The 53,895-nt window shown below is 43.4% G+C and overlaps 1 protein-coding gene across 1 annotated transcript; it reads left to right on the top strand.

Annotated features, from left to right (window-relative positions):
- Nucleotides 1-23,475: 23,475 nt before the first annotated feature.
- Nucleotides 23,476-48,076, top strand: LOC309552476 (asialoglycoprotein receptor 1-like; the record flags this gene model as incomplete). Its single annotated transcript, XM_082253445.1, has 10 exons — nucleotides 23,476-23,652; nucleotides 23,954-24,044; nucleotides 24,413-24,526; nucleotides 25,078-25,173; nucleotides 25,273-25,329; nucleotides 29,165-29,236; nucleotides 39,886-39,960; nucleotides 41,840-41,991; nucleotides 47,617-47,723; nucleotides 47,938-48,076. The coding sequence occupies exons 2-10, from the start codon at nucleotides 23,957-23,959 to the stop codon at nucleotides 48,074-48,076; spliced, it is 900 nt and encodes a 299-aa protein (XP_082109571.1). The 5' UTR covers nucleotides 23,476-23,652; nucleotides 23,954-23,956.
- Between the last annotated feature and the right edge of the window lie 5,819 nt (nucleotides 48,077-53,895).

The raw sequence follows: 53,895 nt of genomic DNA, 5'->3' as shown, positions 1-53,895 counted from the left end.
TGATGACCATCAGACCCCTCCTGATATCTGCATCTTCTCATCTCTTCTTCACTCTACTGCAATGATGACCATCAGACCCCTTCTGATATCTCCATCTTCTCATCTCTTCTTCACTCTACTGCAATGATGACCATCAGACCCCTCCTGATATCTGCATCTTCTCATCTCTCCTTCACTCTACTGCAATGATGACCATCAGACACCTCCTGATATCTGCATCTTCTCATCTCTTCTTCACTCTACTGCAATGATGACCATCAGACCCCTCCTGATATCTGCATCTTCTCATCTCTTCTTCACTCTCCTGCAATGATGACCATCAGACCCCTCCTGATATCTGCATCTTCTCATCTCTTCTTCACTCTACTGCAATGATGACCATCAGACCCCTCCTGATATCTCCATCTTCTCATCTCTCCTTCACTCTACTGCAATGATGACCATCAGACCCCTCCTGATGTCTGCATCTCCTCATCTCTTCTTCACTCTACTGCAATGATGACCATCAGACCCCTCCTGATATCTGCATCTCCTCATCTCTCCTTCACTCTACTGCAATGATGACCATCAGACACCTCCTGATATCTGCATCTTATCTCTTCTTCACTCTACTGCAATGATGACCATCAGACCCCTCCTGATGTCTGCATCTCTTCATCTCTTCTTCACTCTACTGCAATGATGACCATCAGACCCCTCCTGATATCTGCATCTTCTCATCTCTTCTTCACTCTACTGCAATGATGACCATCAGACACCTCCTGATATCTCCATCTTCTCATCTCTCCTTCACTCTACTGCAATGATGACCATCAGACACCTCCTGATATCTCCATCTTCTCATCTCTCCTTCACTCTACTGCAATGATGACCATCAGACCCCTCCTGATATCTGCATCTCCTCATCTCTTCTTCACTCTACTGCAATGATGACCATCAGACCCCTCCTGATATCTGCATCTCCTCATCTCTTCTTCACTCTACTGCAATGATGACCATCAGACCCCTCCTGATATCTGCATCTCCTCATCTCTCCTTCACTCTACTGCAATGATGACCATCAGACCCCTCCTGATATCTGCATCTCCTCATCTCTCCTTCACTCTACTGCAATGATGACCATCAGACCCCTCCTGATATCTGCATCTTATCTCTTCTTCACTCTACTGCAATGATGACCATCAGACACCTCCTGATATCTGCATCTTCTCATCTCTTCTTCACTCCACTGCAATGATGGAGAATCTACTAACGGAGAAAAATGTATCCTGCCGAAGTTTTGGGGACTTGGAGTACCTTGTGATGAGGGTTCCTCAAAATGTCTACACCCCATCTCCAGCCTTCAAGTCTTGAAACAACTAAATTCCCTCTCTGCCACTTCAGCTTGGTTAGTCACACAAGAAGTAAGAATGACACTCTCATAACTGTCACCCATGGCTCTTCAGTGACTCCCAAACCTCTTCAGAAAATGACCGAGCAGAGACCAAAGTCAGGCACTTCCCAGCTTCCTATGCAGCCATAGATCATGTAGTATATCTAAAGCATGTAGGCCTCAAAATGTATAAAATATTTAACGTTTACCTCAATTCTCATTACCAGTAGTGAAGTGGAAGCATATATTAATAAAACCTCCCTTAGATGTCCTTCAGAAAGTTTTGGGTGCCCACAGTGCTCTATTATAAAAACCTCTAGCTGCTGTGGTCAAGAAATTGGACTTTCCCTTTCATTACCACCACCTTTCTATTGGTTATAGTGAGGAAACCTCAAAGTTGTGAAAAATAGAGCATTATGGACTTGGGGCTCCTGGGATACCCTGGAAGACCACCTTTTGGTGCTGGCTTTTCATATGTGGTGCATTTTATTTTAACAGTGTCACATTATTTATGCCCTCATACACCACAATAAGATCATACCCCCGACTTTCGAGATCCAATACACATGTAAGGTACAACATTTCACTGGTAAAGGCATGTGGCATAAATCCTAACAATGCACCTGTGTCTAGGAGCCGTGAGTTGGAGCCCCCTAGAGTGGTTATTCCAAGGATCTACTTTGAGGCCTTTAAGCTCCATTTTTTGGACAGTAGACATGTAGGACCCTCCCTAACATAATCATTTTATATATTAAATAACACAGGTAGTCTCCATTCACACTAGTACGACTTGTCAGGCGACTTGGTCAGCCTGACAAGTCACGCACCATCGCGGTCCATTGACTGCTACAGGAACCGTTCTAATAGGAGCGACACAAGTCGCTCCGACTTAGAAAAAGGTTCCTGTACTACTTCGGGGCGACCTGGAGCGACTTGCATAGACATTAATTTTATGAAGTCCGTGCAAGTCGTGCCGAAGTCGCGCTGCACGGGACTTCACAGGTCGTCCCCAAAGTCGTGCCGCTTCAGTGTGAACCGGCACTTATTAAGGATTTTCACAAGCAGCTCGTTAATTAAGAGACATTCATTTCTACTATCTTGGAACGCCTATAGATTCCCAAACACCTCACTATAGAGCAAACAGGTTAACTGTCTCCACTTTCCACAGTAAGACATTCTAAAAATCTGGAGAACGATGATTTATTCTAATAACATCTTTCTGCAAAATATAGTAAGTGAACCTGTTATTATGTAAGGAAACGAATATTAGCATATAAGCACCTAAAGAAGAACTATCATTATATATTTTTTAATGTTCTGTCCCCTATGTTAGGGGTCCTCAACCCCTGGTCCGTGGACTGGTGCTGGTCCATGGCCTGTTGGGGTTAGCCAGCACCATCTGCACTGACACCCTCCCAACCCCAAGAGGACACCAGCTCCCCTTCTCCCAGCACCACTACTCCCTTCCCTCTCTGTGGTCATGTTACTCAGGCAATGAGCTATGGAGAGGGATGGAGAGGGGAAGCAAGGAGAGCCTGGGGTCATAGAGGACTGGTGAGCCCCATACACCGCTACTTCATAGTGAGCTGAGTTCAAGTAACAGGCTGCACCCCCTCCTCTCAAACTGGACTAGACAGAATTTACAGGCTGCACTCCCCCCCAAAGGGGGTGACCGGCTGCAACCACAAGACCAGTCCTTGGTGCCGGGGAGGTTGAGGACTGCTGTCCTATGTGACAAGGTTCAGGACATGAAGTACTTTTCCCCATACAAAATAAAAGGACAGAAAAAAGTGGGGCTTTGCGGGCCAGTGGGAGGAGAAGGATCACACCAAAACCAATATGTAAAAAACAATTCACATTTTATTAATTTTCCAAGTAAAAAACATGGGCGATCACGCACATGTTGGCAAAGACATAACACATAGGAAAGGATTAAAGAAAAACAATTAATAAGAGTCATTAGAATAGAAATACATCCCACTAGGGGAAAAAACCAAAGCCTATGTAGGATGAAAGGTGGGTCTCAGGTGGAGCACGGTCAATGTAGGTCCCCAGCAAGCCAACGCTTTTCGCTCAAGGCTTCCTCAGGGCCAGAGAGACCGTAACAGACCGATATTTCCTTTTTAATGACTCAGGAGATGGCAGATTATGGCAGCACGTAGGGCGGAGAAGCATCAGTGACTCACTACTCAATTATAGCATCCAAATTTTATATCTGTTCTCCTGTGTATATATGGGTAAATGTCCAACACTTAATCAGTGTCAGGAAGCCACTTTATATACTCTATAGGGTAACGTCCCTTTATAACCAGGTAGCAGGGAAATTCATTACTACATTTATATATCCGAGGGGTCCAATGATCAACACTCTAGTGGTAGCACTTCCAGTGTCCTATTGCAGGTTCCTCCTCACTCAGACGGATCAAATAAAGTAGTTTTTTTCTCTGTATATACAGGCAGGGGGATATGATGATTATAGCCTATCTGTAGTATACAAATGGCTTCAGGCAGGTATAACATACCATCATAGCATTCTATTTTAGGGAGATGGGGGTACCAACATGTACCGAACCGTCAGTGGTCCTTCCGTGTGACCCACGCTGACGAGCCTGCCCCCCCCCCCTCTCAAACTGTAGGAGACAGAATTTACAGGCTGCACTCCCCCCCCGCCCCCCCAAAGGGGGTGACAGGCTGCAATGCCGGGGAGGTTGAGGACTGCTGCCCTATGTGACAAGGTACAGGACATGAAGTACATTTTCCCATATCGCTAGGTACTTCCTAACGCTAGTTATGAGGTCAGACTTGTATCCCCTCCCCACTTGCTCTGCATGATTCAACATCAGCTAGAGGAAGCAGACAGATGATTCAAGAAGGCCTCGTGTCTCGGCTCTAAACACTTTCTCAAGACAAGCAGCGGCAAGAGGAATGCAGAGGAAGGGGGATGTGGCAGTCTCTGCATTTCTCTTGTTGCTGCTTGCCTTGAGAAAGTGTGCAGAGCTGAGACAAGTGGCAGCCTTGAAGCTCTTTTCTAGCTGTTGTTGGATCGGCCATGGGAGGAGGAAGGGGGTTGCAGTTTGGACCTCATAACTAGGTTTAAGAAGCAGCTAGTAATATGGGACAACATGTGCCTCTTCCCACAGGCGGCAGAACAGTAATATATATATATATATGTGTGTATATATATATATATATGTGTGTATATATATATATATATATATATATATATATATATGTGTGTATATATATATATATATATATATATATATATATATATGTGTGTGTATATGTATATATATATATATATATATATATATATATGTGTATATATATATATATATATATATATATATGTGTGTGTGTGTATATATATATATATATATATATATAATTAACTCTTCTTTAGGTGGTTATAAGCTAATGCTGGGTACTTTATATAATACAATCGTTCTTCTTGAGTTTGAGCTCCAGAAGGTTTTACCCCCCCTTCATGACCATATTTTGCTATTTAGCACTGCGCTACTTTAACTTGTAATTGCACAGTCATGCTTCACTGTACACAAATTCAATTCGTTTACACAAATAGAGCTTTGTTTTGGTGGCATCACCACTGGATTTTTTTATTTTTATCATATGAATTAAAAAAGACTGGAAAAAAAAAAAAAAAACAACATATTTTCTACTCTCCATTATAAAACATCCAAAAAATAAAAAAATAAAATTGCTTCATAAAAATTCTCTGCTGCATTTCTTTTGTTAAAAAAAAATCCCAATAAGTGTATATTACTTGGTTTGTGTAAAAAGGGTCTACAAACTAAGGTACAGAATATATAAGTTATCCCGTCTACTAACTACAGGAAAGATTTTTGTCATTTTTATTTATTTTATTTATTTCTACTAGTAATGGCGGCGATCTGCAATTTTTAGCAGGACTGCGACATTGCGGCGGACAGATCGGACCCCTAACTGACATTTTTGACACTTTTGGGGGGACCAGTGACATTACTACAGTAATCAGTGCTAAAAATCTGCACTGTTACTGTAATATGACACTGGCAGGGAAGGGGTTAGCCTAGTGGGTGATCAAGGGGTTACATGTAAGCCTACGGGGTTTTTCTAACAGTATGGGGGTGTGGCTTGTGAAATGACCATAGAGACCTGTGTTCCTATATAGAAGGATCACATGGGCTCTGTGATCATTCCAGAGAGAAGAACGGTCAGCTGTGTTTACAACATCCGACCGTTCTCTCTCAGCGGGGAACGATCGTGGGCGGCCGGCGGCAATCAGAGTCCCCGCTGCCGAGTGGAGGCGGGAGTGCGCTCGCCCCCCAGCACCACTCCCGCGACCCTTGTACCCCTACGTTGGTTCGCGCAGGAGGGGCTGCCTGCCGCACTATATATGCGGTGGGCGGTCCTTAAGTGGTTAAGGGGGTAAATCCTTCCGGTCCAGAACAGGTAACGGTGGGAGGTCAGCCATTAATAATAAAGCAGTTCACGTCCCATTTTTTTTTTTTTTTTTTAATCAAAACTTTTTTTATTGACAAGGATAGTAAGTGACCGCACAGTACAATAACAAGGGATACAGATCGATCAGGACACCATTATTGTACCTAATATATATATATATATATATATATATATTTATTTCTCTGTCTGTATATATATATATATATATATATTTATTTCTCTGTCTGTATATATATATATATTTATTTCTCTGTCTGTATATATATATATATATATATATTTATTTCTCTGTCTGTATATATATATATATATTTATTTCTCTGTCTGTATATATATATATTTATTTCTCTGTCTGTATATATATATACAGACAGAGAAATAAAAGGCGGCCGCCTGTTTTGTAGCACATATTTAGGATTTTGTGCAAAATAAATAAATAAATAAAATAAAAGTAAGAAAAACTGAAAACCCCCCCCCATATGGAAGAAAAATATATTTCCAATATATTTAGGGGAAAAAAAAATTAGAAATATATTGAATATGGCCAAAATTGTAGCATTTCAAATATATTTCCAATATATTTGGGAAAAATAAAAAAATGTTTTTTTTTTAAATATATTTTAAATATATTTTTCTTCCATGTGGGACCCGAGTTTGATAATGGACATCAGGTCAAAATGTCAAATGATCGACACTTACAGTATATATAAAACATAAAAAAAAGGTCCCAAAGTCAGGCATCCATCCCTAGAAGGTTTGGTGGGTTTAAAATGGTAACAATTTATCCATCAGTAACTGTGGAGGGGGAAGTTTAGGATTATCCAAGCAGCTCTGCCAGACAAGGATGAATTTTTTTTGGACCGCATTACGATGGTGTTAGGCCAGTTAACCACTTTACCACCGGAGGATTTTCCTGCTTAACGTCCAGGCCACTTTTTGCAACTTGGCACTGCGCAAATTTAACTGACAATTGCGCGGTCATGCGACGCTGTACCCAAAATAAATTTTCGTCCTTTTTTTCCCACAAACAGAGCTTTCTTTTGGTGGTATTTGATCACCTCTGCGCTTTTTATTTTTTGCGATATTAATAAACAAATGCAAAAATTTTGCGGAAAAAATTGACATTTTCTACTTTGACAGTTAAAAAATATCCAATATATTCAATTTTTGTCTTATAGTTAGGCCAAAATGTATTTAGCTCCATGTCTTTGACAAAACAATTCTCAATTAGCGTATTTTTAACTGCTTTAAGACCGGAAGATTTTACCCCCTTCCTGACCAGGCCATATTTTGCGATTTGGCACTGCGATATTTTAACGGACAATTGTGCGGGCGTGCGACGCTGTACCCAAACTAAATAAATGTCCTTTTTTTTCCCCACAAATAGAGCTTTCTTTTATGGCATTTGATCACCTGTGCGATTTTTAATTTTTGAAAAAAAGAGCGACACTTTTGAAAAAAAAAAAAAATATTTTTTTTTTACATTCTGATGTATAACATTCCCAAAAAAAATTTAAAAATCAAAATCTTTTAACATTTTAGGCCAATTTGTTTTCTGCTACATATTTTTGGAAAAAAAATCGCAATAAGCGTATTTTGATTGGTTTGCGCAAAAGTTATTGCGTTTCCTAACTATAGGAAAGATTTGTCATTTTTATTGTTTTTTTTTTTTTTACTAGTAATGGCGGCGATCTGCGATTTTTTTTGTGGGACTGCGACATTGCGGCGGACAGATCGGACCCCTAACTGACATTTTTTACACTTTTGGGGGGACCATTGACATTACTACAGTAATCAGTGCTAAAAATATGCACTGTTACTGTAATAATGACACTGGCAAGGAAGGGGTTAACTTTATTGGTGATCAAGGGGTTAAATGTATGCCTCATGCTTACTGACGTGTGTGGGGGAGGGGGAGGGTTGTGTGACACAGGGACAGATCCCAGGTTGAGCTATGCTGAATCCTGTGATCTCTCTCTGTCTGTCACTTAGGAGATCCGCCTGCTTTGTTTACACAAGTGGGCGTATTTCCTCACTCGATCCCCGACGATCGGGGAAGAGAGACGGTGATCACCGCCTCTCCTCCCCTGGCCCGTCTCCCACTGTGTCTGAATACAGCGGGGGCGATCCTCCGGCGGCGCGCGCATGCCACCGACAAAGGGAGGAGTCCAGCGATGTAGGTCTACGTCGCTGGACGATAAGGAGCCACTTTGCCGCAGTACCATCTCAGTGAGCGGTCGGCAAGTGGTTAAGAAGAATAGAGAAAACATTGGTAACCCATTGTAGATGCCAACCAAAAATCGGGCAATTTGTTTCCTAGCAAGGTATCTGCTAGGTAAACATAAATAGGTAATATAAAAAGTATCACGATGTGATACTTTTTATATTGAATTGATACTTTGTATTTATTGTGTTTAATCTGAGCGCGGTCTCTTACATAATAGAAGAATTACCATGATGTGGATACATTTTTGGATACATTTCAGCATCAATCGCACCCAAACAGACACCCCCAACGGGGTGAGAGGTTATAGGTGTATGGGCTAGATCAGAAATAATCTGTATATTTCAAAATATTTTTATTACATTTCTCACAAACATAACAAAACAATTACAAAAAAATTAAATAAAGAAAAAAACATTACATTCTGACGATATGGAAAGATATTCGTTTACACAGAGCTCTATAAAAAAATATATTTTTTTAGTGTCTTCAGCTTATATTTTGCCCCCTTTTTTTTTTTTCTTTTCTCTTTTCCTCCCGAAAAAAAAAAGAGGGGGGAGGGGCTGGGGAGAGAGTTGCTTTTTAAAAGGGCTCTATCATCTAAGTTTATTTTATTTAAGGGTATAAATAAAAAAAATCTATCCATATTCCATAGATCCCCCTTTAGAGCAGGGTCCCCATAGATTCCCCTCCTAGAGCAGGCCAGGAAACTTCCTTCCAGGGGGGGCACTTGCCCCCCCCCCCTTGCGGACACCCATGTCTAAAGATGACTTGTGGTTTTGCAGGAATCATAATCATTTTTCAAAACCCTCCAGTGTTTTTTTTTTTTTTTTTATAATGAATCCATGTTGTTGTGAATAGGAAGTAAGGAATGTCCAATTAACATTTTCAGAATTAGGTGCCCATTCTTTATAGGCCACCAACAAGTCATCTTTAGTTCTAGAAGCCACCTGCTCAATAGCTACATCGAGTTCACTACTATCATAATGGTCCAGACAAAGCTACGCAATTCTTAGTGAAACGCGTTGACGTCATCACATTGGCGGTGTCTCGTGCACCATTCCCAGAAGGGTGGCGAACCAAGAAAGGAGTACCCAATAATTTCCATCTATATACGGAGGAACAGTTGGATTGATCCCAAAACGGAAACTACAATACAATATATACCACACTGAACTACAGAACCTATAGTCAGCACCGGGAGGAGGAAGAAAGTACACAGGGGTGAAGAAATCGCCAACCTGGCAATAAGGTAATTGAGCACCGGTTTAAAGCATGAACTCATTAACCACTTGCTGTCTGCTCACTAGAGCTCTACTGCGGCAAAGTGGCTCTTGTAGGTCTGACGACCTAGACCTACGTCGCCAGACACTCCCCCTTCTCGGCGGTGCGCGTGCACCGCTGGAGGCTCGCTCCCGCCGCCGGAGGCTCATTCCCGCTGTATTCAGTCACAGCGGGAGTTGGGCCAGGGGAGGAGCAGTGGCGATCGCCGCTGCTCTTCCCCGATCGTCTGGGAATCGAGTCTGGAGATCTGCCCACTTGTGTAAACAAAGCGGGCGGATCTCCTAAGTGACAGACAGGGTCAGATTGCAGGGTTCAGCATAGCTGAACCCTCGATCTGTCCTTGTGTCACACAGTCACCTCCCCCCCCACACACGTCAGTAAGCACCAGGCATACATTAACCCCTCCCTCTCCAATAAAATTAACCCCTTCCCTGCCAGTGTCATTATTACAGTAACAGTGCATATTTATAGCACTGATTACTGCAGTAATTTCACTGGTACCCCCAAAAGTGTCAAAAATGTCAGTCAAGGGTTCGATCTGTCCGCCGCAATGTCGCAGTCCCGCAAAAAAAATTGCAGATCGCCGCCATTACTCGTTAAAAAAAAAAAAAAAAAAAATTACAGAAATCTTACCCTTAGTTAGTAAACGCAATAACTTTTGCGCAAACCAATAAAAATACGCTTATTGTGATTTTTTTTTACCAAAAATATGTAGCAGAAAACAAATTGACCTAAAATGATAAAAAATTTAGATTTTTTAATTTTTTTGGGGGGAATTTCATATAAAAAAAATGTTAAAAATATTGTTATTTTTTCAAAATTGTCGCTTTTTTTTTGTTAATAGCGCAAAAAGTAAAAATCGCACAGGTGATCAAATACCACCAAAAGAAAGCTCTGTTTGTGGGGAAAAAAAGATGTAAATTTAGTTTGGGTACAGCGTCGCACGACCACGCAATTGTCAGTTAAATTTGCACAGTGCCGAATCCCAAAAAGTGGCCTGGACGTAAGACAGCAAAATCCTCCGGTGGTAAAGTGGTTAAACTGCTAATCAGAAACTGTCATTACGGTAATCTCTGATTGTTCATTGAGACATCTTCATGCAGCTCTCTATACCTATAAAAGTCCCCACAGTACACACAATTCTTCCCTGACCAAGCGACTATAGAGACACTACATCAGCAGCTGACTTATTATCTAATGTCAGTGCAGATATAAGCGCTATCAAGCAAAGCCTTTCAATCATCATACAGAAAGATCAACCAACCAAATTCCCTCCAACATTCGGCTCCATGATAACCGTGATTCACACAAGTATTAATTCTCCCTTTTTGCCATAGCCGTCTCCCATCTAGGAGAATACATCGCGATACAGCTGAAATCTGCAACATTTTCAAGTAACTACTTGTTATCACGTTTAACCACTTAAGCCCCGGAGGATTTGGCTGCTCAAAGACCAGGCCCTATTTTGGGGCACTGCGTGAATTTAACGGACAATTGCGCGGTCGTGCGGAGCTGTACCCAAATGAAATTGACGTCCTTTTTTCCCCACAAACAGAGCTTTCTTTTGGTGGTATTTGATCACCTGTGCGATTTTTACTTTTTGTGCTATAAACAAAAAAAGAGTGACAACAATATTTTTCTAATTTTTTTATATGAAATTCTCAAAAAAAAAAAAAAAAAATGTAAAAATCTAAATTTTTTAACATTTTAGGTCAATTTGTTTTCTGCTACATATTTTTGGCAAAAAAAAAATCACAATAAGTGGATTTTGATTGGTTTGCGCAAAAGTTATTGCGTTTACTAACTAAGGGAAAGATTTTTGTCATTTTTATTGTTTTTTTTTTTTAACTAATAATGGCGGCGATCTGCTTTTTTTTTTTTTGCGGGACTGCGACATTGCGGCGGACAGATCGGACCCTTGACTGACATTTTTTACACTTTTGGGGGTACCAGTGACATTACTACAGTAATCAGTGCTAAAAATATGCACTGTTACTGTAAAAATGACACTGGCAGGGAAGGGGTTAACTTTATTAGTGATCAAGGGGTTAAGTGTGTCCCCTAGGGGTGTGATTCTAACTGTCAAGGGGCGTGGCTTGTGATGTAACCACAGAGACATGCGATCCTACATAGCAGGATCGTATGATCTCTGCAGTTACATCAGGGAGAATGACAGGCGGTTGTGTTTACATCAGCCGCCTGCCTTTCTCCCTCTCCAGCGGGAGATCGCGAGTGGCCGGCGGACATCAGAGCCGCCGGTCACTCGCACGGGGATGTCAGGGAATGGGAGGGGGCGGGAGCGCGCCTCCGGCGGCGCGCGCTCGCCCCCTAGAGGCTTGTGGGCGAGCGACGTACCAGTACGTCGCTTTGCCCAGGAGCGCCAGACTGCCGCAGTATATGTACTTGCGGCGGTTGGCAAGTGGTTAAATCTAGCCTAACATCAGATCGTGGAATTGAATCTCTACTCCTGAGCTTAACACACATATTGTTACATTTATATTGCTTGAATGCAAACCGATATTGGAATAGAGTTCTCTGCCGCCATACACTTTAAAATATCGGGACTTTTTTCAAGATTCGAGCTTCCTTAGGGATATTGTCAGGAAGAATACTTCCCCACACAAGGACTGAACTATTGAAGGAATTCCTTTACCCCTGACATAAGTAACCATATCACACCGACCGGTCCAGTTATATATGTTTTACGTTGGTTAGTCTTGTCTTCTGTGTTTTCATGTCGCGAAATTGCCTACGTTATTTAGTAACTGCATGATAGTGTAACTTTACATGAGAAATATATATCATTAACCACTTTACCACCGGAGTATTTTGCTGTCTTACGTCTGGGCCACTTTTTGCGATTCGGCGCTGTGCGGCTTTAACTGACAATTGCGCGGTCGTGCGATGCCGTACCCTAAACTAAATTTACGTCCTTTTTTTTCCCATAAACAGAGATTTCTTTTGGTGGTATTTGATCACCTGTGTGATTTTTACTTTTTGCGCTATAAACAAAAAAAGAGCGTAGATTTTGAAAAAATAACAATATTTTTCACATTTTTTTATATGAAATTCCCCCCCCCCCAAAAAAAATTTAAAAATCAAAATTTTTTTCAATTTTTGGCCAATTTGTTTTCTGCTACCTATGTTTGGTAAAAAAAATCACAATAAGTGTATTTTGATTGGTTTGCGCAAAAGTTATTGCGTTTACTAAGGGAAAGATTTCTGTCATTTTCGGTGTTTTTTTTTTGAACGAGTAATGGCGGCGATCTGCGATTTTTTTTTTTGTGGGACTGCGACATTGCGGCGGACAGATCGGACCCTTGACTGACATTTTTGACACTTTTGGGGGTAAAAGTGACATTACTACAGTAATCAGTGCTATACATATGCACTGTTACTGTAAAAATGACACTGGCAGGGAAGGGGTTAATTTTATTGGAGAGGGAGGGGTTAATGTATGCCTGGTGCTTACTGACGTGTGTGGGGGGAGGTGACTGAGTGACACAGGGACAGATTGCATGTTCAGCTATGCTGAACCCTGCAATCTGTCACTGTTTGTCACTTAGGAGATCCGCCCGCTTTGTTTACACAAGCAGGCGGATCTCCAAAATCGATTCCCCGACGATCGGGGAGGAGCGGCGGTGATCACCACCACTCCTCCCCTGGCCCGACTCCCACTGTGACTGAAAACAGCGGGAGCGAGCCTCCGGCGGCGCGCCGCCCACAAGGTGAGGAGTCCAGCGACGTAGGTCTACGTCGCTGGACTGAATCGAGACACTTTGCCGCAGTACAGTCCCAGTGACTGGTCGGCAAGTGGTTAAAATTCGATGGAAATTCAATATTGTCTCTTTGCCTAAAATATATACCAACCATTTTACCTACTTTTTTCTGCGGTCTTTGTGGAGTATTTTGAATATATGTAGCCCGGTTACGGTTAGGCTGGTATTATAACATTAGTAAAGGCATAGAAAAGCATTATTTTCATTGGAAAATCCACTCTTTATCCCTTACCAAACCATTTATATTCACTACTATCATAGCTTTTTTTCCATGAAACTGGACCTTATAGTCTGAGATTGGACATAATACTGCCCTCTATTGCAGCCCTAGCACTATTGGGTTTTACAATAGAAACTGTCCCGCATCAATTTAGGACCGTGCTACTTCATATATTGATTGCAGCTCGGCTGACTATCTTGAATAAATGGAAAAAGGACATGGCGCCTTCAATTGAAGAAGTAACATCCAGAGTACATGTTCAGTGCTCGTATGAGCATTCCTTCGCACTAATTCAAGGCAGGAAAAATTCCTTTATGCAAAAATGGTGAGCGTGGGTTACCATATATCAGCTTACCTGGCATAGAATGATAAAGTTTTCGGTATTAGCATATAGGAAGGTATAGGAGCGTAACTACAGGGGTTGCAGTTGTTGCAATTGCAACCGGGCCCCATGCTTCCCTGTACACCTGGATAGTAGGGTAAGCGGGGGCAGCATGTAGAGAAATCACTGTACTCCTTTTTCCTCCTGTAGCTGCAGGAGGAAAATGGAGGAGATTGGTTCCTCTGTATGCTTCCCCCGCCACTCCTCCTATCCAGTTCACTTGTGTTCTGCTGTCTTTGGGCCCCTGTGTGCTCCCCTGGTCCCCCCGCCCCCACTGTGCTGCCCCCTTCCCACTGTGCTCCCTTCCCTCTCCTGCCGGCTGCTGCAGGTGATGTGTCACATAGTGATGGACGAATATCGGCTGGGGCGGTTCGCGAACGTTATCTGCAAACGTTCTCAAAAGTTTGCGGCAGGCCCCATTGACTTTAATGGCAGGCAAACTTTAAAAACCTTCAGGTCATATTTGCAGCCACAAAATACTTACTAGCTGTGCACAAATAGTCCCACAACTCAGACAATGTCATAAAAGAAGTATTGCTTTTGGAAAAGTTGCCCTAAAAATTATTATTTTTTTTTTCAGCAAAAAAATTTTTTATTTTTCTAAATCAGCCAGAACTGACAGCAGCCGGTAAATACATTGTCTAATACATATAGGGTCCATTCACACATCTGTAAAATGGGTCAGCATCCATTCCACAATTTGGCAGAACTTTTACAGATCCATTGATTTTCAATTCCAGTCTGAAAAATTAGTCTGGAGGTACATTAGGCATTCACAGGATACAGAAGTAAGTGTTGCTCATTACAGCCCCCAAAAATTATCCCACATGCGTTCACCTGACAACTAAGAATGTTGTATTCTGTGGCTGGAGGTACATTAGGCATTGACAGGATAAATAATTGTCGGCCATGAAAGGCCCCTAAAATTAGGCATTCAATGGACATAAAATGTCTTTTATGCCACTGTATTTACCAAAGACAAGGACCAGGAATTGTTGTGGGTGGATGGCGGTCTGGCGGATATTTGTGGCCTGTCATGAGGAATTTTAATCAAACATGGTCTACTGATCACATGTGTTGAATTCCTCCGAGATCCATGCCTCATTCATTTTTATAAATGTGAGGTAGTCTACACTGTCATGACCTAGGCGAGTGAGCTTATCAGTCACGATCCCCCCTGCTGTGCTGAACGTCCTTTCGGACAGGACACTGGATGGGGGGCAAGCCAACAGTTCCATTGCAAATTGTGCAAGCTCTGGCCAGAGGTCAAGCCTGTCCACCCAGTAGTCCAGGGGTTCATCACTCCTCAGAGCACCCACATTGGCCATTAACCCAATGTAGTCGGACACATGTCGGTCTAGGCGTTCCCTGATGCTGGATCTGGAGTACAGCTGTCGATGGGTCGGCTGAAAGAATGATCTCATATCAGAAGTGACCAACACATCTTCAAAACGCCCTCTTCTTGCAGGCGCTGTTGGATTGCTACCCACAACTGTGTCTCTGTGAGTGGAAATTCCTCTGCCAGCGCATGCAAAAGCAGAATGCAGCATTTCTCGAAGCGAGGCCTGGAAGTGCTGCATTCTGACCACCCTCTGTGATGGTGGTAACATTTCCACCATTTTTTGTTTGTACCGACGGTCTAAGTACGTTGCCACCCAGTACTGGTCCTTACCCTTTATGTTTTTTTATACGGGGGTCCCCCTTAAAACACTGGAGCATGAAGGCCCCCATTTGCACTAAACTGGAAGCGGTGTAGTGGCCTGGCTCCAGCTCATCATCCAGGATAATGTCGTCCTCGTTCGCCTACCCCCATCCACGGACAACACCAGGGATCCCAGAAAGGTTTAAAGCATGCTCTTCTTGCTCCTCCTCATCCGCCCCCCAGCACCATCCTTCTCTGACTCCTCTTCAGACTCCTGTTGTTGACTTGTCTCAGATGGAGTAGCACCCCCTGGGAATTCATCCAACATTGTGACTTCCTCATCTTCCTGCTCCTGCTCCTCGACGGCTTGATCAATGACACAACGCAATGCACGCTCCAGAAAGAAGGCGTAAGGTACGATGTCACTTATGGCTCCCTGGCCGTGACTAACCAGTTTGATGATCTCAACAAATGGCCACAGAAGTCTGCATGCATCCCGCATGAGCAGCCACTGGCGCGGTGAAAAAAAAACAAGCTCCCCAGAACCTGTCCTGCCGCAGAGTTCGTACAGGTAGTCGTTAACTGCACGTTTCTGCTGGAGCAGCCTATCGAGCATATACAAGGTTGAGTTCCATCACATCGGGCAGTCACAAATAAGACGTGAAACAAACAAAAATAAAATTCCCAGTTCAATTTTTCCAACCAGTCTGCTTACCAACCAAATTACCCTGTCTAACAGTTTGCGTCAAAACAGGGGTTTAGTTAGTACACATTTGCAAATGCATGTGAAAGCTGCAGGGCCACTTCACGGCTCCCTGTGTTACCTGCAGTCCTAGCTCTAATGAATTTATAAGAGTCTTCACAGTGGAAGCACATGCAAGCTAATGGATAGATAGGGGGCAGGTGAGCCTGGAGGTGGCCCATCCCTCCTGAAAGGTAACTGGGGGCATAATGGAAGCCCAGCTGATATTTATGGCTGATATAGATATAGATTATAAATTCATTAAAGCTAGGACTGCAGGTAATACAGGGAGCCGTGGAGTGGCCCTGCAGCTTTCACATGCTTTTGCAAATGTGTGCTAACTAAACCCCTGTTTTGACGCAAACTGTTAGACAGGTTAATTTGGTTGGTAAGCAGACTGGTTGGCAAATTGAACTGGGAATTTTATTTTTGTTTGTTTCATGTGTGTTGCCCTTCCATGTGTTCTTTGCTATGAAGGCCAGTTATAGGTGGGGCAGAGGCCATTTTCTTTGTAGTCACAAATAAGACGCCTGACGGGCAGGTTGTGTCGCCGCTGAATGTCAGCAAGGCGAGCCATGGCTGTGTAAGATCTTCTGAAATGGCCCGAGATTTTACTGGCCTGCCGCAAGACATCCTGGACCCCAGGGTATTTGACAACGAATCACTGCATGACCAAGTTCAGGACGTGTGCCATGCATGGCACATGTGAAATTTTGCCCTGTTTAAGCACGCTCAGCAGATTGGCACCGTTGTCGCACACCACTTTACCAACTGTCAAATTGAGCGGTGTCAGCCACTGATCTGCCTGTGAACGCAAAGCTGAAAGGAGTGCAGGACCAGTGTGGCTCTTGGCTTCCAGGCACAACAGACGCAGCACAGCATAGCAACGTCTCACCTGGCATGTGGAATGGGTTCTGGGGAACTTGGGTGGCGCAGCAGAAAAGGAGGAGTCAGCCGAGGAGGAGAGGGAGGATGGAGTAGGAGGAGGAGAAGAAGAGGCAGGCCTGCATGCAATCCGTGGCGGTAAAAACAAATCTACACGGGTGCCACGGATTACATGCTTGACGGCCGTCAGAAGGTCCACCCAGTGGGCAGTAAAAGTTAGATTCCTTCCCTGCCCATGTTTGCTAGACCACGTGTCTGTGGTCAGATGTATCTTGGCACCGACACTATGTGCCAGAGATACATTCACTTGCCGCTGAACATGGCCATATAGCTCTGGAATGCCCTTCTGCGAGAAATATTTCCTTCCTGGGACCTTCCATTGTAGTGTTCCAATGGCCAAAAATTTCTGAAAGGCCTCCGAGTCCACCAGTTGATATGGCAGTAGTTGGAGGGCTATCGGTTCCGACAAGCCAGCAGTCAACCGCTGGGCAAGAGGGTTATCCGGCGTCATCATTTTTTTCCGCTCCAACATTTGGGTCACAGAAGCCTTCCTTTTTCCAGAACAATGTGAGGGCGGCATCATGGAAGGTGGAGTGGAGGACAATTGTGAGGAGAGAGGAGAAGGAGAAGAGGCTGGACGGTGAGAGCCTGGAGTGTGGCTTTGTGGGTTCTGACGGCGTTGTTACCACTGGGCTCGGTGATGGGAGTCCAGGTGCCTTCTTAAGGCGGTCGTCCCTAGGTCAGTGTTGGGCTTACCGTGACTTATGCGTTGACTGCAAAGGCTGCAGATGGCAACACTATTGTCAGCAGCGGACACATTAAAAAAAGCCCATACTGCGGAGCCATGTGTCGGCGTCCTGGGAGCGGCAGATCTGACTGTACATGGTTGATGGCTCGCTTTTGATACATTAGCAGTCTGCTTTGTCCCTCCTGTTCGGCCTGCTTCTCCTCCCTATCTGCTGGTCCATCTCTCCCTCTGAACTGCACTCCACTTCCTCTCTTGTGGGCACCTGCGTGATGTCCATAGACACGTCATCATCAACGTCACCTCCCCCACCACTAACATTCAAGATCTTGGAGTAGGCAGCAACAGCGGGGACCAACCTCCTTGGGCTGGTCTGGGTCGTCAGACTGCTGGCTGTTGCCACCTCCTCTTCCAGATCCGATGCCAACAATGGCTGCACATCGCAAATGTCTTGTGATGGATCAGAAAATATTTCCAGTGACTCAAGCGGAGGGTATATGGTGGTGGTGGTGTCTTTGGGGGTGCACACAGCAGAGAGTGAAGAGGGTGCAGATAGAGAGTGATGAGGAGGGTGCAGAAGAGAAAGGCTGGGTGAGCCACTCAACCAAGTCTGGTGCATCCTTTGACGTAATCGAACGCACCTTCTGAAACTTCACACTTTGGCTCCGGCCTACTGCTCCTGCCCTACCCCTACCACCCCTGCGTAAGGGCCTGCCTCTTCCTCTGCCTGTCATTTTTTAAATTACCCTGTGACAAAAGTCTCTAGAGAAGCGCAGTATATGGGGAAGAAGGTATATAACACTATGTTTCAATCTGTGGTATTGGAGGGCCACTGGTCTATCACACCAGTTCTACAAAAAATTGGCCAGTGTGTTTTGCCACTGGGTGTGTAGCAGAGTTAACGCAGCAAAAGAGGCAAAATGTTTACAGTACCCAAATACACTGTTATAAAAGTATATTGTTAGATAACAGCCCGCTTCAATCTGTCTTTTAGGGGGGGCTCTGGTCTATCACACCAGTTATAATACTTTTTTAAAAGTGCTTTTGTCACTCTTTGTAGTTGTAGTATTGCTGCAGAAACGCTCACCACACCATTCACAATGCTGTACAATACAAATCCACTATAATATTCTTTCTATATTAGAGAGTATATTATAAGTGGATTACACCCCTATATAGTGCACTGCACCCCAAAGAATAGTATACCTATACCAAATACCAGTCCTTAAAAGGACTTTTGTGGACCTATAACAGAGCGATTTGTGTCACTGACAATCTGTCCTTGCTCCACACAGCAAACCTCTCCCTATACTGACAAAATACAGAATGTAAAATGGCCACCAGGTCAGGTCTATTTATAAGGTAGGGGGTATGTCCATGTGCTGGAATGTTTCAATTTGCTGTCCTGTTCCACCTGATGGATGTGTCATGGGTCAAAGTTCTCCCCAATGTAAACTAATATGGCTGCCGCGAACAACGCCATATGTTCGCAAGATCGGCGAACTGCGAATGAGCAAAGTTTGCCGCGAACCGACTGCCGGGCGAACCGCAAGGCAATCTCTAGTGTCTCAATAGACAACCAGGAAGGGGTCGGTAAATATGTAATTTACCAGCTCCTTCCTTTTCTGAATGGACAGAGTCCTAGTCAGTGATAATGATAAAAAATAATACAATTAAAATACAAAAAAAAAATAAAAACTACAGACAGTGGGTGAACTTCCAGGATCGCAAAGGTCACACTTGCTACCGGGCCCTGGCATTCCACCATCGTGGGTACAGGAGTCCCCAAGATGGCAGGAAGGGGGCCCACTGCAGAACTTGTGAAAGGGTCCCGCTGCTGGACTGTAATAAAGGGCCCCGCAATGAGAGTAAAGGGCCCCAGGATCAGTGGGAAGGGCCCGGGTCTGGGGTCTGGGGGGCCCTTCATGATTTCTTGCACTGGGGCCTTGAAGATTCTGGTTACGTCTCTGGGAAGGTAAGAATACACAGAATACGTCACAAGTGAGGATTTCAGGTTTATTGTTACAGTTATTGTTTTTCTTTTTGTTATTGTTTTTTCTATTCCTTACTGTACAGGAAATGGGGGGACAAGTTTAGGTCTCCTTGGTTCCCTTGCGTGAACTAAGGTACTTAGAAGCGGCCTTAGCAGTAGGGATGATCGAACTTTTGAAAAGTTCGGTTCGACCAGAACACCCGAACTTCCCGAAAGTTCGGCCCGGATTTCAGAACCCCATTGAAATCAATGGGACCCTAACTTCGGTAATCAAAAAACACCATTTTGAAGCCCTAAAACCCAATAAATGCCCCTAAAAAGCACCTAGGGTTCTGGGTTATGCCCCAGGGACTATTAATCACACAAAAAAAAAGTTCTTCAAAATTGTCATTTTTGATAGAGAGACAATTATTGAAAAAATTATTGAAAAAAAAAAAAAAAAAGATTTCTTTGGATTTAGTGTCGGGGGGGGGGGGGTCTAAAAGGTGTACCTGTGGAGTTTCAGCTCTGTAGCATGTCCAGAACCAGAAAAAAAAAAGTTTGTTTGTATTAGAATTGCAGTAGAGCAGGATAGTGGCTTCGCTATTTTCACACCTGGCTTTTTGTTGCAGGCGTTTATAGGGCTTTTTTGTGGACGTGTTTATATATACACATACACATATATAGGTGTGAAAGTAGCAGAACCCTATGGCTGCGCTAATGAAATTATTAACAGGCATAGGACTTTGCTCCTATCACACCTATATATGTGTATGTGTATATATACAAACGTGTGTGTGTATATATACCCCTATACAGAAGTTCAGATGTTATGCCTGCCTCCAAAGACGCCCAAAAAATGCCCAAAAAAACGCCTGCTACAAAAACGCCCAGGTGTGTTGTTGCAGGCGTTTTTTTGGGCATTTTTTGGGCGTCTTTGGAGGCAGGGATAACATCTGAACTTGTGTATAGGGGTATATACACACACATATACAGTGGGTACAGAAAGTATTCAGACCCCCTTAAATTTTTCACTCTTTGTTATATTGCAGCCATTTGCTAAAATCATTTAAGTTCATTCTTCTTCCTCATGAATGTACACATAGCACCCCATACTGACAGAAAAACACAGAATTGTTGACATTGTTGCAGATTTATTAAAAAAGAAAAACTGAAATATCACATGGTCCTAATGCTGCCACCACCATGCTTCACTGTTGGGACTGTATTGGACAGGTGATGAGCAGTGCCTGGTTTTCTCCACACATACCGCTTAGAATTAAGGCCAAAAAGTTCTATTTTGGTCTCATCAGACCAGAGAATCTTATTTCTCACCATCTTGGAGTCGTTCAGGTGTTTTTTAGCAAACTCCATGCGGGCTTTCATGTGTCTTACACTGAGGAGAGGCTTCCGTCGGGCCACTCTGCCATAAAGCCCCGACTGGTGGAGGGCTGCAGTGATGGTTGACTTTCTACAACTTTCTCCCATCTCCTGACTGCATCTCTGGAGCTCAGCCACAGTGATCTTTGGGTTCTTCTTTACCTCTCTCACCAAGGCTCTTCTCCCCCGATAGCTCAGTTTGGCCGGACGGCCAGCTCTAGGAAGGGTTCTGGTCGTCCCAAACATCTTCCATTTGAGGATTATGGAGGCCACTGTGCTCTTAGGAACCTTAAGTGCAGCAGAAATCTTTTTGTAACCTTGGCCAGATCTGTGCCTTGCCACAATTCTGTCTCTGAGCTCTTCAGGCAGTTCCTTTGACCTCATGATTCTCATTTGCTCTGACATGCATTGTGATCTGGAAGGTCTTATATAGACAGGTGTGTGGCTTTCCTTATCAAGTCCAATCAGTATAATCAAACACAGCTGGACTCAAATGAAGGTGTAGAACCATCTCAAGGATGATCAGAAGAAATGGAAAGTACCTGAGTTAAATATATGAGTGTCACAGCAAAGGGTCTGAATACTTAGGACCATGTGATATTTCAGTTTTTCTTTTTTAATAAATCTGCAACAATTTTAACAATTCTGTGTACATTCCTGAGGAAGAAGAATGAACTTAAATGATTTTAGCAAATGGCTGCAATATAACAAAGAGTGAAAAATTTAAGGGGGTCTGAACACTTTCCGTACCCACTGTATACACACATATAGGTGTGAAAGGAGCGAAGTCCTATGCCTGTTAATAATTTCATTAGCGCAGCCATAGGGTTCTGCTACTTTCACACCTATATGTGTGTATGTGTATATATACATACATGTGTGTGTGTGTATATACCCCTACACAGAAGTTCAGATGTCATGCCTGCCTCCAAACACATCCACAAAAAAGCCCAATAAAACATCTGCAACAAAAACGGCCAGGTGTGAAAGTAGCGAAGCCACTATCCTGCTCTAATGCAATTCTAATACAAACAATCTTTTCTCTATAGCGGTCACCCTGAAATGGAAGGGTTTGGTCACCCTGCCATAGCAGTCAGAGTCAGTTAACCCTACACTACACTACGGTCCACTGACACTTAACACTTTCCCTACAGAAACTAGATTATTAAATCTAACTATAGTGGAAAATAGTACCCTAACTACACTAGATATCCCTTTCCTCACACTAATAATTGCTAAATTACACTTTTGAAGCAGGAGTAACAGAAATGCTTCCCCCTGTATGCAATGCTAGAGATTTGGTGGGGCTATGTTATATACTGGGGGGCGTATTCACTACTGATTGGCCTCTGGACCCCCTAGTCACTCCAATCACATTCCTAGCATTCTCCTGCCCCCTCAATTGGCTTTTACAGATGTTTCTGGTCCAATCACGGGCTTTTAAAGCCCATTTCCTGTCCCATTGCATTTTGGTCGGTTCTGGTTGCCGAATTCCGAACTTTTTCAGCAAAAAGTTCGAAATTTGGCCGAATTTCGAACAGTCAATGTTCGGGTCGAACCGATGGTTGACCCGAACCGTTCGATCATCCCTACTTAGCAGCCCTACAGGCAACAAGACCTACAGGGTACTAATAATCTCTTATTGTGCACTGACCATTGTATTAACCATCTTTGAACCCAAAAGGGTAATCCTCTATGTTACAATGTGAAAATTTTAATTGCATGATGTACCTTAATTTGCTGTGAATTGTATGTACTATGGATCATTTTCTGTACTTGACTAAAACCAATTAAAAGTTAAAGTTGAAAAAAAAAGAAAAAAAACAACTGTCCAATATTTTTTTTTACCAATTTCTGGAAAAATTGGCCTTTCGGAATTGCTTTTAAACATAAAGGATGATGCCAACTTGAATGATCCAGATAGAAGTTTCTGTCATTTTCCTAAAAATAAGTAATAGTTGACAGACCTTCTACTCCCTCCTTGATGGATAGATCAAGAATATTAATTTGGTCAGCACTGGATGAAGAATAATGCCCCCCCCCCCCCCCGTTATTATTATTAAGGGCACAAATCTATCTCTGTCTCCATCTTTGTCTTTGTCTGAGCTTTTATTCTCATATTAATTCTTATTCCAATTTAATTGTTGAAGCTTTTGATTTGTGCTTGGAAAACAAAATTATTATTTTTTTATCATCAAACATTTTTTGTTTGATGGACACACCTGAAGTTTGGGCGCCGACTCATTTGGAGCCTTGCTATTGGCTCGGAATTGATTAGAAAACTCACATCCTGTGCCCGGTGTCAGACCGGTGTTATGGTGGACACCTTCTTGGTGGCCCAACATGACTCACAGTGGTCAAGCCGTGTAACTATTCTTCTTGTGTATTTAGAAGAGACATCTTCCGGGTGTGATTAGGAATGATCACAGAAATATTATCAGTCATGTGGCCTCCAGGATGATGAAATGTTTCCCTGGAAATTATTGAGGGAGGAGAAATAATACGGAGGAAAGAAAATCAGAGGAGAAACTTCTTCTATCACCATAACCCAACACTACGAGGTGAGAGAAGAATCCATCATCTACACTATCTATCATCTATATATATATATACTGTGTATTATCTATCTATCTATCTATCTATCTATCTATCTATCTATCTATCTATCTATCTATCTATCTATCTATCTATCTATCTATCTATCCATCCATCCATCCATCCATCCATCCATCCATCCATCCATCCATCCATCCATCTATCTATCTATCTATCTATCTATCTATCTATCTATCTATCTATCTATCTATCTATCTATCTATCTATCTATCCATCCATCCATCCTATCCTATCCTCCATATTCAGATCATGTCTGTGGAATATCAGGATTTCCAAACTCTTCAGGAGGACACAAAACCATCTAATGAAGCTGGAGTAACCAACCGGATACGTCAAGGTATGAAAACCATATACCGAGAATTACACCCGGCATACAGGACAGGAGAAGTGGTACTGTGCAGAGTCCATACATACAGAATAAGAACAGATACTGAGAATTACACCCGGCATACAGGACAGGAGAAGTGGTACTGTGCAGAGTCCATACATACAGAATAAGAACAGATACCGAGAATTACACCTGGCATACAGGACAGGAGAAGTAGTACTGTGCAGAGTCCATACATACAGAATAAGAAGAGATGTGATTGATCGGTATTCCTGCTTTGTCCTATGATTGGTTGATATGTGATTGGTGTGATTGGTAATACAATATTAGTTGTACAGATTTTGCATTGAATGGTAATTGATTTGTTCTGTTATCAGCAATCATGATGAACAGAGGGGTCCCATCCCCCTCCCCCGCCCTCATCTGTGCCCTGTCAGCGCTCTGCACTGGACTCATCTTCATCCTCATCATCCTCATCGTCACCATCACACGTGAGTTCCCTCCGCCTTCCCATCACATTGTTACAGATCAGCAATATTAGTGAGAGTTCAAAAAATATTATTACTGTAGATAAAAAGTATTGTTTAAAGAACAGAAATCGTCCTGTTTAAAAAAGACACCAAAATGATGATTTCCATACAAAGAATTGCAAGGATATTCACAAATAGACTCAAAATTGTTACTTTGTATATATATCCCATCTGATCAATGTATATAAACAATGTTACTTTGTATCTCTCTATCTCCCGTCTGATCAATGTTTATCAACAATGTTACTTTGTATCTCTCTATCTCCTGTCTGATCAATGTTTATAAACAATGTTACTTTGTATCTCTCTATCTCCCGATTTGTCAGCAAATGCAAGGGGGAAATGACAGAGGGACACAAGGACAGGCATAGGACACATTTTTGGATGTCTGTAGTATTTCTGTTGTCCAATGCTGGTTAAAACAATCCTTAGTGATATTGCCACAAAGGTTTTCCTTCAAACATCTTCTGTTATAGAGTGACAACGCCCTAATCCTACTTTTTATCTGGCAGGTCAGGGGGTGGGTGAGACGGAGCGCAGCCTGGAGGTGAAGCTGAGGAATATGAGTATTGAGGTGCACTCCAGAGTGGACCAACTATATGTGGATAGTAAGTTGGGACTTTGGGTTCTATGGGGGGGGGGGGGGGTTACAATGGGGTATTGTGGGGTTCTAGTCTTTTCAACCTGTGAATGTTCTCCTTTTCCAGATTCAGGGATGATGGAGCAACTGACTGACTTTGAAAGCTTCATGAAGGACTTCAATAGTAGGTTTTGGGGTTTTGGAGGTCTGCAGAGCATAAGCTGCACCCTGTGATCTACCTGGGCAGTGATAACTTTCATGTATACAATGGGCAGTTGACTCCACAAAAAGTGCTGTCTGTTGAGATCCTCAGGTCATGGAGGAGATGCAAAGACCAACAGGGCCCCATGCACTAAACATGAGCATTCTCTGTGGTCTCTTTATCTTCTCCTGAGCACCAAATCAACCAATGACAGACCTGCAATTCAAGGATTTTCTTTGTCGATTTACTATTTCTGGAGGCTGAGTGATCCATTGTCTATACCAGGGGTGCAGTGGTGTATTTTGGTTTTGTGCTGCCCTAGGCATGACTAAAATTGGGCGCCCTGCCCCCCCCCCCCCCCATGTAAATTTGTCCCACTCCTTTTTTAACGGAGGTGACTCCCTCCAAAATCGAAGGACTACAAGTCCCAGCATGAGCCCCTGAGATCACGAGAGGGGGGGTGAGAGGGGTTGGCAGAGAGAGAAGGGTGAGGGAGAGAGAGAGAGGGGGCTGGGTGAGGGAGGGAGAGAGAGAGAGAGAGGGGGGATGAGAGAGAGAGAGGGGGGATGAGAGAGAGAGGGGGGAGAGAGGAGGGGATGAAAGAGAGAAGGGTGAGAGAGAGAGGGGGGATAAAAGTGTGATAGAGAGAGGGGTGTGATAGAGAGAGGGGTGTGATAGAGAGAGGGGGGATGAGAGAGAGAGGGGTGATGAGAGAGAGAGAGAGGGGGTGAGAGAGAGTTGGTTGAGAGAGGGGGATGAGAGAGAGAGAGGGGGGATGAGAGAGAGAGAGGGGGGATGAGAGAGAGAGGGGGGATGAGAGAGAGGGGGGATGAGAGAGGGGGGATGAGAGAGGGGGGATGAGAGAGAGGGGGGATGAGAGAGAGGGGGGATGAGAGAGAGAGAGGGATGAGAGAGAGAGAGGGGGATGAGAGAGAGGGGGGTGAGAGAGGCAGCTCTAGCAACCAGTGGCCAATAGAGTCTCAGGTAGAGGGGGGGCAGCTTTTTTGCTGCCCCCCCCCTGCAAAGTGCCGCCCTAGGCCTGGGCCTTGTTGGCCTAGGCCAAAATACAGCACTGCAAAGGGTGTCCAAAAACTACGGCCCTCCAGCTGTTGTGGAACTACACGTCCCATGAGGCATTGTAAATCTCTGACATTCACAGACAGGACTAGGCATGATGGGAATTGTAGCTCCTGAACAGCTGGAGGGCCATAGTTTGGACACCCCTCAAACATTCTCATCCAGGGTTCTGTAGAACCCTATGGCTTCTCCAGGGGTTGATAAGTGTTCCTTTAGCAGTGGTGGATTAACCTCCCACATTGGTGCGTGTGAATGATGGGGCAGATCATTTTAGCATAATTTTTTGTCTGTCAGTGGATTGGCCGACATTGTTCACTGTGATTGAAATGGATGTGCATTGTTGAATGACATCATTGATTTTTTTTTTTTTGTAAGTCTTGTTAACCACTTACCCACTGGGCACTTAAACCCCCTTCCTAACCAGACCGATTTTCAGCTTTCAGTGCTCTCACATTTTGAATGACAATTACTCAGTCATGCAACACTGTACCCATATGGAATTTATGTAGTTTTTTCACACAAATTGAGCTTTCTTTTGGTGGTATTTAATCATCATTTGTTTTTTTATTTTTTGCGCTATAAATGAAAAAATACCAAAACATTTGTAAAAAAAATGCATTTTTCTTCGTTTTGGTTTTAAAATTTTGCAAATTTAGTAATTTTTCTTCATAAATTTTGGCCAAAAGTTATACTGCTACATATCTTTGGTAACAATAACCCAAATAAGCATATATTTTTTTGGTCTTTGTTAAGGTTATAGAGTCTACAAGCTATAGTGCCAATCATTGAAAATTGATCACACCTGATGTACTGACGATCTCATTTCTTGAGACCCTAACGAGCCAGGAAAGTACAAATACCCCACCAAATGACCACTTTTTTGAAAGTAGACATTCCAAGGTATTTAGTAAGAGGCATGGTGAGTTTTTTTAAGTTGTCATCTTTTTCCCCACAATTCTTTGCAAAATTAAGTTTTTTTTTTTCTTTTTTCACAAAATTGTCATATTACCAAGTTATTTCTCACACACAGTATAGGCATACTTGCAACTACACCCCAAAATACATTCTGCTACTCCTCCTGAGTATGGCGATACCACATGTGTGAGACTTTTACACAGCCTGGCCACATACAGAGGCCCAACATCCAAGTAGCACCTCCAGGTGTTCTAGAAGCATAAATGACACATATAATTTCCTAACGACCTATCACAATTTTGAAGGCCCCAGGGGGCATGTGAGAAGCGTGATTCTGGGAGGACATCATAGTACGCCCGCCGAGAATAACCTGACCATGCTGTAGCCATCATTCAGCTATGGCCCGGTCATCAAGTGGTTAAGTTGTTTCCTTTTTTTGTGAACGAGTAGGGGTACATACCCTTTACTCATTCACATAGGGGGAGCTGTATCTGGTGGCCCACTTATTGTGAAAGGGAGCATCCAGATTCCACTAGCAGCCTCCTGCAAACACCGGGCCAGGGTTGTTGAGAAGAGGTCCTTCTCCTATACACATGGAGCCAAGGTGCATTGCCAAGGTACCTCCCATGTTGAACGCATGTGGCCTAATATGGTTCAGGATTGGTGGGGCACACACCCCCCCCATCCTGGCAAGTTAAGCTGCATGCTAGGATACAAGTCTGGTATGGGTTATGCTTTTTGTTCTTGTCTATCGCATGAGGTTTCCCCTGAGAATTCTTATTAAACTCCGAAGTCCAGATAAGGGTCTGATATAGATAAATAGAATTTCTGGCCACTTTCTTTACAAAATGAAAGAGGTTGGGAACTGCCCAATAACAGGCCAGATTTTAGGTATTACCTTGGGGAGACGCAGACTAGAGTACTGCAATCACTGAGCAGCAAATGATATCGCCTGGGATGCATTTCAGTTATCTTGAAAATCTGGCCTGTTAGTGGGCCCTGTAGGACAGGGTTGAGGACCACTGGCATTCAGATGAGTCACTTCACAGGCAGGGTCAGGGCACCCCCAGGCATGTTATTTAAGAACATTTTGAACATCCAATATTTGACCTTTATATATTATTAAAATTGCTGATCCCCCGTTAAATGGAATTTGCATTTTTTGTTTTAGCCCGTTTTCCCCAGGGCAGTGCACCCCCCGCCTCCTCTCCATGCCATTTGCCAATAATCTTAGAAAATGACCAATACTGGTTTTTAGCTTTTGCCTTCAATTGACTTCAATGGGGTTTGGGATTCACTATTGTTTGCCTATTGGTTCACTATTGGTTAGTTCAAGCAAACCCTGCTTGAACTAACCCCAGATACATTCAGCCTATTGGGGATAACAGAAATGTGCATACAACTCATATATTTTCATATAAATGTTCTTCCAGGCCACAGTAGAATTGGGGAAGTAATCTGGGTATGAAAGCATAGAAGCCAGTTGTGCACACTCTGGAGATTACTGAAGTCAACGTATAATTAAAGTATATGTCTAGGTATCAGTTAACCTGCTGGTCTCCTTAAAATTCAATGAGCTCCTAACCATAGGGAGCTGATAGCACAGTGACTCTGCTGCCCTGAAACCCCAAGCAATGTTGTCATTCCAGTCCCATTTTGCCTGGCAGACTACAGAACACCCCCCCCCCCATGTCATGGAGATGAGGAGAAGGAAATAATCTGTATATGGCTCCTCTTTAATGGTTTACGTGTGCAGCAGAAACACCTGAGAAGATGAACATGTATAAAGTTTAGTGGACTAAAGACTGATTTCCTGTTTCCGCAGAACATGGCGTAGCAACCAAAGTGACGAATATTAAGTCGGTGGTGAATCTTTTTCTGTCTGATGAAATCACAGGTAAGTGTGCCCTGTAAGAATAATGGGTGAAACGGAACCTCAACCCACACTGTACTTGTGGACTTCCGTCAGTATACGACTTCCTCCCAGTCCTGAACATAGATCTCAGATTTTCCCAGCTACCCCCATACAAAGCTAGCTGACAACTTAGCTTGTACTGGAATCTCCTCCTCTATTGAACAGTTTAACACTCAATTTATACACACATGAGCACATCCCCCCCGATCAGATTACCACACACAGGTCAGGGTTGCCTGATTACATTATCATATGCAGATTAAGTCATATACAGAAATAGAATTAACCTGAACTGATCATCTAGCCATCTCGACAGAACAATATGTGAGTTCATTAACATTTAACAATGGAACGGATAGAATACACGTCTCACCTCAATACACAAACAATAGGGAGAACCTGTCTCTGACATTGAAGTTCAATACACATTATCAAAAGGAAACACAGAACCCATTTAAAGCAATCCAAACCATTAAGTATCAGTCTTTCACTATCAGTGATGGTGAGTACCGTCACAATGGGTTGTGTTGACATTTGGGTGTGTCTGGACATTTGTAGCATGTATTGTATTAATTAGTATCGATCTGATTGGAGACTGAACATGTTCAGGTGTTATCAATAACTGTATAGCAATGAAAGTTCAGGATTTATATTATTCTTATTAAAGGCCAACATGTGTCATTCATTCATAACGTCTCAACTATCCTCCATCCCATTTTTTTTTTTTTTTTCGTTTTTGAAAGCACCCAGGGAGGGTGGCTTTTGCCCTCTCTGACCAAGCAATTCTTAGTTTCTGGGTGCACGGGTCTACTTTGTAGAACCTAATTCCAGGTTCCGCTTATCAATCATACTGAATATTCATCTTCACATGAGCGTCTCTCTTTTCAGACATCAGATACAGGGATCCCAACTGATGAACACTTTATTTTATTCCAGTGGTCATTGCCAATGCTTACACCAAGATTCTTGAGTTTTCCTCCTCTGACCCTTTTTAGATGCTAAAATATCCTCTAGAAAAGCCACCTCTTGGAGATCACCGAGGTCAATGTTCAGTTTCTCAAAAACACAGTAGGCTAGGTGGGACTTTAAGTGAGACCCCAGCAGGTAGTGCCCGGCGTCTCCATCCCAGTATCAGAAAAAAATGAGGTTGAAGGATTATAAGAGGTGCACGGAAGTCAGCCAGCCCCCAGTCTGATGTATTCACCCTCCAGTCTGTCACCAACCAAGTAGACCTGTCTCATGATATAAAGAACAGGCATATGTAAGCTGCAGAGCCACTACACGGCACCCTGTTTTATCTGCAGTCCTAACACTTCCTAATTTAGTGTCTCCACACTGGGAGCACATGGCTGCTAATGGATGGATGGGGGAACATGTGGGAGGGAGACAGCCCAAACCTCCCCCAACCCACCCCCATCCATGACTGGTCTATTGTCTCAAAACTCAAATAGCTAAGTTGTAACGATGGTACAACCTGGAAAGGAACAGCTTAGAAGCAGAATGTTCAGTTTCTCAACCAGCATTTCAAGGAACCCTAAGCTTTTTTTTTTTTTTTTTTTTTCCAATAAAGTGCTTTATTGAAGTTAATTGAAAATACAATGAAAACAGTTATTGGTTTAACAAGTAAAGCGCAGTGTAACAATAATGAGATACATCAAGTAGTCATTGAACATACATCAGGCAAACAAATGTGCAACCAATTAGACTTAGATGTAAATCAGCGAAAACAAGTTCCAAACAAGGGGGTATGGACCAGTGTCCACACCAAGGGCCTGCGGCCCATAGAAAAGTGAATAGAAAAAGAAAGAAAGGAAAGAAATAAAGTAGGAAATATAGAGGGGGGAGGAAGGGGGGGGGAGGGGGTGTAGGTCACATAAAAAAAAATAAATAAATAAAATTTAGGAAAATGGTCTCAAGACATATTAGTCAAACCTGACTGACTAGAGATTGGCCGATTACCGGGTGATAAATTTAGTGTAATTGGAGGACAAAGTGAACATAGTCCAAGGTCTCCAAAGTTCGTGAAAGGTTAAGCTGTTTTCCTTCTTAATAGCGACGATTTCTTCCATTTCAAAGAGCATTTTAACTTTGTTTGCCCAGTCTTTAGTTGATGGGGTGTGTTGAGAGTTCCAAAAAAGAGGTATGACGGCCTTTGCCGCATTCAACAAGTGTCTAACTAAGGAGTTCTTGTAATTCTTGTAAGAGAGAGTGTTTACGTGTAGCAGGCAAGTTGCAGCATCTAACACCATAGATGTGTCTGTTATCATTTTTATCAGATGAACAATCTGTTTCCAGAATGTGTGTATTTTTGTGCATGACCACCAAATATGAACAAAAGTCCCTTTTTCCTTTAGGCACCTCCAGCATTTGTCAGAACTCTGCGGGGACCATGTCTTTATTTTGACTGGTGTCAAATACCATTGTGTCATAATTTTGAATGAGGTCTCTTGAATCTTAGTGCTTAGAGAGCATTTGTGCGTGAACACACAGGCTTTCTCCCAGGTCTTTTCTGTAAAGGAGCAATTTAAATCTCTCTCCCAAACTTTTTTATAGTCATCTATCGCTTGGTTAGGGGCTTGGGAGATCCATTTATAAGCTTGTGATGTGGTTTTACTGCAAGATTTACGGTCCCCGCAAATTTTCTCGAAAGCAGATATTGGCCTAGAAAAAAGGAACTTGCGCTTGTGATTCCGAACAAAGTTATGCAACTGTATGTAATTCCAGTGGGAAATTGTGTAGCCCTGAGGTTTAATTTCGTTAAATTCTTTCATAGATAACAATCTCGAGTTTAACAAGCAGTCTTTCACTCTCAGTGGAGCATTCCTCTGTTGTGAGTCTACTGGGGGTGGTTTAAAGTCCATTCCCGGTGGGAAATCCGGGTTGCCAGTAATTGGTGTCATGGGACCAGGACTGGTGATCAATTGGTATTTTGATGCTACTTTATTAAAAATCGATAATGTGGCTGAAATCAGGGGGTGATTCCTGACATCGGGCGGATAATTAGAGGGATCTGTCCAAATTAAATGGTGCACTGGGTATCTTGAAAGGCCTATCTCGAGTTCAACCCAGTCTTTGTGATGGGAGTGGCAATGCCAGTCAATTACCCTGGTTATATGTGATGCCTGGTGATATTTAATGAAATCGGGCAACCCCATTCCTCCTTTAATTTTAGGTAACTGCAAGAATTTTAGCTTAATTCTGGGTTTCCTAAGAGCCCAGACAAATTGTCTCTGTACAGAGAGAAGGTTGCGAAAGAAGGCAGTAGGTATTTTAATCGGGAGTGCGTGAAACAAATAGAGAAGCCTAGGTAGAATGACCATTTTCAGGATCGCTGCTCTTCCAAACCAGTAAGAAATGCTTATTATTCCAGTTACGTAGGTCCTTCTTTATGTTTCTTAGAAGAGGGATAAAATTCGCCTCAAAAAGATTTTCGATTTTGGGAGTTAGCTGTATTCCTAGGTATGTGAGTGATTTAGTTTCCCATTTATAGGGGCAATTGCGTTGGGTCAAATCCTTTATGCCTGGGGATAGGGAAACATCAAGCGCTTCTGATTTTGAATGATTTATCTTAAAATTAGATAAATATCTAAAAGTCTGAAATTTCAAATTTAGGTTCGGTATGGAGATGTGTGGTTGGGTGATGTAAAATAATAAATCATCTGCGTAGGCGGATATCTTAAAATCTCTGTTCCCAATCTGGAAGCCATGAATCGCCGGATCTGTGTTGACATGCCTTATTAGTGGTTCTAGTGCCAAAATAAAGAGTATTGGCGAGAGGGGACATCCCTGTCTAGTGCCATTTCTCAGATGGAGGGGTGTGGAGAGAGTATTGTTAACTTTCACCTTGGCAATGGGATCCTCGTAAAGAGCTCCGATCCATCCCATCATGTTGGAGCCTAACCCCAAATGACGACAAGTGGCCTGAAGATAATCCCAGGCCACCCTGTCAAAGGCCTTTTCGGCATCTGTTGACAGAATCAATCCTTCCAATCTATGTTTGCGAGCTTCATGAATCAAATTTAGTGATTTTATAATGTTGTCTCTGGCTTCTCGACCTGGCATAAAGCCCACTTGTTCTGGTCCAATTACTAGGTGCAGCAGAGGTCTGAGCCTGTTTGCTAAAATCTTGGCAAGCAACTTGACGTCCAGATTGAGAAGGGAGATGGGTCTATAGTTAGCACACAAAGTTGGGTCCTTATCTTTCTTGGGGATCACTGTAATATGCGCCGTAAGGAATTCAGGGGATGGTTTGTCATTTTTGGAGAGGGTGTTCAAGGCTTTTGTTAAGGGATTAATCAAAATTGCCTCAAAAGTCTTGAAATAATGCGAAGTTAGTCCATCAGGACCTGGACTTTTGCCGCTTCTCATGGAGCTAATAGCCTGTTGCACCTCTTCAATGGAAATATCTTTTTCAAGGTTAATAATGTCTGTTTCTGATAAATTTGGGAGACCACTTTGTTTAATATATTGGTTAATGAGTAAGGGTCTTGATCCCTGCATGTCAGCAGGACGTGTTTGTGGAGGTAGATTATATAGATTCTCATAGAAGGTGCGGAAAGTTTCCGCAATGAACCTAGAGTCATGTATTTTATTGTTCCGCTTGTCTCTCAGGCACGAGATGTGGGACGCAGATTGCAAATCTTTGAGGGCTCTGGCAAGAAACTTGCCCCCCTTATCCCCATGCTCATAGTAAATTGCCCTATTGAAGTATAAGGCTCTTTTGGTTTTGTTATTGAGAATATCTGTCAACTCTTTTCTTGTGTCTGTCAACTCCTGCATGAGAGATTTAGCTAGCGAAATTTTGTGTTGGGCTTCTAGACTTGAGATTTTGGCCATGAGGTTGTTTATTTGTTTCTCTTTATCTTTTTTCTTCCTAGCTCCGTATTTAATAAACTCTCCCCTTATGACACTTTTATGTGCTTCCCATATAGTTATTGGTGAGACATCTTGTGTGGAATTTTCTATAAAGTAATTCTTAATGGATTCGGAAATTTTCTCCTTAATTATTGGGTCAATTAAAAGTGAGGGGTTTAATCTCCAATTAAATGTTGGTTTACTAATTTTGTCAGTTGCTAACGTAATCGAGACAGGGGCGTGATCAGATAGGGCAGCGACACCAATCCTGGCATCTAATAGGTCTGGGAGATCTCTTTGTGAGACAAAGAGGAGATCAATCCGCGCGTATTTATTGTGTGGTGCGGAAAAGTGTGTGAAATCTTTTTCTGAGGGATGTAGAGAGCGCCAGGTATCCACAAGGGTCAAAGATCTCAGTAGGGTCTTAATTTTTTTGATCTTCCCATATGTCAAACTCGATTTGCCCGTGGAGGAGTCCTGAAGTGGGTCCAATGGGATATTAAAGTCCCCACCCAGGACAACGCACCCCACAGCAAAATGTTTTAAGTCATCAATGAGCTTAGTACAGAAAGATACGTGTGCTTTATTTGGAAAGTAGGCGTTGGCTAAGGTCAATGGGCGTCCATTTAGAGAGCCGGCTAGAAAGATATATCTACCCTCTGGATCAGCATAATGTTTATCTACAGTAAAAGGTGCATTTTTACTGATCAAAATGGCGACTCCCTTCGTTTTTGCATGTGGGTTTGAAGCAGTGTAAATCTTATTAAAGTGTCTGTCTGTTAGTTTTGGTGTTTCGTTCCCTTTAAAATGTGTTTCCTGTATGAAAACAAATAGTGCTTTACTTTTTTTAAGTTCGTTTAGCAATTTCCTTCTTTTTTCGGGTATGTTGAGTCCATTTGCATTATGTGATACTATCGTGGGTTGTTTTCCCAAGTGTGAGAAGGCCATCTTTTGCAAGATTTGTAAGGGTGAGGAGGGGGGGGGGAAATAGGTGTAGGGAAGGAAAGAATAAAAGTAAAGAGAGAAAGATGGGAAATAGAGAAAAGACAAAGTCAGTACCGGTTGACTAGGGAATTATTCTCCTCGTCAACTAATGTAATAGGCTGCAAATTCTGAGAAAATGTAGGAGGTATCAACTACAGTAGCAGCCTTTTGGGTAAAGTGGAAGGAGCGCAGGTGAGCGTCACCTGTGATATCCGAGGTTCCTGTGATTAAAGACAAGTATCCCGAACCACAGGAAGACGGCTCCTTTGTGAAATTTATCATATCAAATACATTCAAATGCGTTCTGCGGAAATGAAAAATAAACCGTAACAAGTTCAATTCACAACAGGATCACCATAAATTCAAACCTTGAATGAGATTCCCCAGGGAAAAAAAAAAAAAAAAAAAAAAAAAAAAAAGGGGAGGGGAGAAGGGTCCGTGGACATGAGTAGCACTCGTTAAACTATCAGAATATCACAGGAGGAGCTTATACTTTAGGAAAGTCCAAAGCAAAAGTTCAGAATACTGCTGTATCTTGCATACATATAGTATAGTGTGTATCGGCGTTCATATAACTTTAGACTAGTATTCAATACCTCATAGTGGTCTTCATTGGTAAAGCTGATGGTATCATCCTATGGTGTCCGTTCACCTTACAGCCTACCTCCTCCTTGAACCCATATGCAGCATATACCCAGGTAGGGTCCTTTGAGAGTTCGCCTCAAGGAAATCCAAAAAAAAAAAAAAAAAAAAAAAAAAAATAAAAACAGAAATTGCATATTAAGAATGAGGGAACATGAGAGCTTATCAAATATAACCCATCTAAATTCAGGTTGTGTGGGAGGAAGAGCAACATCATGTAATTAAACACTGTCCGCTGGAAAACCCGTGTTGAATACCAGGGGAATAACCCGTGGTCTATATGCCCATCAATAATTAAGCTGCAGTCTTCAATTGCTTTATCTATCCTGTGTAGATTATTGAAAATGCACATATAGGGGCTGAAGGAAATCAGCGCTGTCAAACTCTATTCAGCCAGTATTCCAGGTGTTTGCTTAATATCATCTGCCTTTAGTTCCTTCATTACAGTCATTCCGCTAAAATCCTGCTAAATAGGAAAACCAAGAGTTTTCTTACATGTCCACTGATAGCTGTAAAGAGAACGTGCACATTGCTAACATGCTTGGTAGTTATTTCAGTTAGACATCTTCTGCAGAGATTATATGCAAAGCATGTCCAAGATTGCCCTCTGCTGGGGAAAGTCAGAAATTCCCTGGGAGAAACTTAAAAACAGAATCATATGGTGGTCAACGATTCCAGGTAAGATCAATCGACATCTCAGATGTAATTTCTGGACCTTGGGGTTTTTGGGGTTTTTGGAGGTGAAGGAGATTGTAAGTGGGATTTTTTGGTCTTCATCTTTCTTCCTTCTTTAGTGGAGGGAGACCTGTAAGTGGAAGGCGAGCCCTCTCGGGACATGCGGTCATTAGGTGAGGCTGGTAAAAGGAATTCTGCATACCACTCTGGGAGATCAATGTGATCTAGCTGTAGATTAGCGCAGAAAGATGGTAAATCCCCGGGGGTACGCAGATAGAATTGTTTGCCACGATAAGTAGCCTGGACAGCGAAAGGGTATTTCCATCTATAAGGGATATTTCTGTTTTTCATCGCCTCTAGGATCGGTCTAACAGCTCTCCTGTTTTTAAGAGTAATGGGTGACAAATCTTGAAACAGTAGAATTTGAGTTTCATTAAACATAATTTGATCGCTCTGTCTGGCTTTTGCCAGAATTTCCTCTTTTAGGGTGTGATTCGTTAGGCAGCATATCACATCTCTGGGTGGCAATGTGTCTGCAGGTTTCTGCCTTAAGGCTCTGTGAGCCCTGTCCATCTCTATGGGGGACTCCTGTGGTCTATCCAAAAGATTGTTGAATATAGAGGCTAAGGCAGGGCGTATATCATTGCCACCAACAGACTCTGGAAGACCCCTCACTCTGATGTTATTCCTTCTTCCACAATTATCAAGGTCTTCCAGATGTCTGTTCATTTCAATTAGGTGGTTAGAGTGGGTGTTTGTGATGGCCTCCAGTCTGTCTATAGCCTTGTCTCTGTGTCTGCCCGCCTTTTCTACCCCTGCCATTTGTTCTTTGAGACTGACAATGTCCGCCTTCAGGTCAGTTATTGCAGCAGCAAATGAGCCTTTTATGTCGGCTGCTATGGCAGTCATGTCGTTGTAGGTTAATTGTCTGTCAGTAGCTGGCATGTCACTTACTGTGTCCTCTGAAGCTGCTAGCGATTCTGTTTCAAAGTCCTCCTCCACCTCCTGTGACAGCCTCCTCGCCATCTTGGATCCTGGGATGTTCTTCTTGGTCAGCGCCTTGGTCCTGAAGATTTCAGCGATCACCTTGCCGCTTGAGGTCCTGGAATTCCTCAGATTTTTGCCCTGGGTGTTCGGTTTGAGAATTCTGCCCATATTCGGCAGATAGCAGTTCAAGTGTAGCCGCAGAATGTGTTAAGGAGCCGCTTCGGGTCCGGAGCTCCGCTCTTAGGCAGCCATCCACGCTGCGCGCCAAGCCACGCCCGCTAAGCTTTATCCAGAGTCAGTAACCACTGACACCAATCATCTTTTTAGCTATCTGAAAGGGAGGATTCTTCCCCTAGACCGAATATGTAAGGAGCATGGACATTCCTACAGGTGTCGTAATCGCAAATCGGCTCCATGCTGCAGAGTGACCTGGCGGCCCCCTTGTATAAGAAAAGGAATTGGCAGCACTCCAGGTTGAGTCAAAATCCAGATTTATTGACTGGACATCCAAATATGACAATCGTCACGATTGTCATATTTGAATGTCCAGTCAATAAATCTGGATTTTGACTCAACCTGGAGTGCTGCCAATTCCTTTTCTTTTATCAAGTTTTCACGGAGGCGAGCCGGGGCATGCACCTGTGTGAGTCATCAGGCAATTACACCACCTTGAGCAGTGAGTCCTTGTCTGTTCAATTGCAAGGCCCCCTTGTATGCTTTTAAAGGAGAAGCGGCAGAGACGACTGCATATATAGGAATAAATCTCTTAATTTTCCTCCTGTATGCACTGATCACCTGCATGAGGGAGAGGAGGAGATTCGGCATTCAGCAGCTGCAGGAGGAAAATGGAGAGATTGATTCCACTATATATAGCTGCCCCCACTGCTCTTCCTATCCAGCTTCCTGCTGCTGCTAACCCCCACCCCCGTGTGCTCTCCAGCCCCCCTGTGGTCTTTCCCGGCCCCCTTCATATCCCCCTGCAGCTCTGCCAGGTTCTCCACTCCCCTCTTCCGCTGGCTGCTGCGGGGGATCTGTCAAGATGGAGAGTGGGGAAGGGGCCGGTAAATGTGTCATTTACCGGCCCCTTCCTTTTCTGAATGGAGAGTCGGTGATCTGTACTGATCACTGACTCTGTACATTCATAACTGAAACATAGTAAGCTGTGTTACTATGCTTCAGTTTGTGAATAAACAGGAACAGGAGCTATTCCTGTCCATTCATTCTGTGCAGCTGAGGCTGCAGAGAAGGGAATTGAGGGCTATCTCCTCAATCTCCTTTCTCTGTCTCAAAGGTGGAAGCTCAGAGGTCTGTTAAGGACCCCTGATATCTCACCAAAGCCCCCTAACGGGTCTACTTGAAAATTGCAAAATATAATTTAAAATAAAAAATTACTGACACCAGTGACAGAACTACCAGGGTTACAAAGGTCATACATGCATTCCACCACAGGGCCTGGAGGGAAGGCTCTAGTTACGTCACTGGTAAGGAGCATTTCTTCCCACTGACCATCACATGAATGTACCACAAGCTGTTCATTTAATCATTTTTAACACGGGTTCCCTGGAGCCAAAAAGTGTTTGCAAGGGTTCCTTCATGTTAAAAAAGGTTGAGAAAGGCTGGTAGGCTGGTATAACTGTTTAGCATACAAAAAACATGTGTGAACAGCATACAGTATAAAAGTGGAAAGAAATATATATATATATATATGGCCAAAGTTGTAAACACCTGACCATCCTAAACCATAGGCATGAATGCAGAGTTGCCCAAACTTTATGGTCATGATATACACCATTCTTCATGGAAGGCTTTCTACAAGATATTGGAACGTTTCATGAAAACTGGAGATATACTGTAAATGTTCTTCAACCCAATGCAATCTACCTTGGAAGCCTGACTTCTACCAACACTTTCCATTTTTTGGATGGAGTCAGGCATGATTAGATTCTCAGCATGTTTTCTATCCCAGCGCCTCCCAGTGGGGGGAGTTCTTCCAGGAAACAAGTTTTTTTTTTTTTTTCCAACAGGGAGGCAAACAGCAACAGGAGAGGGCCAGGGAGGGGCAGGACCTCCACTGGGCGATTTACATTGCTATGTGTCCCTGTTGGGGACATCTCTCCCCACTTTGTCATCAGCAATAATAAAGAGCAAATCGGTCATGAAATCAGATGAATCTGAAAGTTTTTTTGATTCTTCTGAATATGAGATTATATTGATATGAGTTTACAGAAAATCATACAGTTCATAAATGACTATTTACAGATTAGACCCATCCAATTCAGATGTTGAGGGGAATGGAAACTTCCCCTGCATCCATTATCCCAAGCTGAAAATCTAAACTTTTCCCAACCACAGATGGCCTTTAATGATGGAGTTAAAGGTCCCTCACAAGGAGCCCAGAGACTGGGAGATACTTCTAGTATTCCTTTCTTGTTTGTTCTCTACTAATGAAGACAGGAGTCATAATGATCTTTGCATTCTTCATATTACAGGTTCTCTTTCCAGTGACAATCAGAGGATTTTGACCGCAGTGGGGAAACTAGCAGATGAACTCCGCAACAACAATGGTAGGTTTTTCCTATTTTAGCGATCACTTATACTCCACACTAGAGATGGGCCGAACACCCCCGGTTTGGCTCGCACCAGAACTCCCCGAATATAGAAAAAGTTCGGACCCAAACTCCGAACCCCATTGAAGTCTAAGGGACCTGAACATGAAAAATCAAATGTCCCAATTTTGAAGGCTTGTATGCAAGTAATTGGCCATAAAAAGGGTATGGGGGCCCAGGTACTGCCCAGGGGGGATATGTATCAATGCAAAACAAAAAATGTTTAAAAGGATAATTTTATAAAGGAACAGTAATTTAATGATGCTTGAAGTGAAACAATAAAAATGAAAAATTATTTTAAATATAGTGGGGGGGGGGGGTCCCCTTTGTCTGCCAGTTAAGTAGTGCATCTGTACCATGTATAGAACCTGCTGCAGCAAAACTGACATTTATAAAGAAAAGAAAAATTACATTTAAATTGCCGGCAATACAATACTATTGCAGGAAATAGAAAAATCGGAAAAAAAACAGGGTACAATGAACCCCATATTCATTCACATGGGGGTCGGGATCTTGTTAAAGGGGGCTTGCTGATTCTGATAAGCCCCCTGCCTGCAGACCCCCACAATCACAGCCCAGGGTTGTGCAGAAGAGGCCCTTGTCCCCATTAACATGGAGTGGGGAGGCAGAGCCCCCCTGCCCCAGAGCACCCCCCTTATGTTAAGGGCATGTAGCCTAGTATGGTTCAGGAGGGGGGGGGGTAAGGGTCTGGTCTGGATTTTGGGGGAAGGCGCGTTTTTTTTCCCCACTTTTTTATATTGGCTTGGGGGGTGGGTCCCCTTAGTCTGCCTGTTAAGTAGTGCATCTGTACCATGTATACAGTAGAACCTGCTGCAGCAAAACTGACATTTATAAAGAAAAGAAAAATGACATTTAAATTGCCGGCAATACAATACCATTGCCGGCAATAGAAAAATCGGAAAAAAAACAGGGTACAATGAACCCCATATTCATTCACATGGGGGGTAGGATCTTGTTAAAGGGGGCTTGCAGATTCTGATAAGCCCCCTGCCTGCAGACCCCCACAATCACAGCCCAGGGTTATGCGAAAGAGGCTATTGTCCCCATTAACATGGAGTGGGGAGGCAGAGCCCCCTGCCCCAGAGCACCCCCCTCATGTTAAGGGCATGAAGCCTAGTATGGTTCAGGAGGGGGGGGATAAGGGTCTGGTATGGATTTTTGGGGGGGGCGTTTTTTCCCCCACTTTTTTATATTGCTGACAATGTTTTTTTTTTTTTTTATTCAGCTGTCAGTGTGGAAGCCCATTGACAGCTGATGACTCATCAGTTGTTAAGGACGCGACGGCCAGCTTCCCCTAACAACCAGCTTTCACTGTGCCCTGACTGGGCAAAGCTTTGCCCAATTAGGGCTTAGGATGCAGTGCATTTTGGAGCACTCGGCAGGCAAACATCCTGCCAAGGACCGCAAGTTTGGGTGTTTGGGAGGATCTTTTGCTCAGCCCGAACCGTTCGCCCAACACTACTCTATATCTTCATTTTCCAGAACCTTCTAAGGCACACAATTTTTCACAATTATTACTCGATCCCTGACTTCCTGTACAAAACCCTGGAGGAAACCCCACCCGCTAGTGTCCAACATAACAAGACCTTACCTGATTTTCTGTTAATTAAAATAGGCTGCTGAGACAAATGAATATGAGTCTCACCTCTCCCCCCTCCTTCTCTCTCACTTCTTTTTCTCCTGTTCTTTCTCTCTCTCTCCCCCCTTCCTTCCCCTTCTTTTTCTTCCCCCTTATCTCTCTTCCTTTCCTCTCTCCTCCCTTTCTTTCTCTATTTTTCTCCTCCACTTTTTCACTTTTTCTCTCTCTCCTTCCCAGGCACCACTGATCCATTGTGCGATTCGGAATGGACACACTATGGCCTAAACTGCTACTTCTTTTCCCGGAACGCACGGCCGTGGGATTACGCCAAGAAACACTGTGAGGATAAGAAGGGTCACCTGGTGGTCATTAAAGGCCTGGATGAAATGGTGAGGATAACAAGCTGTAGGTGGGGTTCCTTTAATTAGACCCGTCACGTGGTGGCGGCCATTGTTGTTGACCCTCCCCTGTAAATGCTAACCACTAACACAATAGTTTGGCTACATTGTCGCTGACCCGAAACAAGCATACAGATAACTAAACTGAGAAACTTAGATGCTCAGATCTTCATACTTGTCCTAGAGTTAGTAGGGTTGATTTACCAAAGACAAATAAATGGTTTACTTTGCAGGGGAAGTTGAACTTTGTAAGGGAATTTGCCCCAGAGCTTACAGTATGAGGTGAAGCTCTGCTGAATATCCTACATTTAATCATATCTTTGTTTTAATTTCCCCTGCTTGTGATTAGGTTGGTATTCTGTGCAAAGTACTTCACCACATTCAGCAAGCTCTGGGGAAAATTTCCTTCCAAAGTGCAACTTCTTTTGCAAAATGAATGACCTGCTTGTTTTCAGTAAATCAACCCCAGTGATTCACAGACTTAAAACCCACCTAAGCCCAACAAAATGTCATATATTACTGCTTACGCCTTATAGATATTTATGGTGTCCCTTGATAAACTAGTCCATTGAGGAGAGCGCTCATGGCACAGGGAGGTCTGCAATCACAAGCAGTCTGGTTGGTTGCTGCGGATTACCTCACTTGGCTCTCTTTACTGTTTTTTTGGGTAAGCTAAATGTTAATGTTTGGAATAAGTAAGGCAGATTTGGAAACTATGATTGTGGATGTGTAATAAGGTGTTGACGGCCTTTAACTGGTGAGGAGCACATGTAAATAATCACTGGTGATGAGCCGAACACCCCCTGGTTCGCACCAGAACATCTCGAACAGGGGAAATGTTCTAGCGAACATGCAAACTCCATTAAAGTCTATGGGACACGAACATGAAAAATCAAAAGTCCTAATTTTAAAGGCTTAAATGCATGTTATTGGCCCAAAAAGGTGTATGGGGACCTGGGTACTGCCCTGGGGGACATGAATCAATGCAAAAAAAAATGTTTTAAAACTATCGTTTTTACAGGAGCAGTGATTTTAATAATGCTTAAAGTGAAACAATAAAAATGAAAAATTCCTTTAAATATCGTGCCTGGGGGGGCCCCCTTAATGTGCCTGTAAAGTGGTGCATTTGTACGATGTATAGAGCCTGCTGCAGCAATACTGATATTTCCAAAGGAAAAAATGTAATTCAAACTTGCTCGTGGCTGTAATGTATTGTCAGGTCCCAGCAATACAGTTAAAAAAATGAAAAAAACAGCCAAAATTAAAAAAAAAAAAAAAAAAAACGGCGTGGGGTTCCCTCTAAAATCCATACCAGACCCTTATCCGAGCACACAGCCTGGCTGGCCAGGATGGGGGTGGTGGCGAGTGAGCGCCCCCCCCCTCCTGGACATACCAGGCCACATGCCCTCAACATGGGGGGTGGGGCCTCCCCACCCCAAAGCACCTTGCCTCCATGTTAATGGGGACAGGGGTCTCTTCCCCACAACACTGGGCTGTGGTTGTGGGGGTCTGCTGGGGAGGGCTTATCAGAATCTGGAAGCCCCCTTCAACAAGGGGGCCCCCAGATCCCACCCCCCCATGTGAATGGATATCGCCCGCCCAAAAAATATATAAAAAAAAAAAAAGAAGCTCCTGCCTCTTCGGACGCTTCCCGCGCTAATGAGCTGTTTGAGTTTGACTGCTCTTTTATAGGGATCTGACGTCACGAGCTCCCCAACAACTTTGTGGTATACACTGCACTATCTGATCTTAACAAACTGTGAAAAGCAAAATTCTCTCTCCCTGCCACCAATGTGTTATTAACTATAGAATTCCACTTTTAAATCACTCACTTGCCAAGGGATTCAAACCCACAACCTCGCAATTGCAAACCTGGTATTCTACCCACCTACGCCACCGTCAAGCCTGCTTAGGCTGAATACACTCTCCCTGCCTAACTAACTAACTTCTATCTCACCCTACACACAGTGGGTGAGATAAACGTTAGTTAGGCAGGGAGAGTGTGTTCATGCTAAGCAGGCTTGACGGTGGTGTAGGTGGTAGAATACCAGGCTTGCAATTGAGATGGTTGTGGCTTCTATTCCCTTGGCCAGCAGGTGATTTATAAGTGGAATAATGCATTGCCAATGAGCAGTGCAATATGGATGTGGGAACTCGAAGTTCCCACAAAGAGGCCCATTTGTTTGCCATTTGACGAATGGGGGAACAACCAATGTTTGAGTCAAAGTTCATCTCTAATAATCACATGCGAGAGGCTAACAGAGATACTACACAACTGAGGCAGGGTAACTCAATCTTCACAGAAGTCCAGAAATCCCATTCATTGGGCTCTGCCAGTTCTTCAACATGAGTCAGTATGGGTCAGTTGCAGCAGATAGATAGATAATCTGAAGGCTTCCTGGGGCAACTTAACCCCAGTACCCTAAAAATCCTTCCTAGAAGGTGACAGAATACTCCCCTTCAGCAGGTGTGTCAGAGAGTCCTCATTTATCATATCATATACCCCTTCTAGAATTAAAGAGGGAGTGCACAGTGCTGTCCTCAGTGACACATACTGTAGTAACTTCCTGGCACAATGGCCTCAGTCCCCAGCTAACTTACTCCAGCATCACACTAACAATCCTAGACAATCCAGCTGCAATCTACAACCTAATGGCAGTTAGATTGCAGATGTACAGACCCAGAATGGGTGATCTATCATTTCGCTGTACACTTTCCACCAACACAAGCCCACGCATACTGTGCAAGGCAACCAGAAAATGATTTTATTACACACAGTTGTATGAGACTATTGTAACATTTGTGGGGACCATGTACCATCTCTGGCAGTCCAGGCCAACACCATGGTCTATGCTGGCTTTGTAGAAATCTGTCCCTGCCATGGGTAGGTACAAAGGAAAATATGAAAGGTGCCATCATGTCCTCTGATATAAAGCTAAAGCTGAGACCACCCTAGAGACTGAAGAATTACAGATACGGGATTGTATTCCATTCCAATGTAAAAGGATTATTCTTCTGTGAGCCGGGACAGCTCGCTTTGCGCCTTTGTAAAGGATCCTTTGTGGATCTAAATTACTGATGGACTTTTATACAGGAAATGAATCAATGAAATCCTCAATTCTTGCTGACTGGTGACTTTGCTCATACAGGCACACTGACTGTCCTCCCTTTTGACCAATAATATTCTCTCTTAGCCCAAGGCTTCATCTAAGGAACCTCCTCCTACATCCTTAACTTGGCATGGATTCCTGCAGAGAGAAGAACACCCATCCACACACATAAAAGCCATATGAAGAGCACCTGTCACCATTTTATAAATGTGTCTCTACTCTTTTTAGATTCTTTATAGTATATATTATATCTGCTTCCCCCATTTATTGAGCTGTGGGCGCATAAACAAGTGTGTTGTCTTCTCTTGATGGCCAGTTTACACACCATACCCTAATAAATGCTGGGTGTGTCTGCTGTGTGACTGTGGGGGGACATTAGAGTGTAAGCTCCTCTGGTACGGAGACTGATGTGACTGTGGGGGAGGGGACATTAGAGTGTAAGCTCCTCTGGTACGGAGACTGATGTGACTGTGGGGGGACATTAGAGTGTAAGCTCCTCTGGTACAGAGACTGATGTGACTGTGGGGGAGGGGGACATTAGAGTGTAAGCTCCTCTGGTACAGAGACTGATGTGACTGTGGGGGAGGGGACATTAGAGTGTAAGCTCCTCTGGTACAGAGACTGATATGACTGGGGGGGGGGGGGGCCATTAGAGTGTAAGCTCCTCTGGTACGGAGACTGATGTGACTGTGGGGGAGGGGACATTAGAGTGTAAGCTCCTCTGGTACGGAGACTGATGTGACTGTGGGGGGACATTAGAGTGTAAGCTCCTCTGGTACAGAGACTGATGTGACTGTGGGGGAGGGGGACATTAGAGTGTAAGCTCCTCTGGTACAGAGACTGATGTGACTGTGGGGGAGGGGACATTAGAGTGTAAGCTCCTCTGGTACAGAGACTGATATGACTGGGGGGGGGGGACATTAGAGTGTAAGCTCCTCTGGTACAGCGACTGATGTGACTGTGGGGGAGGGGACATTAGAGTGTAAGCTCCTCTGGTACAGAGACTGATATGACTGGGGGGGGACATTAGAGTGTAAGCTCCTCTGCTACAGAGACTGATGTGACTGTGGGGGGAGGGGACATTAGAGTGTAAGCTCCTCTGGTACAGAGACTGATGTGACTGTGGAGGAGGGGACATTAGAGTGTAAGCTCCTCTGGTACAGAGACTAATGTGACTGTGGGGGAGGGGACATTAGAGTGTAAGCTCCTCTGGTACAGAGACTGATGTGACTGTGGAGGAGGGGACATTAGAGTGTAAGCTCCTCTGGTACAGAGACTGATGTGACTGTGGAGGAGGGGACATTAGAGTGTAAGCTCCTCTGGTACAGAGACTAATGTGACTGTGGGGGAGGGGACATTAGAGTGTAAGCTCCTCTGGTACAGAGACTAATGTGACTGTGGGGGAGGGGACATTAGAGTGTAAGTTCCTCTGGTACAGAGACTGATGTGACTGGCTCAGTGATCTCTGTACAGCACTGGGGTATATGGAGCTATATAAATGTATAATAATAGTGTGTGACTGTGGGGGGGACATTAGAGTGTAAGCTCCTCTGGTACAGAGACTGATGTGACTGTGGGGGAGGGGACATTAGAGTGTAAGCTCCTGTGGTACAGAGACTGATGTGACTGTGGAGGAGGGGACATTAGAGTGTAAGCTCCTCTGGTACAGAGACTAATGTGACTGTGGGGGAGGGGACATTAGAGTGTAAGCTCCTCTGGTACAGAGACTGATGTGACTGTGGAGGAGGGGACATTAGAGTGTAAGCTCCTCTGGTACAGAGACTAATGTGACTGTGGGGGAGGGGACATTAGAGTGTAAGCTCCTCTGGTACAGAGACTGATGTGACTGTGGAGGAGGGGACATTAGAGTGTAAGCTCCTCTGGTACAGAGACTGATGTGACTGTGGAGGAGGGGACATTAGAGTGTAAGCTCCTCTGGTACAGAGACTAATGTGACTGTGGGGGAGGGGACATTAGAGTGTAAGCTCCTCTGGTACAGAGACTAATGTGACTGTGGGGGAGGGGACATTAGAGTGTAAGTTCCTCTGGTACAGAGACTGATGTGACTGGCTCAGTGATCTCTGTACAGCACTGGGGTATATGGAGCTATATAAATGTATAATAATAGTGTGTGACTGTGGGGGGGACATTAGAGTGTAAGCTCCTCTGGTACAGAGACTGATGTGACTGTGGGGAAGGGACATTAGAGTGTAAGCTCCTGTGGTACAGAGACTGATGTGACTGTGGGGGAGGGGACATTAGAGTGTAAGCTCCTCTGGTACAGAGAGTGATGTGACTGTGGGGGAGGGACATTAGAGTGTAAGCTCCTCTGGTACAGAGACTGATGTGATTGGCTCAGTGATCTTTGTACAGCACTGCGGTATATGTCAGAGCTGTATAAATGTATAATAATAATAGTGTGTGACTGTGGTGAGGACATTAGAGTGTAAGCTCTTCTGGTGATTGTATAAAATAATATGTAGTGACAGTTTTTGTTTTTCTATAGAATTTTCTACGTAACATTTCACAGTCACAGAGTTTGTGGATCGGTCTTTCAGAGGAGGAAAAAATCTGGAAGTGGGTGGACGGCACATCTTATGAGAGATCTCCAAAGTAAGAAGTCTTACTTCTTCCTTCTTACATTACCTTCAATAGAAACAAATAAAATGTTAACGTCCTTTTTTATGTGCAGATGTTGGACCTCTTACCTAAAATACTTTCAGGCTTTAATGGTCACCTGGTCCTGCTTTGGCCATCTAGGCTTTGCCATCAGTTCTGATTAATATCAGTGCTGGCCCGGTCACTAATGTTTTTTTTTTTCCTTCAGGTTCTGGGGAGAAGGTCAGCCTATAACCTGGCATTCACGTTACAGTAGCATTTGTGGTTTTCTGAAAAATGGAGAGAACTGGCACAATTTCCCCTGCTCCTATAGTTACCGCTACGTCTGTGAGAAGAAGAGATGGTGAGCAGCAATGATGACCATCAGACATCTCCTGATATCTCCTCATCTCTCCTTCACCATACTTCAGTGATGGAGTATCCACTACCAGAGGAAAGTTTATCCAGTTGGAAATTCTTGGGCTTGTAGTGCCTCCTCAAAATGTCTACAACCCATCTCCAGCCTTCAAGTCATGAATCAACTAAACCTCACTTATCTACCAACTAGGTCGGTCAAACAAAAAGCGAGGATGGAGAGACACTCTCAAAACTGCCACCCACTGCCCTCCAGTGACCGCCCATAGTAATAACTTTAATCACTTTAGGACCGGAGGATTTTCATGCTTTTTTGTCCCTGTCACTTATAGTTTGTGAGCAGTGCCATGCCAAGCTGACCAAGATTTCCCTTGATACCAATGTTAACCACTTTACCACCGCAGGATTTTCCTGCTTTATGTCCAGGCCACTTTTTGTGATTCGGCACTGTGCGAATTTAACTGACGATTGCGCGGTCATGCAACGCCGTACCCAAACGAAATTTACGTCCTTTTTTCCCACAAACAGAGCTTTCTTTTGGTGGTATTTGATCACCTCTGCGCTTTTCTTTTTTTGCGAAATTAATAAAAAAAAAGCGACGATTTTGAAAAAATTACAATATTTTTCTACTTTGACAGTTAAAAAATATCCAATATATTCAATTTTTGTCATATATTTAGGCCAAAATGTATTTAGCTACATGTCTTTGACAAAAAAATTCTCAATGAGCGTATTTTTAACCGCTTTAAGACCGGAAGGTTTTACCCCATTCCTGACCAGGCCATATTTTGCGATTCGGCACTGCGTTACTTTAACGGACAATTGCGCAGTCGTGCCACGCTGTACCCAAATTAAATTTATGTCCTTTTTTCCCCCATAAATAGAGCTTTCTTTTGGTGGTATTTGATCACCTGTGCGATTTTTACTTTTTGCGCTATAAACAAAAAAATAGCAACAATTTTGAAAAAATAACAATATTTTTCACATTTTTTATATGAAATTCCCCCCAAAAAAATTAAAAATCAAAATTTTTTAACATTTTAGGCCAATTTGTTTTCTGCTACATATTTTTGGTAAAAAAAAAAATCGCAATAAGAGTATTTTGATTGGTTTGCGCAAAAGTTATCGCAGCTACTAACTACGGGAAATTTATGTAATTTTTATTGTTTTTTTTTTTTTTAACGAGTAATGGTGGCGATCTGCGATTTTTTTTTTTCGGGACTGCGACATTGCGGCGGACAGATCGGACCCTTGACTGACATTTTTGACACTTTTGGGGGTACCAGTGACATTACTACAGTAATCAGTGCTATACATATGCACTGTCACTGTAAAAATGACACTGGCAGAGAAGGGGTTAACTTTTACTGGTGATCAAGGTGTTAATGTATGCCTGGTGCTTACTGACGTGTGTGGGGGGAGGTGACTGACACAGAGGTGACTGACACAGACACAGATCGCATGTTCAGCTATGCTGAATCCTGTAATCTGACCCTGCCTGTCACTTAGGAGATCCGCCCGCTTTGTTTACACAAGCGGGCGGATCTCCTCACTCGTTCCCCGACGATCGGGGAAGAGCGGCGGTGATCACCGCCACTCCTCCCCTGGCCTGACTCCCGCTGTGTCTGAATACAGCGGGAGCGAGCCTCCGGCGGCGCGTGGGAGGGGAGGAGTCCAGCGACGTAGGTCTACGTCGCTGGACGGGAACGAGCCGCTTTGCCGCAGTACCATCTCAGTGAGCGGTCGGCAAGTGGTTCATCAAACCTCTGGGCACTTCCCAGCTTCTCATGTAGCCCTAGATCAGGGGTGTCAAACTCAATTTTATCATGGATCGCATCAGCATTATGGTTATCTTCAAAGGGCTGGTTGTATCTGTAAGACTGTATCAATGTATCTACTCTTTATCTTAATAAATAATTGCCTCTGCATTGCATTATTACTGGTTTTAATAACGTAAGACTTATGCTATGAAGGGCAGGTACAGACCAGCATGGAGCCCACTCATACTCCAGTAACAGATAATTTAAGTCTGAAAAGGAGGGTTGCACACCACTGGTATCTTCCACATGAAAATGTATTGAAGACTGCTTAGATGGAACATGGCTCTGCCATGGTGTTCTGTTTGAGCATTCTCCAATTAAGTTTCTTGTGGAGGATACCAGCAGTGTGCGACTCTTCTTTTTAACTGGCATTGAATTGCATTTTTCTCATTATAATTATAAGCAGATGCACAGGGGAACCCTGCCTCCCCTTAGATCAGATGTCAAAAGTAGGGATGATCGAACGGTTGGGGTCGACCATCGGTTCGACCCGAACATTGACTGTTCGAAATTCGGCCGAATTTCAAACTTTTTGCTGAAAAAGTTCGGAATTCAGCAACCAGAACCGACTAAAATGCAATGGGACAGGAACTGGGCTTTAAAAGCCCGTGATTGGACCAGAACCATCAGTAAAAGCCGATTGAGGGGGCAGGAGAATGCTAGGAATGTGATTGGAGTGACTAGGGGGTCCAGAGGCCAATTATTAGTGAATACGCCCCCCCGTATATAAGATAGCCCCGCCAAATCTCTAGCATTTTAATACAGGGCTGTGGAAGAGAGTGGAAGCAGTTCTGTTACTCCTGCTTCAAAGTGTCATTTAGCAATTATTAGTGTGAGGAAAGGGATATCTAGTGTAGTTAGGGTACTATTTTTCACTATAGTTAGATTTAATATTCTAGTTTCTGTAGGGAAAGTGTTAAGTGTAAGGGGACTGTAGTGTAGTGTAGGGTTAACTGACTCTGACTGCTATGGCAGGGTAACCAAACCCTTCCATGTCAGGGTGACCACTATAGAGAAAAGATTGTTTCTCTTAGGTCACTTATAGAACAGCGATATGGCTTCTCGCCTGTCAGCCTGCTTTTTGTTGCAGGCGTTTATAGGGCTTTTTTGAGGACATGTTTGGAGTCAGGCATGACATCTGAACTTCTGTGTAGGGGTATATATACACACACTCATGTATGTATATATACTAGCAGAAACCTATGGTTGCGCTAATGAAATAATTAACACCCATATGGCTCCTCTCCTTTCACACCTATATGTGTGTATGTGTATAAATACATATAAGTGTGTGTGTATATATATATACCCCTATACAGAAGTTCAGATGTTTTGCCTGCCTCCAAAGACCCAAAAAAAATGCCCAAAAAAACGCCTGCGCTAACACACCTGGGCATTTTTTTTGGCGCAGGCATTTTAATGGGCATTTTTTTGGGGTCTTTGGAGGCAGGCAAAACATCTGAACTTCTGTATTGGGGTATATATATACACACACACTTATATGTATTTATACACATATATAGGTGTGAAAGTAGCAGAAACCTATGGTTGCGCTAATGAAATAATTAACACCCATATGGCTCCTCTCCTTTCACACCTATATATGTGTATGTGTATAAATACATGTAAGTGTGTGTGTATATATACCCCTATACAGAAGTTCAGATGTTTTGCCTGCCTCCAAAGACCCAAAAAAAATGCCCAAAAAAATGCCTGCGCTAACACACCTGGGCATTTTTTTTGGCGCAGGCATATTTTTTTGGGGTCTTTGGAGGCAGGCAAAACATCTGAAATTCTGTATAGGGATATATATATACACACACACTTATATGTATTTATACACATACACACATATAGGTGTGATAGGAGAGAAGCCATATGGGTGTTAATTATTTCATTAGTGCAGTCATAGGTTTCTGCTATTTTCACACCTATATGTGTGTATGTGTACATATACATACATGGGTGTGTGTATATATACCCCTACACAGAAGTTCTAATGTTATGCCTGCCTCCAAAGACCCCCAAAAAATGCTAAAATAAAATGCCAGCTACAAAACCGGCAAGGTGTGAAAATAGCAGAGCCATATCCCTGTTCTATATTAATTCTAATACAAACAATCTTTTTTTTTTCTGGTTCTGGACATGCTACAGAGCTGAAACTTCACAGATACACTTTTTAGACCCACCAGACACTAAATCCAAAGAAATCTCATTTTTTTTTCAATAATTGATCAAAAATTACAATTTTTAAGAACTTTTTTGTGTGATTAATAGTCCCTGGGGCATGACCCAGAACCCTAGGCACTTTTTAGGGGCATTTATTGAGTTTTAGGGCTTCAAAATGGTGTTTTTTGATTACAGAAGTTCGGGTCCCATTGATTTCAATGGGGTTCTGAAATCCGGGCCGAACTTTTGGGAAGTTTGGGTGTTCTGCTCAAACCGAACTTTTGAAAAGTTCGATCATCCCTAGTCAAAAGGTGCCCCACCATCAGAAGTCAAGAGTCCTCTACCCTCCCTTACATTACAGTGCACCAACATTGTGCTGCTGCTAGGAATAAGCCAAGGGCACAGCTGAGAAGCAGAAACTGCAGGGTCTAGAGGAGGACCAGATAAAGGCTGGAGTCAGCTGCCAGAGTCTGCTGAATGCTGAGACCAGGTGAGGCAGAGATGAGGGGGTGCTGCAGCTGCACAGAAAGGCACAGGATCTGTAGGGGGAGTTCTGTCCACCTCTCTGCTGTCAACTTCTGAGACAGATTATGGGGAAAACACAGACAAGCCCTTCCTTGTCTGCATGGAGAAGCACAGAATCTGGTGGAGGAATTCCGTCCTCTCTGCTGTTGACTTCTGAGATGGATTAGGAGGAAAACACAGACAAGCCTTTCCTTGTCTGCATGGAGAAGCACAGAATCTGGTGGAGGAATTCCGTCCTCTCTACTGTCGACTTCTGAGACAGATAAGGGGGGAAAACCAAGACAAGCCTCTCCTTGTGTGCATGGAGAAGCACAGGATCTGGTGGAGGAATTCTGTCCTCTCTACTGTTGACTTCTGAGACAGATTAGGGGCAAAACACAGACAAGCCTCTTCTTGTCTGCATGAAGAAGCACAGGATCTGGTGGAGGGGTTCTGTCCTCTCTGCTGCTGACTGCTATGACAAGGTGGAGGCAGAAACAAGGGGGGTTCCCCAGCTGCAGGATAGGTGCAAGGCCCCCATGAAATGGCCTAGAGGGCCGGATTCATGCCCTGGGCCCTTTTTTTTTTTTTTTACACATGTGCCCTAGATCATGTAATATTTCTATAGCATGTAAGACTCATAATTTAAAAAAGCATTTAAAGTATACCTCCCACTAATAATAATGAAGCAGCAGCAGATATGAGAAGAACCCCCATGAGATGTCCTCTAGAAAGTTGAGGGAGCCCAGAGCACTCCATCTCTAGTTGTTTTAGTCCAGAACTGGAACCCATTCTCTTCCATTCCCACCACCATTCTATTGATCAGTGAGGAAATCTCATAGTTTTGAAATGTAGATTGTTGGAAGTCTGAGGCTCCTTATATGCTCTGGAAGACATATATCACCCTTAGGTGCCAGGTTTTCATGTTTTTTCCTCTTACTCTGAGTAGTGACACATTATGTATTTCCTCAAACACCACAATAAGATCACACCCCCAATTTTCACCGTTAATGGAATGTGGCATCAATTCTAACAATATGACTGTATCTCGGAGCCGTGTGTTGAAGATGGTGACTCTCTTGTCTCTGGTTTGTAGCATTTCTGAACGGTTGACATTTAGAACCCTCCCTTACATAAACATTTTTCATATTAAATAACAATAGACATTCATTTCTGCTATCTTAGGCATTCTGATCAACCTGACCAACCCCTCCTCTGCACTCAAAAGCAAGCATTCAAAACACCAAGTTTGGCTGTTTTGAATGCTGTCATTTTTTTTGTCATCATGACATCACTTTGGGGTTTTTGCATGGAGACCT

Source organism: Pelophylax lessonae (genome assembly GCF_965119305.1).
Source record: "Pelophylax lessonae genome assembly, chromosome: 4".
In the NCBI taxonomy this organism is placed as follows: domain Eukaryota; kingdom Metazoa; phylum Chordata; class Amphibia; order Anura; family Ranidae; genus Pelophylax; species Pelophylax lessonae.
This window is presented reverse-complemented; position numbering and strand designations above follow the sequence as displayed.